The sequence below is a fragment of the Ovis aries genome, chromosome 22 (assembly GCF_016772045.2).
Source record: "Ovis aries strain OAR_USU_Benz2616 breed Rambouillet chromosome 22, ARS-UI_Ramb_v3.0, whole genome shotgun sequence".
In the NCBI taxonomy this organism is placed as follows: Eukaryota; Metazoa; Chordata; class Mammalia; order Artiodactyla; family Bovidae; genus Ovis; species Ovis aries.
Genome location: NC_056075.1, coordinates 10,192,211 through 10,255,369, shown reverse-complemented (window position 1 = coordinate 10,255,369; position 63,159 = coordinate 10,192,211). Strand labels below are relative to the sequence as shown.

General features: G+C 38.1%; 1 protein-coding gene across 2 annotated transcripts; it reads right to left on the bottom strand.

The window, feature by feature from the left end:
• Positions 1-2,669: 2,669 nt before the first annotated feature.
• LIPK (lipase family member K) lies at positions 2,670-41,593 on the bottom strand. 2 transcript variants are annotated; one of them, XM_042238560.2, is made up of 11 exons: positions 41,488-41,593; positions 17,990-18,040; positions 17,523-17,638; positions 16,503-16,617; positions 14,314-14,512; positions 12,836-12,945; positions 11,791-11,927; positions 7,826-7,972; positions 7,259-7,330; positions 4,680-4,751; positions 2,670-3,464 (listed from the first exon to the last, which is right to left on the bottom strand). In XM_042238560.2, exons 3-11 carry the CDS (start codon positions 17,625-17,627, stop codon positions 3,231-3,233), a joined length of 1,191 nt encoding a protein of 396 aa, XP_042094494.1. In that variant the 5' UTR covers positions 17,628-17,638; positions 17,990-18,040; positions 41,488-41,593; the 3' UTR covers positions 2,670-3,230. The 2 variants fall into 2 exon arrangements, with proteins under 2 accessions (XP_042094494.1, XP_027816069.2); XM_027960268.3 differs by lacking the exon at positions 17,990-18,040.
• Positions 41,594-63,159: the final 21,566 nt, after the last annotated feature.

The window sequence follows — 63,159 nt, the reverse complement described above, 5'->3', positions numbered from 1 at the left end:
CATCACATTGGTGTGCAGGACACAATATTTGGAATCAATGCTGAAAGGACTGGATCTGGAAGATGTGAAAAAAAGTGTGAAATGTTCAGCCTCGTTTAGGCAATCTCAGGTATGAAGATGAAGGAAAAGCCTTTTCTTACAAAGAATAGTGACTTCCCCAAATTTCTGACTCAACTAAATGTGGAAAGGCAGATTGTTATGTGGAGGGTTGGGTAATTCTTCAGTGTTGCGAGACAGGGCTTCATGGAGATGAATTACATTGGGTAGGGTCAAGCGATTGCTATCTGAAAGTATGACTGTGGAAAAATTATCACAACACACCTATCAACGCATTGGCAAGTAAATACCAACCAGGCTGCCAGATCTGGCTTTGTTCTATGCCAACCTAATTTTGACTCAGAACCTGGGTAGCCTGTTTCGCTTAGTCACCCACACTCCTGCTCTGTCTGGACATTACCCATCTTATACCCTGTTCTTGTTTCTGGTTCAGTCACTCCCTTTCTGTTCTCTGGTGATTTTGCTTTAGTCTCCCTGTTTAATTTTAAATTTTATTTAAATAAGTAAGTAAATAAATAAATGCTGTGTCCCCATTGCTGCATGCTCTTTTCTTTAGTTGCAGGGAGTTGGGGCTACTCTGGTTGCGATGTGTGGGCTTCTCATTGTGATGGCTTCTCTTCTTGCAGAGCTTGAACTCTAGTGTGTGCAGGCCTCAGTAATTGTGGCTCCTGAGCTCCAGGGCACAGGCTCAGTAGTTGTGGTGCATGGGTTTAGTTGCTCCATAGCATCTGGGATCTTCCCTGATTAGGGATTGAACCCATGTCTCCTGCACTGACAGACAGATTTTTTTTACCCCTGAGCACCAGGGAAGCCCCCTGTTTACTTTATAGACTTCTCTCTTAAGTAAAAAAAGTGTATTAAATTCTGCCCCTACCCACTGTACAAAGCCTCAGAAATTCTCTAATAAGCAGGACCTTCCCTGATCAGGACAATCGATATTGGATTTTCTCATCTACATCTTTAGGGAACAACACCAGGAAGTATCAAGAGCTAGAATTTGGATTTCAATAACTCTGCACTGAAGACCTAGATTTGATTGTTATTCTTAAATATTTGCCCGAGTTAGTATTTAAGTCTTCTGAGAATAAGATAAGATAAAGCATAGTACCTTAAAGACACTAAGATACCATAGTATCTTAAAATAAGATAAGCATAGTACCAGATCACAGAAACAGGGACAGAAATAGACATCTTTGGCTATGCCTTTGATAAATGCCAAATAAGCTAACAAGTGCTAAATAAATATTGTATGTGTGTTTGTGTGTGTGTGTGTGTGAAAGTCTCTCAGTCAAGTCCAGCTCTTTACGGCCCCATGGACTGTACAGTCCATGCAATTTTCCAGGCCAGAATACTGGAGTGGGTAGCCATTCTCTTCTTCAGGGGATCTTCCTAACCCAGGGATCAAACCCAGGGCTCCTGCATTGCAGGAAGATTCTTTATCATCTGAGCCACCAAGAAACACACAAAAGGTGCAAGGTAAATTTTTTATATTAATAACTGGTAAGGATTACAAAGACATGATGTCACCAAGGAGACTCTGACTCCCCAAGTCCTGTGCACAGAAGGTTTATAGTGGAACTGAAAAATGGCTCCATATTAAAATGTTCTCCCCTCTGGAAGTTTCTAGTTCAGATTCCTGAACATGTAATTCAAACCAAAAATATTAAATTGATATGATTGATGAGAATGGTGGTGATGTACCTTTAGGTTCCTATTGAAAAGAAATTATAAATTAAGATAGAATATTTTTAAGATGTAGGAATAAAAACAAGAAAATCCTACCTGATTAAGAGGTATAATGTGTACACACTGCTATAATTAAAATGGATAACCAACAAGCACCTACTGGATAGCACAGGGAACTCTGGTCAATGTTGTGCGGCAGCCTGGGTGCAAGGGGAATCTGGGGCAGAAGGGATACATGCATGTATACGTATGGCTGAGTCCCTTTGCTGTTCACCTGAAATTGGCACAACGTTGTTAATTGGTTAGACTCCAATGCAAAATAAACAGATTTTTAAAAAATGGTGTAGGGAAAGTGATCAAGATAGCAGAGCAGGGAGAACTGAGCTCCTTTCCTCCCATGAGCACATCAAAATTACAACTATTTACAAAGCAGCTATCGATGAGAATGATCTGAGGACTACCAGAAAATACATGGGGTCACAAAGAGTTGGACACGACTGAGCGACTGAACTGAACTGAACTGAACTGAACTGAAGGATATAAAAAAAAGGAACAAGACAAGAAGGAGGAGTGAAGATGTGGTATAATCAAAACCCACACCCCTGGGTAGGTGACCCACTTAAAAATACACTTAGAAACATATTAAGAGGGTAAATCTTACTTTAAGTGTCCTTACCACAATAAGAGAATATGGTGTCACACTGCAAGAATGAATCGTTTAGCAGATCTGCATAACAAGAAATATTCAACTCAGTTCATAGTGAGAAGAAAAATAAGACAGAGAAAAATAATGAAATAAGAAACAGGATTTCTCTAGTGTATAACCAAAGAAAAAAATAATGATAATGGTAATAATAATAATCCATTATTAATAATAACAGTAGTGGTTTGCCACTGCTGATAGCAAATGACCACAAATTTAGTGATTTAAAACAATATTTATTATCTCACTTTCTTTGGTCGGTAGTTCAGGTATGGCATAGTTAGGTCCTCTGCTCCAGGTCTCACCGGTTCACAAGCTGCAATCCAGGTGTTAGACAGACTGCTTTCTCAACAAGACGCCGAACTAGGAAAGAGTGGACTCCCAAGCTCATTCAGGTTTTAGGCAGAATTCTTTTTCTCTTGCAAAGTCCCAATTCTCTGCAAGTTATCAGCTGGAGGCCACCTGCAGATCCTAGAAGCCATATATGGTTTCTTCCCACATTTGTTTGCCTTATTAAGCCAACAAGGAGAATCTCGTGCTCTAGTTTGCTAAAATGGATTCTTATATAATAGACTGCAATTAGGGGATGACATCCCATCACCTTTGCCAATTCTCCTGTCTAGAAGCAAGCCTCAGGTCCCTCCCACACTCAACGGGAAAGGATTGCATAAATTTGTGGTTCCTGGGTGGACCACAGATTATTGGAGGGGTTACTTTAGAGTCTGTGTACCACATTCTTATGACTAAAATCCACTTCTTTAGAGAAAGGAAAGTGTATTTAATTTTACAACCATTCCTCCATCATTCTAATTAGGTCTTGGTAAATTTCAACGGGTGCATCCTGTCCAAGGTAAAAATCCACATGATTGTAGTGTGGAATTAACTTGTAATAAATGAGCTTGGTAATTGTAGGGAGTAAATTCTCAACATCTTTGAGATCAGCCACGCAGTCCTGTCCACCACTCCACACTGCTGTTGGAACTTCCATATTAGAAACGTTGTATAAAGGAGGTGTAAGCTAAATAAAATTAAAGAGAGACAAAAATAGTTTTCACAGAAAATCATATTATAGAAGGAACATCAATTATCAGTTGTTAAGCAAGTTCTGTCTGTTCTAAATGTTACTGTATATTATGTACATACATTTACCATTGTATTACTATCTTAAACATAGTCTGAAAATGTAAGCAGCATTTGCAAGCAGAATTGAGAGAGAGTGACAGGGAGAAAAAGAGAGCCTGATGATTGTGTATATTCCTGGCTATTGTGAGTTTATCATTATACTTCATATTTCAGTAAAAACCAAACCATATTTTTTATAAAATTTAAAATAAAGTAATTTTTACTACTTGCATTGTAAAGACCTATATATTCTATGGACTAAATTGTGTTCCCCGCAAATTTATATGCTGAAACCTTAACCCCAAGGTGATTGTATTCAGAGAAAAGGCTTTTAGGAAGTAATTAAGGTTAAATGAGGTCATAAGGTTTGGATCCTAATCCAACAGGATTGGTGGCCTTGTAGGAAGGGGAAGTGAGAGACAGACCTCTTTCTTCAACCAGACACAAAGAGGAAAGGCTATGTGGACATGCATGGAGAAGGGGGCTGTCTATAATCAAGTAAGAAAGCCCTCACTAGAATCTGACCATGTGGCACTTCTGCTCTCGGACTTCCAGCTTCCAGGACTGTTAGAAATAAATTTCTGCTGTTTAAGCCACTCATTCTATGGGATTTTTATGGTAGCCAAAGGCGATTAATGCACCATAGGTAATTTCAGCAGAAAGACTAAGAAGAAAAGGTAACATGGACCAACTTATAAATCCTTAGAAAACACTAACTTTGGCCAGGAAGAGGTTTCTAAGACTAGAAATGTGCCTAGGGAGACCCCTGACTCGGTTACTGCACCAAGAGTTCTCTTAATAGAGTGATCTGCAGGCGGAGCATTGGTATAAGCATTCCACATGTCACCATCAGTAGATGGTCTTTGCATTAGCAAATATCTTAAGTATAAGTCTCTTATAATACTGGGAGACCTTGGATATTGGGAGACCAGGTCATGCTGAGAATCAAAAACAATGATATGGCAAGTGGTAAGATCCCCCCAAACAGCATCTGATTTATACAAAGTATCTGGCATAGTGAATGGAGCATAGTGAGTAGGTGCTTGATGAGTAGACACTATTTTTACAAATTTCATTTGCAGTATGCAATTGGTGATTATTATTATTGTACCTGGTGGAAGTGCTTCATGTTCTGATCAGGGTTTCCCCAATCAAAAGCTTGGAACCGACCAGAATTAACAGCCTATAAAAAGATACAAATAATAAACACGTTAAAATGATATATGAAAACAACATACATGTAAAGACAGTAAACAAAAAATATACAAAAAGATTGCCATAATATCCCATGCTTTAGCACATGAGCTAAAAGTCAAAGTTTAATAAGTGAAATAATAAAAATGATAAAAATTGATACAAATTCATGGAACTTTCTTTTCTTCCCTTTTATACTTTTCCAGTGAAAATCTTTGAGCCGTGATACCTTTAAATAAATTGTATGCTGTTTACATAGACATGTTTTTATTTTATTATTTATTTATTTTTAAAATATAAATTTATTTATTTTAATTGGAGGCTAATTACTTTACAATATTGTATTGGTTTTGCCATACATCAACAGGAATCTGCTACAGGTATACACATGTACCTTATCCTGAACCCCCCTCTTTCCTCCCTCCCCTTACCATCCCTGTTTTTAAAGATGCTACATTGATTCTTGAACATCTTGGCTTCAAGAATTTTAATATTTTTTAAAAGGCACTAGCTATACATTATAAAATGACTGCTACTATTATTATACTTTATACTTTGTTATCTTCTCAGATGGTCTAGGATATCATGACTATATTCCTTAATCAAACAGTTTTGCTACATTTGAAAGGAATGCTCACTCAAAGTACATCTTCAAGGCTCTCTGAGGTGTAGTGTCTGCTGTCTCCTGTCTGTATGACCAAGCAGCCTGCCATGTGGTCAGTAACACGGCCACAGGCTGAGTGTCTGAGACACTGTGTGTGCCCTTTTGTTATTTTAAGTTCAGATATTAAGATAGAAACATTAGCACTTCTAGGGGTTCCTTTTTCTGGTTATTTGCCACCCGTTTGGATTGAGGAGACATAATGTCTGCCTTTACCTCAAGCACTTCATTAAATTATTTTCAGACTACTCCAAAGGTTTCTTTCCCTTTAACTTGATTTTTTTCATATGAACTGATTTAATTCTGATTTTTTTGTTTAAAATCTTTCCCATTGTGATTTATGTTCACAGAGGCAGTAGTCTGCTGTGGTTGAAATTCTGTAGGTTTTCAGCAATGAGAGGCAATAGAATGTATTATATAGTTAGGAACTTGGGTTCTAGCATCAAACAGACCTAGTTTTAATCCAGGCTTAATTGATTATTATATCTGTGATCCAGGCTGTATATGCATCTTCTCTAAACCTGTTTTCTCGTCTGTGCAATGGAAATGACAATAGCATTCTGCTTATAGGGTTATGAAGATTAAGTAATGTATGAAAAGCATGTGGCACCTAGGAACGGTCAAGAAATCACTGTTTTTATTGATATTGTTACCATCACGTCATTATCATCATACTTGCTTTAGCTGTCTATGTAACTTTTAACTGAATATTTTATCTCCCCACCCCACTCACTTATTTCTATTCTCAAGAGAACTTTTTATCAAAGGAGAAGAGATAGCTTTAAAAAGAGTCAACTGTGAGAGGTAAGGATTGGCTATGACATTTTTAGAGTGGGGAATATCAATGGCATTGAAAGATTGTTAGGAGAATTCAAAACGACAATGAGATATATATCTGGACAATAAGAACACATAGTAAGTGCTCAATGAATATGGAATCAAAGTTGTATTATCTGAAAAACTATGCCTTTCAGAGTCTACCTTTCTCCTCACCAGTGGGAAGCCCTAAATCTGGAATATCTGTCTTCCTTTAGGAACTTGAACGCTTATCTCTTGAAGGTGGAACTCTTCAAAGAATTTCAGAAATCTTCAACTAGTATTTAAGACTATCTATAGCAGTGATTGTCAACTTTAAAGCAGGGAAGAGATTTATCAGGGTGTACGTTAAAATTCAGATTTCTAGGGATTTCAGATTCTTATTCAACTTTTTAAAGTATTTTAAAATTAAGATATTTAATTAAATATTAAATATTAAATATTAAATCTCCCCCACTTGTACATGTGCACACACATATACACACTCAGACATAAGTGGCTTAGAAAGCTATACCAACTGAATTTGACTTATTGCTGAGCTTACCAAATACTGAGAAATATAGTAACACACACAAAAAACGTAAATGGAGAGTAAAAACAGAAACCCTTAATCCATTTTAAACCCACTCTAACATTTAATTTCCTCTAAATTAAGCAGTATTTCCACACTCTGAAATCACCCATATGCCAGTTGGAGGGTAAAAAGATCTTTCTAGAATAGTGTTTATCATATTATGTATAGCTCTGCTAGAGTGAATGATTTCCCGAAAGAAGAAATACAAACTTTTCCTAGACAAGGCAATTAGGAGTAATCTGAAGATCAGAATCAGTCAGAATCTCTAGGAATACACAGAGGACCTGGAGAATAGATGAGAGTAAAGAAGATCGACATGAGTTTATCTGATTCCAGAAACATCCAGCTGACAGTGGCGTAACCCGCAGAGTGAGCTCTCCGGACATGCTCCGCAGGGATCTTGCAGAGATACGTGTGTGTTATGTCAGGAAGTGGGAGGACGTACCTGGGCCCAGTGCAGCATGGTCTGAACAGATGTTCCTGCAGAGCTCTGTGCAAAATAAACATCCAAGCGACTCTGCAAAGTAAAAAGGTTATTTCTTACCTGAAGGCTAATCATGTAATCACACCACAAGTGAATCTGAGTATTTTCTTTCCCTCTCTCACCTGACCCAATCTCTCTCTCTCTCAGAATAAACATGTACCACATCCTCTGAAGACAAACTAAGCCAAGAAGCCCATCTAAGAATTTTCTTTTCCCTCACCTCTATTCTTCTGCCTAGGGCAGTGTCTGTGTAAAGCCCACAGAGGACATCCTGTCCTCAAAGACAAACGGCAATGCACTTTTTCTTTCCAGGTCCAAGAATATAGTCAAGAGATATTTAATGAAGCCTCAAATCCTCCTAATCAAGCAGATGGACTCTCAGTTTGGGTTGGAAGCCAAGAACATGCCAGTTGCATTCCAGGAGACAAAAAGACTTTGAAATGTGGTTTCCATGCAATTCAGAATGAACTCTCCTTATTTCTGTTCAACAAAACAATTGCTTTCCTAGATCTGACTTCTTACACGTACCGTGTTTAAGTTTTTTGGATCAAATCCGCTCAAAGTAAATATAAAGTTGCTGCAAATACGACGAAATATCTTCCGGTTGCATACCTTGGTGGCAATGAATTGGTCAAAAAATGTGTGAGGAGAGAACATCTTGTCACCGAATAATACCTGCAAGATCGATTTAAGACGCCATCAACTTTTATGGATGTGAATGTCAAGTGGAAGACGAGTGGCAATTCAGTCAAGCACTGGACATGTATGACATCTGCTCACTACTAGTCCTCAGTGAAACCACAAAGCCCATTAAACTTTGTCTTTATAGTCCTCCCAACTCAGCTCTTGAAGCTTTTTCTTCCAAGATCCTTTAGTTGAAGTGTTTTATGGAGCATCCCCTAAAAAACTAGTCTCCATAGGATATTGGCAAGGCTTTAGGGTCAGTGATATCTTGGTTTGATTCTAAACTGTTTCATATTTAGTTTTCTATTAACCTGGATTTCCTCAACTATAAAATAGAAAATCAATGTGCACTAAGAATTTCTGTGTAGATAATAGATCACATGTAAAATACGCCTAGTGCAAAGTAGGCAAAGTGGTAGCGTGGAGAGACGCTAAGCTCATCTGCCCCACAGGCACACTAAAATTAGAACTATTTACAGAACAACTATTGATGAGAAAAACTGGAAGACCAACATTTGGCTAATAGGAGAGGAAAAGAGAGAGGAAAAAAAAAACAAACACCAAAAATCTTGACTCTCTAAAAGTTTATACCATGCCTAACATTTCATTGTCAAATCCTATAAAGTTTGTCTTCTTTTTGGACAACCCTGGCTCGGTTTCTCAGCTGAAGTGTAACAATAATTCTATCATTACCTTCATCTTTTGCCCTTATATCTTTTACTCTCATTCACTTCCATTTGGTCCCCAAGAAAATTTTTCTAAAAAGAGCATTATGCATGTCATTCCTTTGTGTAAATACCTTCCATGATCACCCCCCATATATCTAATATATCTAAGCTTCTTAACTTGGCATTTAAATCCACATTTCCAACATTCCTACATTTCCTACAGAATCTATTCATATATTTCCAATATTATTTCTCATACCTTTCACAAATTTAAAGCTAAATAAAGTCAATTACATGTGATTTCGCATGGCTTGAGCTTCACCCCTTCAATGGTACTCAGGTTTCCCTCTTAGTTTGGAAAGACTTTCTACAAGACATTGTCAATTGAAATCTTGTCCTTTAGCCCAAACTCAGAAATGCCATCCAGGAAGTCTTCCATGATTCCAATGACTAGAAACATTTTCTCTGAGTTTGTATGGCTATTTCTTTGATCTATCATTATGATTTTGCTGGAATTTCTATTAGGAATTAGTGAGTTAGTCACATGTGGTAGCTTCTCTATTGGAGTTAAAACACCTTATGGGTAATATTTCTAAAACTACAAAACTGACCAATCCATTTCTCTGTTCAACATTCTTCTATGACTTCCCATCACCAACAGAACAAAACTCTTTAACATGACATAGCTGCTTTCTATGAACTGTCCTTTATTTTCTTCTTGGTCAAGTCTTCCACTGTTCACACATGTACCCCAATTTCCAGTCATGCCGACTGGCTGAAAAGTAGCTTTATAGGCATAGCTGTTTCCTGGTGCCATGCTTTTGAAACAGTAGCTCCTAGGTTATCTTTTTTTTTTTTTTTAACAAAATTCAATTGAACTGCACTACACTATAAGTAGGTCAAAACATTGAATGTTGAAGCAGAGTTGTGCAAATTGAGAAAGTGAAGATCCTACCATCTCAAAATATCTCTTAACTTGGTGGGAATGCTGAAATAATTTAACAAGAAGTCTGGTGCTGTTTGCCTGATAATGTAGGACCGGGTTGGACTGAAATATCTGTGGTAAAAGATGCCCATGTACTATGAAGGATCTGTGAGCATTTTTCACATTGTTAAAAGCAGAGACATTACTTTGCCGACTAAGGTCTGTCTAGTCAAGGCTATGGTTTTTCCTGTGGTCATGTATGGATGTGAGAGTTGGACTGTGAAGAAGGCTGAGCGCAGAAGAATTGCTGCTTTTGAACTGTGGTGCTGGAGAAGACTCTTGAGAGTCCCTTGGACTGCAAGGAGATCCAACCAGTCCATTCTGAAGGAGATCAGCCCTGGGATTTCTTTGGAAGGAATGATGCTAAAGCTGAAACTCCAGTACTTTGGCCACCTCATGCGAAGAGTTGACTCATTGGAAAAGACTCTGATGCTGGGAAGGATTGGGGGCAGGAGGAGAAGGGGACGACCGAGGATGAGATGGCTGGATAGCATCACAGACTCAATGGACGTGAGTCTGAGTGAACTCTGGGAGTTGGTGATGGACAGGGAGGCCTGGCGTGCTGCAATTCATGGAGTTGCAAAGAGTTGGACACGACTGAGCGACTGAACTGAACTGAACCGAACCGAACCATAGTTTTGCTGCTATGGTCTTTCTTAGTTGTTTAGGTATGGAATTAAACCACCCTGGGCTAATTTGCTTCTCTCTCACCAATCAGAACTCTTGGCTTCTATAAAAATTCTTTCACTTTCATATGCTTTCACTGAAATCACTAAACAGTCTAATCACCTTCTGTCTGTCACAGGAGAAGCCCATATTACTATGTAACAGGAAAACACATCAATTCACATAGAACAATTCTCTCCATTGAGCAAACGATCATTTAATTAGCTGGCAGCTAGCAGAAATCATCTGAGGTCTAGGATACTGCGTAGGTTTTGAGGAGTTGACGAACAGTTGATGACGTGTGGGCAACTTTGGACTTTTAGTTTTCTACGGAAATCATGACCACAATAACAATAGCTAGAATTTAGTAAAGGCTAACAATGTGTAAGAGATTTACACATATGTACTCACTTAATCCTTAGAGAAGCCCTATGAGTAGAGACTACTATTATCCTCACTCAATAGATGAATAAAATATTTCCTAGAATTAAGGTCTTGATCAAATTCATCCAGTTACCTAGGATTCAGATTCATGCCATCAGACTCCATACAGTCTGAAATACTACATTATGCTGTCCTTGATACACTAGGGGGCACAGGAGAGAAATTTAACCTACTAAATTAAACCACTGATGCTTTTGAACTATGATGCTGGAGAAGACTCTTGAGAGTCGCTTGGACTACAAGGAGATCAAATCTGAAGGAAATCAACCCTGAATATTCATTGGAAGTACTGATGCTGAAGCTGAAGCTCCAATACTTTGGCCACCTGATGCGAAGAGCTGATTCATTAGAAAAGACCCTGATGCTGGGAAAGATTGAGGGCAGGAGGAAAAGGGGATGACAGAGGATGAGATGATTAGATGGCATCATTGACTCAATGGACATGGTTTGAGAAAACTCCAGAAGATGGCAAAGAACAGGGAAGCCTGGCATACTACAGTCCACAGGGTCGCAAAGAGTCAGACATGACTGAGCAACTGAACAACAACAAATTAAACCAATTAATCAGCCCATCAATCAAATCAGCTCTTGCTATATCTGTGATTGAGGAATCATGTGAGAGAGAAGCCTCTAAATAAAAAATGAAGATGGTAGGGTAGAATGGTATCAGAGTGAGCATCTGGAGCTCAATTGGCAAAATTGTGCATCATCAGTAAACCTACGTGTGTACCTCAAGCTTCTATTTTATTCTTTCTAGATGCTCAGTTGTGTCAGACTCTGTGTGACCCCAAGGACTATAGCCTGCTGGGCTCCTCTGTCCATGGAATTCTCCAGGCAAGAATACTGGTGGGGTTAGTCATTTCCTTCTTCAGAAGATCTTCTTGACCCAGGGATCGAACCTGAGTCTTCAGCATTGTAGGCAGGCTCTTTACCACTGATCCACTTGGTAAAACTTTATGTCTAAAGTTGTCTTTTCTTGAAATCAGTAGACATAGAGCTAGTTTTAGTTACTACAGACTGAAACCTGGGGAAAAGTTGTCACATACCTTGACTGCTTTTCTGGAAAGATTTGTTAATTTTTTCATAGGACTTTGGGTGTATTTCACGGTGGTGACTGGAGCCAATGCAAAAAATATCTTAATCCTTTTAGCCAGCTCTGGATTAGTGGAGAATGCTATGAAAGCTGAAAGGAAAGAAGATACTAATTCATGGATTTAGAACAATTCTTACTTAACTCATTTTAAGTGATAGTAAAAGCAGTTATATTAAAAAAGAAAACAAAGACACTCAGAGTAAGCACCATTTGGGGGCAAGGATTTTTAGATTTCCAAAGATGAAACTGGCTAATTCAGAATAAAGTGAGTTTCCTGTTTCTGAAGGATGCAAATCTACTTATAGAGAATATTACAGAAAGGATTCAAATTCTTTCAAAAGTTAGATTTTATATATATGTAGAGTTTCTAATGACATTATTACCATTAGAAAGGATTTCTAAGTTCAGCCATTTATGAATATGGATGATAACGCTCTCAAATGTCTGGTGTAAAATGCTGTTAGCATTGTCAAGGTCTCTAGCTGAAAAGACAACAGAAAAGAGAATGGCGAGCCTTATGGCACTGCCAACGTGGCCCAGCCACATCTAGCCTGCCCTAGCACCCACTGGGAACTAACTAAAAGCCACATTGACTGTGGCATATGATCACTGAGATTGGCAATTCTTTGCTTTCTTTTTAGTTTCCCTTACTAGACTGTGAGCTCTTCAAGGGAAAGATGTATACCATATTTATCTTTGATTTCCTGGTATTTAACCCAGTGTCTGGCAAGTGTTTGTTGGATACACAAACGAAGAACTAAATAATTGACTTTCTTACAGTCTTATCCATTAATCCCCAAATTTAGTTCTGAGGGGGCAGGAAAATCCCTTAGTCATCCTCACTTTATTTACTCTTCAGAAAGAGAGCCAGATGTGATGTTTTTCCAACTCAAAGTTCCCAAACTAGAGACTGCACAGAGGGAAGAAATCCTGACTCCTTTCATGAATATGAAGAAAATCTCCTGTCACCCTCAGATCACATCTGCCCCCAAACACACCAATGGTGGTGCCTTGGGAGTGGCCCACGTAGTAGAGTTGCTCTTGTCTGGTTTTCTCTATGATAAAATTGATTGTGGCTGGAAGGTCATAGTTAGCCATCTCATCCAAACTGCCAAAGGAAAAAACAAAGCAAAACAAAACAGAGTTAGAAAAAAATCCTTCTCATTGTTAGGCTTGTAATACTTAAACATATGCGTTGCAAATCTAGATGCTTAGCTTTTGTTAAATATAAGACTAGAATCAATATATGATGTCAGGCATCTTCTGAAGATCTTGTCTTGATCCAAGAGTAACTTTGTATTAAGAAACTGAAAAATCTGACTTACAAATCCCGCAGAGTTGTTGTAGTTGTTTGGTCGCTAAGTCATGTCTTTGTGACCCCTTGGTCTACAGCATGTCCTCTGTTCTCTACTGTCTCCCCGAGTTTGCTCAGATTTCTGTCCATTGAGTTAGTGATGCTATCTAACCATCTCATCCTCTGCTGCCCTCTTTTCCTTTTGCCTTTGATCTTTTCCAGCATCAGGGGCTTTTTTTTATCCAATCTACAAAGGCTTTTCCACTTAATTCCATAGCAGATTTACCAAACTCCTTTGAAAAGAAAAATTACCTGGAATACTTATTTTACAAACAAAAAGTGAAGAGACTTGCAGATCTCAGCCCAGACAGACTGAATCAACATTTCCAGGGAAGAGGCCTCAGGGGCTTTCTCTCCTGCGTGTAGTCAGGAGCACGTTCATCTAGGGAAACAGGATGCTGTTTGCAATGGTGCTTTGACAAAACTGCACTGGGATGTGGAATCAGGGAATGACAAATGGCTTCCAGGAATGAGGCGGGAATGAGGTCAAGGAACAAGCACCTTTAGCGACCTTCAAGGCACAGTTCTTAGCTTCCCTACAAGTGCCAGGTTTGCTTCTATGACTCAGCTGGCCTAACTTCTAAGGCAGACAGCACCCCCAGGGACTTCTGGCAGACTGGCTCCATGGAGAGATTTCAGCACCCTCAGTCTATGGAGGACAGAGTTCCTTCACTCCTCAGTGAATAAACATTGGAGTGTCATCTCTGCTCAAGTGCTTGGCTCATTTTGACTTAGCACGAATGTCTGGTTCTCAGGGTTTTCAACCAGAACATTGTTTCTGTTCCCATATCTTGATCAGTGTCATTATTCCTCTTCATTAAGCATACCATGTAAATTTCTGGACTGCACACTGACAATGTGATAGTCCTGGAATTTGCATTTTGATTTTTTTTCCTTTCTTATATACACACAGGCCAAGTGGAGTGTTTAAAACAACTATCAATGCAATAATAAGGGCATTTCTTTAGAGCTTGTGAAGAAAACCTGGGTAGAGGAAGTATGTTTATTTCCATCTTGTGGATTCCACAATGTGCAGTTGGACAAAAGGGAAAATTCAAAAGGCTAGTCATCCATATAAAAAGGTAATGTACACACTTTAGTCATTAGTAGTGTTCTTCTTACCTGAAGGCCCAGTATTCTGGTGATTTGGGTGAAAATTTCAAGTGTTTTCTGGAAAAAGTATTTCCCCGGCTATTCCCCAGCCACACATCATAACCAACATCTGCCAGAAGGAAAGCCAAGCTGTTGTTGGGCAGATTGCAAATCCAATTACTGGCAGATGCAACTAAGCCATGTTGCAAATACACAACAGGCTTTGGAGCTGCAAAACACAGGCAATGAGAATTTTTTATCTGAACTTCCTTGGTGCCTACAAGAAAATTCTCTCTTCTGACTCCCTGTAATACAAAAGAAAGGTTAAGAAAGGAAATTTGACACCACCAGGCAAGTTTAGATTTTAGGATTTTGAACTACTTCTGAAGCTGGTCAAATTATTTATCTTCTCCACGACTTGTTTTTCTCTCTGTAAAACTGGGATTATGTCCAATGCATTGAATTGTTAAATAGCTGTTGGAGTCAGAGTGCCCCGCTTCAAAAATTTCTTCTGCTATGTATCAACCTCTTTGTGCCTTAGTTAACTTATTTTGTAACAGGGGATAATAGAAAAATGTTATCTTATGGTGTAGTTATAAGAATTAAATTAAAATTAAAATACACATAATTTTGTTCAGCCACAATAATTACCTGCTCTATAATTATTCAGATTAATGACATTTTATTTCTCAAAAAGCATCTGATAGCAAAGCTAATATTTTTCCATGATAATAACAAAGACAATAAAAATTCCATTTGTTGAATATTTCACTGAATGCCAGGTACTATGCTTGTTAATTTGCATTGTCAGAAAGCGAAATGCAAGGTTTTAAGTGAAATGTACACGAGGTAAAATTGTTCATTTGACATAATTCTGCTCACAATGTAGAACTGGAACAATTTGATTAAAGAAAGAGACAAGAAAAAGAAGGAAATGGGGAAGTGGTGCTGAAAACATCGAGAAGAGAAAGAGAAGTGACTAGGATATTTTTCTTTTATAAATGGTTCATGATGCTGTGTTGGTGCCAAAAGGCTTTCCCACAGGTCCCCTTTGGGGCTTGACCAGCTTCCTGAGATTGAGTAGGCGAGACTGGAGTCTCAGAGAGCCTCGGCTATCTGGAAGCAAGGACCAAAATCTATATCCATTAATCCACCTTTTGAGAAAAAGACAGAAGGAAGAGGTGTTACTAATTCTGCTAAAATACCACCAAAGTGCACTCACAATCTATAGCTCATCTCTAATCTGAGCCCTCAGGCAGCTTCTCATTGTAGAGACAGCTTTCCTTCCATGCTTTTTGGCATTTACCTGGCAGAACTGACAAGGTGAAAGTTTGGGCAAGTAAAGTTCTCATGAGTATTTCCAAAGGTAATGGAGTTATTTTAAGGAACGATCAGTTCTATAAAGTGAGCAACACTGTTCCATCTAGACTGCATAAATTTTTTTAAAATCTTCCAAAAAATAACCCTTCTAATATTGGAAAGTTTGTTTATACAAATCTCCAAAGAATAAAAGGTACTAAGAAATGAGAGAAGAAGCAAACAATTCTTGCCAAGTGGATCCTGTCTCCTCTCAGATACTAACCTGTATTGTAGGGAGCTAGGAATGGCTCTTTAGTTACAATCAAGTATAGAACTAATAGGGTCAGGTTTACTGTAAAAAATAAAATCCAAATGACTTGTGCACAGAACTAATTACAAATGAAACAAAAGCAGTTAGAAAGCTATTGCAGTAGCTTAAAAGATAACTGATATTGCCAAAGATAATGGTGTCTAAGCCTGGACTTGAGTGACGTTGAAACTGAGAGTTTTCCGATTAGAGAGACATTTAGAAGGCAAAATTGGTAGGTCTTGGTGATTGGCTGGATATAGAAAGTGAGGGGAGAAAACATCAAATGACCCTTGAGTTCTGGTTTTTAAGCAGAAAAGTGAGTATTCCTAGAATAAGATGACATTTTCTTTTGTTTCCGTGTTTGTTGGGAAAGAGGACAAGATGATGGAGAAAAGGAAAGACTGAATAGTGTATGTCAAACTGATTTAAAAACTCCAGCATTATACAAATGAAATGGAATAGTGGAGGTGATGGTGATGATTTTCCTTCACTAGAAGGAGGAATAGAAGAGAATAGGCTCTATTTTAGAATCACAGCTGTCCTGCTGCTATCAGCACATCCAGGAATCTCTCCTTAGGCATTATTCCTTTCATAATGAAATAAATCCCACCTGTTTTTGGACATCCTCTTCCATGAGGAATCCTGTAAATTCCGAGGATATAACCATCTTCTGTGACAACGTCATATGTTTCATAGGGATAGCCCCAGTAGGAAATAATCTGGCTCTAAAAAGGGGAAAGGAACATATATACCTTCATGATATAATGCCTAGATTTTCACCCACATTGCAATATAATACTTTAAGTCACAACCTACTGTTTATCTATGTTTTGGAACAGAATAGAGCAGGAAAATCAGGATAATTTGAGGAGGGTTTTAAAAGGAAGATGCACGTCAAGGTGTTGTAAGGTAAGGCGGTAATCGTCCATGGTAGTTTTCTTGGCATGGTATTATTAATGCACTCAGGGTCACTCTCTAAATGGTTTTTGAAAAATTATATCATTGATAGTTCCATTCTTAAAGTTCTAATACAAATGGGTGTGGGTGGGGACATGACGGTATACAACGTGTACAAGAAATATGTTTTCCAGTGGAATGAAGCATATAGTAAGCATTTGTCACTGGTCTTTTTTTTGGTTGTTTTCATAAATCTATTTCATTCCACTTTGTTCTAGTCCCCTTCTGATATGAATTTCTGCATGCTAAGATATTTTTGTTTATAAGCAACCCAAACCAAATCTGGCTTACTAAACTTAAAATGTACATGAATGCAGTTTATAAATCAGAGAAACTGCTCTGGTAAAAACCTCAGGAAGAGCCCAAGTATTCTCTAAAAAGATCATCAATAGGAATTTGTGAACTTTCTCTTCCGGAAACCACCATGAGTTGGTAGCTCAAACCACCAGCAGAGGGAGCCTTATTGCCCCAAACTGGGTCAGGTCTTGCACTTCTGTGGTTGGTCAACTATGTCAAGGAACGAAGGTTGGCAACACAGATTTAGTCAATTTAGAATTTTTAAAAACTAGACAAGCATGCCAATTATATCTAAAATGACACCAGGAAAGCCCCTAAGATGACAATAGCTTAATAATTCCTTATCTTAAATATTTTTCCTTAATGAACAACTTACAATATTCATATTAGCCTCAGGATTTGTGGTGCTTCCTTTCTTGTGACAACTGTATACAGGTCCAAGAAGAAGCATCCAGCATGTTGCTGCTAAAAGCTGCCACATCTGGAATCCACCTGTAAAAGGAAATATTAATATATTTGTCATCAAAGAGAATTCTAAAAGTGAAACTCTGTGTAAACTTTCTATAAGACTACTGTTGGAAGGAGTGGAAAGATCCTTCTAGGTGGTGTCTTAACAAATAATATACTTAATTATTCAAGATCCATCCCATGAAAAATCTGAACTGGTGACTTTTTAGTAAGAAAAGAAAGAAAGAAGAAAGAAAGGAAAGAAGAAAAAAATAAAACCAATATCAATTAAATCTTCAATAGATAATTGAACAAAAGAAGGAAATGTATATATAATTCACAGAAAAATGTAAGGACAAATATATGAATCAAAGCACATTTATTATCTCTAGTTACCAGATAAATTAGTACTCTTCTTCTGATGGTGGAAGTGAGTATTGGCACAACCTTAATGGAAAGAGATATATTAGCACATATTGGAAATGTAAAAATATTTATACACCTTACTCTATAATTCTAATTCCAAGAGTCTATCTAAAAGAAAAAAAAATGAAAGCATCATTTGTAAAATTTACCTTATTGTTTATCTTAATTTCCTAAAATAATAGAGTGTTAAAATAAATTATGGGGGAGGAAGAATGGAATTATTCAACAGTCAAATATTATCTTTTTGCATGATATGTGAATTCCTATTATAGAATACTAAGGGCAAAATGATGCAATTTGTGCATACATTTTGATCTCAGTGATATAACAAACTATAAAGGGAGAGAAAGGATTAAGCATCAAATTTTAATTATGGTTATATCTAGATGGTAAATTTTTTCTCATTTTTAAAGGACTCTCCATTTTTAAATTTTCTGTGTCCAGTATTACTTTATCATAAGAAAGAAGCTGTTTTTCAAATAGAAAATTGTGAAAATTAGGAGATGAAGTATATTCCTCATTTGGCTTTTAAACTACTTAAGTTGAAAAAACAAATAATGACTGCCAAAGTAACAGAGGGGGACATTTTGCAGGCGATCTCCCATTAACCACTATATACAATGAATAAAGTCATTATAAACATTCTTTAGTCCATCCAGAGTTAATTTTTATGTATGGTTTGAGAAAAGGAATGAGTTTCTGTCTTTTCCTCCTCAACTAATAAAGATGTATAGTTGTCCTGGCATCATTTATTTAAGTTTCTCTTTTTCCCCATTGAAGGTCAACTGACTATATGGAGTCCATTTATGAACTCAGTGTCCCTACATGGCTTACTCTTAAACCAGTCCTCCCATTGTTGATTGCTATAAAAATCAGATAGTGTGAGCTCTTTAAATTCTATTTCAGATTATTTTCATTTCCATGTGAATTTTAGAGTCAGTTTGTCAGTTTCTACAAAAAGGCTGCTGAGATGTTGATAAGGGATTACATTGAATCTGTAGATTAATTTAGGGGAAATTGTTAAGGATTTTTGAAGGATATTGAGTTTTTTGGTAATATATTTGTTTGGTTTTGATATTAGAATAATACTGGCTTTATTAAATGAGGTTAGATCTTGAAGAGCTGTATACAGCTCTCTGTTCATTGCAGTATTATTCACAATAGCCCAGATATGGAAACAAAATAAATGTCCATTGATGAGCAAATGGCTAAAAAACAATATTTTATATATATACAGTGGAATATTATTCAGCTATAAAAAAGAAATCATGCCATTTGCAATAACTTGGATCCACCTGAAGGATGTTATGCTAAGTGAAAAATTAACTCTGGTTGGACTGAAGAATGCTTATAACAACTTTATTCATAATAGAAAATATTTGAAAACAAAAAACCAAATCATGTGAATGTATAAACAAAGTCTTCTCTATCCAAACAAAGGACTGTCAATCACTCAGCCATAAAAAGGAGCAAACTAATGATAAATTCATTAATAATAAATTCAACAACATGAGTGAACCTCAAAAACATCACACTAAGCCAACTCAGATACAAAAGAGGACACACTGCATAATTCTATTTATTGAAGCTCTAGAAAGGGCAAAGCTAATCTGTTGTCCAGAAAAGCAGTTCAGTAGGTCTGGGGCTGGGGCTGAATGCTGGGAATTGATTGCATGAGGGAGAAGTCCTTTATCCGAATTGTGATGATGGTTACAAAAGTGTAAACATTTGTCAAAGCCCTTCAAACTGTACATTTTAAATAGGCCCATTTTATTGTATGGAAATTACACTTCAATAAAGTTGATCTTTTTTTTTTTTTTTACATGTGTCTTTTTCTTTTTTTTTTAATATTTATTTTTACTTTATTTTACTTTACAATATTGTATTGGTCTTGCCATACATTGACATGAATCCACCACGGGTGTACATGCGATCCCAAACATGAACCCCCCTCCCACCTCCCTCCCCACAACATCCCTCTGGGTCATCCCCGTGCACCAGCCCCAAGCATGCTGTATCCTGTGTCGGACATAGACTGGTGATTCAATTCTTACATGATAGTATACATGTTTCAATGCCATTCTCCCAAATCATCCCACCCTCTCCCTCTCCCTCTGAGTCCAAAAGTCCGCTATACACATCTGTGTCTTTTTTGTTGTCTTGCATACAGGGTCATCATTGCCATCTTTCTAAATTCCATATATATGTGTTAGTATACTGTATTGGTGTTTTTCTTTCTGGCTTACTTCACTCTGTATAATCGGCTCCAGTTTCATCCATCTCAACAGAACTGATTCAAATGTATCCTTTTTAACAGCTGAGTAATACTCCATTGTGTATATGTACCACAGCTTTCTTATCCATTCATCTGCTGATGGACATCTAGGTTGTTTCCATGTCCTGGCTATTATAAACAGTGCTGCGATGAACATTGGGGTACATGTGTCTCTTTCAATTCTGGTTTCTTCAGTGTGTATGCCCAGCAGTGGGATTGCTGGGTCATATGGCAGTTCTATTTGCAATTTTTTAAGGAATCTCCACACTGTTTTCCATAGTGGTTGTAGTAGTTTGCATTCCCACCAACAGTGTAGGAAGGTTCCCTTTTCTCCACACCCTCTCCAGCATTTACTGCTTGCAGATTTTTGGATCGCAGCCATTCTGACTGGTGTGAAGTGGTACCTCATTGTGGTTTTGATTTGCATTTCTCTAATAATGAGTGATGTTGAGCATCTTCTCATGTGTTTGTTATCCATCCGTATGTCTTCTTTGGAGAAATGTCTATTTAGTTCTTTGGCCCATTTTTTGATTGGGTCGTTTATTTTTCTGGAATTGAGCTGCATAAGTTGCTTGTATATTTTTGAGATTAGTTGTTTGTCAGTTGTTCTGGAAATAAAAGCAAAAATAAACAAATGGGATCTAATTAAAATTAAAAGCTTCTGCACAACAAAGGAAAATGTAAGCAAGGTGAAAAGACAGCCTTCTGAATGGGAGAAAATAATAAAGTTGATCTTTAAAAATGAAAAAAAAAAAGAAAATCTCAATGATGATGACAAGTCTCACTCTGTAAGAAATGGAAGGAATTTTCAGACTATGCCTTCACTATTCTGTTACAGAAAATTCCATGAACTCCTTTCTTGGATTTGTCAAAGTCATAATCTTTGTTGAGTACATCGGTTCAGTTCAGTTCAGTCACTCAGTCGTGTCCAACTCTTTGCCACCCCATGGACTTCAGCAAGCCAGGCCTCCCTATCCATCACCAGCTCGTGAAGTTTACTCAAACTCGTGTCCACTGAGTGGGTGATGCCATCCAACTATTTCATCCTATGTCATCTCCTTCTCTTCCTGCCTTCAATCTTTCCCAGCATCAGGGTCTTTTCCAATGAGTCAGTTCTTTGCATCAGCTGGCCAAAGTACTGGACTTTTGAATCTATACTATAATTAATATGATTAATAATATATGGATTATGTATGTAGTACATATGTGCTTACTCGCTCAGTCGTGTCTGACTCTTTTCAACCCCAGGGCCTGTATCCCACCAGCCTCCTCTCTCCATGAAGTTCTCCAGGCAAGGATACTGGAGTGGGTTGCCACTTTCTCCTCCAGGGGACCTTCCCGACCCTGGGATTGAAGCAAAGTCTAGTGCATCTCCTGCATTGACAGGCAGATATTTACCACTAATGTCACCTGGGAAGCCCACATAATACATATGTAAGTTTATGTTAATATATTTATATATAATGAATATCGATTAATATAGCCAAATTCTGGTGAAACACTATAATATGGTAGAGATAATAATGCCACCACCAACAGTGATAATTATTGTAGCTAATACAACTTGTTTTGAACATCTATTATGTGCCAAGTAAGGTGTCAGATGTGATTGTGATTATCTCATTTTATTTTAAAAATAATCCCAAGGGTTAAGAAGTGTTATTACAACTGTATTTCAAATGAAACCTGGTGCTGAGGTCAAGTTGTTTTGCCTGAAGTCAAACATATAGGGATGGAGCCAAGGTCTAAACTCAGGTGGCTTTATTGTAAAGGAAATGTGAATCATTAGGCTGTTAACCTTTCAGTCTGAGTTAGGAGATATATGGGCCCCAGGCTGAGCAGCTGGAGTTTGTCCCCTGTGGATAGATGCTCCAAGATGAAGAGGAGGAGGAATTGAGCCCTGTCCAGATAAGACATCACATATTTCTCATTCTCAAGATCAAGGAGACTTTCCTGACTATGTATGTGCAAAAAGGCCCCTTGGAGATCAAACAGGGAATGATGTCACGTTCCCATAGGCCTCTTCACTAGAATCCACTTTGGCTAAGGGAGGGGTGCGCACACATGGGAAGAGACTGAGATATATAAATATGGACTCAGAACCAGGCAAAGCAAGATAATTGGCTAAAGAAAACCCCCCCAAAAAACGCCCCATATAAGTGATTCAAACTACCACGAGAGCACGACTTGCTCAGAGCCCGTGTATTTGTCTATCCACATGTACCCTTTTCCTTCTAATAAGCACTTAACATGTTTCACTACTTTCCGTGTCTTCATGGGAATTCATTTCTGCAAAGCAAAGGACCAGGCCTCATTGCTGATTCTGGTCTAGTGGCTAGGATTTAATGCTCTCACTGATGTGGTCTGACTTCAGTCTCTGGTTGGAAACCAAAATCCTGCTTCAAGCAGCTGTAGGCTGAGGCCTTCTGAGACCAAGACAATCCAGAATAGACTTACTAGGACCCTCTGCTATGTGCCTGCTTGGTATTACATGTGGCCATGGTTCACAGACATCATAATTACTGTTAAAACAGTGAAGACTTTTAGAACCCACCCCAGCCAAACCAGATGAGAATCTATGGGTATATGGCTAGGCACCTGCATTTTAAACCCTCATTTCAAGTGATTCATGTCTATTTCCACATGTGAAAAACCGACTGGATTCCTTGAGAAAAGAATAAGTTTCATTCTCATATCTGTCTCTTTGAGACCTAGCGTGAAGGTTCTGAGAAGTAAAATATCGCCAGCCATATTAGTAAACAAAGGATGTCACAGTCATCAGTGATTGTAGCCCTTCAACAGTGAGCCCTGCGGGAACTAAGGAAAGAAATTAAAAACACCTGCCATCTAGCAGTCATCAGACTGTGGCCACTCCCTACAATGAGCCCGGAGGAAACTCAGGTTGTGAAAACCCAGGATACTGGTCCCAGACAGCTGAGGTATATATCAAAGGGATGATTTCAGTAAGCCCATATTCTGACATCTTTCCATACACAGAAAAGCACTACATTCCTTAACCTGAGATATCTAGTTTTCTTTTATTAACAATAATCTTGTGTTCCTACCACCTACCCTTTGTTGAGAAACTCCTATGTGTTCCAGCTTCTCCCTTGCCTACTGGGAGAAGTTTTCTCAGGATTACTTGAGATGCTGCCTCCAGGGCTTGAAGTCTTCAGTATGTCCACTGAATAAAGCATATAATAACTCAACTTTTAGTCTGTGTATGTATCTTTTAGTCAATAGTGCTTATAAATGTTTGCCAAATATATAGATGGGTGAAAGAAAGAATGAGTATGTCATTTAATTTTAAAGTGAAAGTGAAGTCGCTCAGTCGTGTCCAACTCTTTGTGACCCGTGGACTGTAGCCCACCAAGCTCCTCCGTCCATTGGATTCTTCAGGCAAGAATACTGGAGTGGGGTGCCATTTCTTTCTCCAATTTAATCTTAAAGATTATCCCAAATTGACTCACTATTTTGTATCACATTTTTCTTGGCTGCTTTCATCTAACCCCACTGAATTGGTCCTCTCTTTCTGACAGTAAGTTTTGAGAGTTCCTTGTGTCCTTAATTCATGACTGTATCTTACAGGAATTTGCGTACTTAGTCGCTCAGTTGTGTCTGAGTCTTTGTGACCCCATGGATTGTAGCCTGCCAAGCTCCCTTGTCCACAGGATTTTTTTCCAGGCAAAAATACTGAAATGGGTTTCCATTTGGTCCTCCAGGGGATCTTCCAGACTCAGGAATCAAACTTCTGTCCCTTGTGTCTCCTGCCTTGCAGTTTGACTCTTTATCACCAAGTGATCAGCAGAGCCCCTACAGGAAGGTAGTAGGGCAATTAAAAAAATTAGTCTTTTCTCTCAAGACATTGACAATTTAGATGCTCCAGTCTCTGCTGAGTGATTAATACTTGAGGCCTCTGAGTCGCAATCACTGGCAAGTGACTGGGGTTCCTGAATTAGAGGAGATTGGACACTCTTCTGAAATGGGCAGACTGGAGAGTTTGTGGGGCTTATAGTGATGCAGGAGGAAGGCTGTGTGCTGCTTAGGAGAAGAGCCCTAGTTGTGCACAAGAATGAACTAGTCATGACAGACTGTATTTTGCAGCCATGACTGAAGGAAGGCCCTTTCAGCTGCCTTTGTTTTGTTCTTCTGTGTGTTGGATCTGGGTATGGGATGGTGATACACCCAGGTAACAGGTGTCTTTGTGTTATATCTTTATAAGAAGTAGCAGGTCCTAACCAAACAACCTTTCTGTAGGTACTTCTCACCAGGGCTGTGCTTACATGTGCTTTCTGGGCATGTGTTTACCTGCTCTGTGTAATCTGAGTCTCACAATATTTAGTGTAATTGTTGGGTAAATCTACCTTATTTAATCCTCCTTAATGATACTGCAGTTCAGTTCAGTTCAGTTGCTCAGTCATGTCCGACTCTTTGCGACCCCATGTATCACAGCACGCCAGGCCTCCCTGTCCATCACCAACTCCCGGAGTTCACTCAGACTCACATCCATCAAGTCAGTGATGCCATCCAGCCATCTCATCCTCTGTTGTCCCCTTCTCCTCCTGCCCCCAATCCCTCCCAGCATCAAAGTCTTTTCCAATGAGTCAACGCTTCACATGAGGTGGCCAAAGTATTGGAGCTTCAGCTTTAGCATCATTCCTTCCAAAGAAATCCCAGGGCTGATCTCCTTCAGAATGGACTGGTTGGATCTCCTTGCAGTCCAAGGGACCCTCAAGAGTCTTCTCCAACACCACAGTTCAAAAGCATCAATTCTTCGGCGCTCATCCTTCTTCACAGTCCAACTCTAATGACCACAGGAAAAACCATAGCATTGACTAGATGGACTTTAGTCGGTTGATACTGCAACAATCTTATAATTTCTTTGATCCATTTCTAGAATAGGTTCCTGATGAATGTGTCCTACATTGACCGCCTGCTGATTCTATGTAGGACTAAGAAGAGAGAAGACATTGTAAATTCCAGGGAACTTTTAATGCTTAAACATAAAACCTTTAGCTTCAAGAACTCAGACTAAATTAATATAGATTATATTTATTATTTCCATATTATATGAATACAATTTTTATTTTATTTTATATGTAGTTAATATAATCTGAACAGATTATATTGATTTATTACTCTAAAGCATTCATGTTGTTTTGCTGTAAAAGTGACTTCCATTTTAATACAAAATGCTATTTTTAAAATCAACTCATGGAAAATGTTATAATATATAGACATAAATGTATGTTTTTAGACTCTCTCTATATGTATACATATATATAAGCTATATACATGATTGTTGGAGAGTCTTAACTTAAAATATCATAATTAAGACTCAGTATGGTTCTACAATCAAGATTCTGTTTAACTTTTTATTTTTCCATAGTCTTATTTGCTCTTAGAATTTTATCATTTGAATGACATCAATTAAACATAACTTGACCCAAATTTTCCAGGGAAAATCTTAGGAAATGCTTGTTTAATATTTTTTTCTTTTTCTCTTCATTGTACACTCTTGATGACAAGGGAATGGCTACTCTTTCCAATATTCTTACCTGGAGAATTCCATCAACAGAGGAGCCTGGCAGGGTCCATGGGGTCACAAAGAGTTGGACATGACTGAGCAATTAGCACTAACATATACACTGTGATGAAGGGGAGGCTAAAGCAATGCAAATAACCAAAAACTGGAACCTCATCTTTGAGAGCTTTCCTATAGGCAGATGCCCCCCATGACTGTGGTGAGAGACTTAATGAAAGTGGTTTTAAAAATGATAACACCGAGAATGGTAAGACTCTCCTCCAATGTTCAAAATCTCCTTTCTCTAATGATCACTTTCTTTCTCTCTTTCTTGTTACAGTGCCCGGGAGTACTATGAGACTTCCAAAAACTTGTTGGTGTATTTTCTGCTTCATATTGGGCTCAACTATTTTATGTCAAATGCATGTGGGTTATATAGGTAGCTCTCATAAGCCATGCATTTTGCACTGACAGATACATTGATGATGAAACCAAGAATAGCAATTACTCAACAAAGGAAATAATGAAGAAGAAGAATTTCATTCTATTTTTCTCATTGTTCAGTTATGGTCACTGTCAGCTTATTAAGCAAACAACCAGGGATTATGCTGATGCATGGATACCATTTTCAATGAATCCTCACTTCAACCCTTAATGACGTTGCAGAAATGGAAGTGAAAGTTAGCCAGATTATACACTTATAAAGACTCCACAGGTAGCTCTAAGCAAGCTTTGGTTCTGAAAGCACACAAAGGCCAGTCTCTCTGTATGGTTCTTTGATGAATCTCAGCCGGCTCAATGGTAAAATAAAGCCAATGATGAGTCCTGAGTGCTTTGTGAAAATTTTTAAGTTAAAATTCTAGATCTGTGCTTTGGAGGGTGTGGAGGCCGTGAGAACTTGATCTCAGATCTGTGACTACAGGGTGTAGAACTAGTTATCAGCCACAGCTCCTGTGCTCTAACATCCATCATTGTGTCCCCACTGAAGCCACACATTTAGGCACTCCCTAAGTATTGGCTATCACTATTAGCTGTGCTAGTCAATGTAACCTCCCTGAAACTTAATTTCCTGGGAAGATTAGTTTAAGATGATAAATGGGATACATGATAACTAAGATGATAAATCATGTCTATAAAATATCTAACAGCATTTGGCACTTAATAAACAGTAGCTATTATTACAACATGTCTTCTACTATTCAGTGATTGCTTCAGATGTGTAAGTCTTAGCTGTGAAACTAGTCCACAACTTCTTAAAGGTAAGAACCACATTTTATATTGTGCCTGTATTTAAGCTTTTATATCTTTTATTTCTCTACCCTTGCTCATGCTACATATGATATAACTTTTTGAATTGAGTTGTGAGTAAATGACAGGTTATAATATACTAACACCTCTATTCTAATAAGAACGTGTCAAGGCTGTTAAAAAAATTTCTGTTTTCAGACTCATCACAAGCATGAAAATCGAACTGTAATCAAAAATCTTCCAACAAACAAAAGCCCAGGACCAGACAGCTTCACAGGTGAATTCTACCCAAAATTTAGAGAAGAGCTAACACGTATCCTACTCAAACTCTTCCAAAATTGCAGAGGAAGATAAACTGCTAAACTCATTCTATGAGGCCACCATCACCCTAATACCAGACAAAGATGCCACAAAAGAAGAAAACTATAGGTCAATATCACTGATGGACATAGATGCAAAAATCCTCAACAAAATTCTAGCAAACAGAATTCAACAACATATTAAAAAGATCATACATCATGACCAAGTGGGCTTTATCCCAGGGATGCAAGGATTCTTCAATATTTGCAAATCAATCAATGTGATATACCACATTAAAAAACTGAAAGATAAAAATCATATGATTATCTCAATAGATGCAGAGAAAGCCTTTGACAAACTTCAACATCCATTTATGATAAAAACCCTCCAGAAAGTAGGCATAGAAGAAACATACCTCAACATAATAAAAGTCATATATGATAAACCCACAGCAAACATTATCCTCAATGGTGAAAAATTGAAAGCATTTCCTCTAAAGTCGGGAACAAGAAAAGGGTTTTGTTCAACTTAGTTTTGGAAGTTTTAGCCACAGCAATCAGAGAAAAAGAGAAATAAAAGAAATCCAGATTGGAAAGGAAGAAGTAAAACTCTCACTGTTTGCAGATGACATGATCCTCTACATAGAAAATCCTAAAGACACCACCAGAAAATTACTAGAGCTAATCAATAAATATAGCAAAATTTCAGGATAAAATTAATACGTAGAAATCCCTTTTATTCCTGTACACTAACAATGAGAAAACAGAAAGAGAAATTAAGGAAACAATTCCATTCACCATTGTGATGAAAAGAATAAAATACTTAGGAATAAATCTAACTAAAGAAAGAAAAGACCTATGTATAGAAAGTTATAAAATACTGATGAAAGAAATCAGATGACACAAATAGATTGAGAAATATACCATGTTCGTGGATCAGAAGAATCAATATAGTGAAAATGAGTATACTACCCAAAGCGATCTATAGATTCAATGCAATCTCTATCAAGCTACCAATGGTATTTTTTACAGAACTAGAACAAATAATTTCACAATTTGTATGGAAATACAAAGAACCTTGAATAGCCAAAGCAATCTTAAGAAAGAAGAATGGAATTGGAGGGATCAACCTGCCTGACTTCAGACTATACTACAAAGCTACAGTCATCAAGACAGTATGGTATTGGTACAAAGACAGAAATATAGATCAATGAAACAAAACAGAAAGCCCAGAGATAAATCCATACACCTGTGGACACCTTATCTTTGACAAAGGAGGCAAGAATATACAATGGAGAAAAGACAATCTCTTTAACAAGTGGTGCTGGGAAAACTGGTCAACCACCTGTGAAAGTATGAAACTAGAACACTTTCTAACACCATACACAAAAATAAACTCAAAATGGATTAAAGACCTAAATGTAAGACCAGAAACTATAAAACTCCTAGAGGAAAACATAGGAAAAACACTCTCTGACATAAGTCACGGCAGGATTCTCTATGGCCCACCTCCCAGAGTAATGGAAATAAAAGCAAAAATAAACAAATGGGACCTAATTAAACTTAAAAGCTTTTGCACAACAAAAGAAACTATAAGCAAGGTGAAAAGACAGCCCTCAGAATGGGAGAAAATAATAACAAATGAAGAACTGACATAATCTAAAAAATATACAAGCAGCTTCCAGCTCAATACCAGAAAAATAAATGACCCAATCAAAAAATGGGCCAAAGAACTGAACAGACATTTCTCCAAAGAAGACATACAGATGGCTAACAAACACGTGAAAAGATGCTCAACATCACTCATTATCAGAGAAATGCAAATCAAAACCACAATGAAGTACCATCTCATGGTGGTCAGAATGGCTTCTATCAAAAAGTCTGCAAACAATAAGTGCTGGAGACGGTGTGGAGAAAAGGGAACCCTCTTACACTGTTGGTGGGAATGAAAAGTAGTACAGCCAATATGGAGAATCATGTGGAGATTCCTTAAAAAGCTGGAAAGAGAACTGCCATATGACCCAGCAATTCCACTGCTGGACATCCACACAGAGGAAACCAGGATAGAAAGAGACATGTGTACCCCAGTGTTCATCGCAGCACTGCTTACAATAGCTAGGACATGGAAGCAACCTAGATATCCATCGAGTGGATACGAAAGCTGTGGTACATACACATGATGGAATACTACTTAGCTATTAAAAAAATAATGCATTTGAATCAGTTCTAATGAGGTGGATGAAACTGGAGCCTATTATACAGAGTGAAGTAAGTCAGAAAGAAGAACACCAATACAGCATATTAACACCAATACAGCATATATATGGAATTGAGAAAGATGGTAACAATGATCCTATATGCAAGACAGCAAAAGAGACACAGATATAAATTACATTCTTTTGGACTCTGTGGGAGAAGACGAGGGTGGGATGATTTGGGAGAATAGTATTGAAACATGTATATTACCATATTTGAAATAGATCACCAGTCCAAGTTCGATGCATGACACTGGGCACTCAAAGCTGGTGCACTGGGATAACCCTGAGGGATGGGATAGGGAGGGATGTGAGAGGGGTTTCAGGATGGGGGACGCATGTACACCCATAGCTGATTCATGTCAGTGTATGGTAAAAACCACTACAATATTGTAAAGTGATTAGCCTCCAATTAAAATAAATTAATTAATTTAAAAAATTTCTGTTTGTTTATAACTTTCCAAGAATTCTTATTTTTTACCATATAAAATACCATAGTTATTAAATATTTAATATATATTTCTTAAGCCATTGATTGAGCATGTATATGCTTAATCATCATAAATTATTATTTTTCCACAAGTAGAAAATGCCAGTTTAGGATTTGAACAAGGTCTATTTACTCCTTGTTCTTTTCACTGAATTTTGCCTTCTCTTATAAAATTATTCTATAGTGAAAGTATCTCAAAGTATTAAGAGGTATCTTAACATATGCAGAGTGCATCATGTGAAATGCTGGGCTAGATGAAGCACAAGCTAGAATCAAGATTGCTGGGAGAAATATCAACAACCTCGTTTATGCCGATGGTACCACTTTAGTGGCAGAAAATAAAGGGGAACTACAGAACCTCTTGATGAGGGTGAAAAAGGAGAGTGGAAAAAGCTGGCTTAAAACTCAACATTCCCAAAATGAAGATCATGCCATCCAGTCCCATCACTTCATGGCATGGCAAATAGATGGGGAAACAATGGAAACAGTGACAGACTTTATTTTCTTGGGCTCCAAAATCACTGCAGATGATGACTGCAGCCACAAAATTAAAAGATGCTTGCTCTTTGGAAGAAAAGCCATGGCAAATCTACACAATGAAGCAAAAAGTGGAGACATCACTTTGCCAACAAAGATCTGTATGTCAAAACTATAGTTTTTCCAGTAGCCATGTATGGATGCGAGAGTTGGACCATAACGAAGGCTGAAAATGAAAGCGTTAGTGGTTCAGTCGTGTCTGACTCTTTGCAATCCCATGGACTGTATCTCACCCATGCACCTCTGCCCATGGAATTCTCCAGGCAAGAATACTGGAGTGGGTTGCCACTCTCTTCTCCAGGGCATATTCCTGACCCAGGGATCAAATCCGGGTCTCCCACATTGCAGGCAGATTCTTTACCATCTGAGCTACCAAAGAAAGCTGAGCACTAAAGAATCAGTGATTCCGAATCGTGATGCTGGAGAAGACTCTCAAGAGTCTCTTGGACAACAAAGAGATTAAACCAGTCAATCCTAAAGGAAATCAACTCTGAATATTCATTGGAAGGACTGATGCTGATGTTGAAGCTCCAATCCTTTGGCTACCTGATGCAAAGAGCCGACTCATTGGACAAATCCTTGATGCTGGGAAAGATTGAGGGCAGGAGGAGAAGAGAGCAGCAGAGGATGAGATAATTGGTTGGCATGACTGACTCAATGGAGATGAATTTGAGCAAAATCCAGGAGACAGTGAAGGACAGGGAAGCCTGGCGTGCTGCACTCCATGGGGTCTCAAGGAGTCAGACACGACTTAGCAACTGAATAACAACAGAAAATCTGGGCACAGTGTAACTTAGTAGAAGATTTGAAGAGAGGAATAATTCTGATAACAGATTTGAGTGTAAAACTATTATCAACAGAGTTGAAAATGAGATAGGGACAAGAAATATGAAACTCTGTGTATGCATGCTGCTTGGCAACCAAATGAAAAATAACAAGAGAAAGCCTGTGTTCACAAGCACAATAAAATGTAACTTAAATGTGTAGTATTCTCACAGCCCAAGGGAGAGGTGAAAATTGTGATGAAAATTATGTATATGTATATAGAAAAGACTCTGATCCTGGGAGGGATTGGGGGCAGCAGGAAAAGGGGAGGACAGAGGATGAGATGGCTGGATGGCATCACCGACTGGATGCACATGAGTTTGTGTGAACTCTGGGAGTTGGTGATGGACAGGGAGGCCTGGCGTGCTGTGATTCGTGGGGTCACAGAGTCGGACACGACTGAGTGACTGAACTGAACTGAACTGATACAAAACTCCCAGTAAATTCAAATGACTCTTAATCTATGTTCTCTATATATGTTCCAGTGAAATATTAGTATATGGCAATGAAACATTTGTTTATATTTATTCTGTCATCAGATAATACATCCTTATTTCACCAGCTATGCACAGTGTGGGGAAGTTTATTATACTTTTCTCTATCATAATGTAGAATTATGAGATGTACTGGGGGTTAGTGAAAGAACTTTGGAAGAGTGGGAAGACAAAAAACCTCTTGGGCTTTTCTTTTCCTATCTGGACAACACTCAAGGCTGAAAATATATGCTCTGTGCAGCCTATATCTGCAGGCTATTGTGAGGGTCCAAGGTGCTAATGTTAAATACATCATGTTTAAATTATGAAAAATTGTAAAATGCAAGAACATAAGGCAGCATGCACCTTCTCTTTAGAAGGATCCAAGGGCAGAAGGTGAATGCCTTTTCCTGGAAGGTGGTAGAGAGACTTTCCAAGAAATCCAGTGTTGATAACCATATACTTAGCAGGAGCTTTGAGAGCTTTCCCCTGTGTTTACTGTTAAAATGAACTGACAAATCTCACAATCAAAACCACCTGTGAGATTTCTCTTGCTGTCTTCCTCATAATCCATCCTTTTCTTCATGACTGGCATCCTAATTTCCAGCTCCATCATTCTCTAGCCACATCCACTGGTTGTCCCATTTCCCCCGATTCAATGGCACCGTGTATTTTGTCCGCTGCTCACTCGTCCTTGTCCCATAGCCATTCTCTCCCTAACCAAGTGCTTTCATATATTCTAGGTGAGAAAGAAATCTAAATCCATACAACCTACCCTGATCACTCATCTGAGTTCTAATTCCATATTTCCTTGAGTATTCAGGATGTATCCACTTTTTCTTCTTTAAACCTTTAATCCAGCATGCTTCCAAAGAAAATCACCCTCTCTTTTTTCTTTCTTAATTCCTCTTTTGTCCCCTCAATTTTAGACTCTTTTCCCCCTTCATCCTGAAAGCTGGAATCTTAGACATTTTCTTATATTCTATGAGTCTGAGTGAACTCCGGGAGTTGGTAATAGACAGGGAGGCCTGGTGTGCTGTGATTCATGGGGTCGCAAAGAGTCAGACACAATTGAGCGACTGAACTGAACTGAACTGATAGCTTCTTCAAACCGTATCTCTAATCTTTAACTAAATAATAATGTTCTTCTTTCAAACTTTTAAAAACTCTCCTTCGAAACTTTGCTCAGATTTTCATTTTTGCTATTATTCTTTCAAAACTATTTTCAGTTACTTCTGCTGCCTCTCTAGCCCACAACTTCATTTCAAATACTGTATCATTTTACAGGGGTCCTGGTTGGGCTTTCATTAGTCTTTATGACTCAAATCATTATGTATGTTGCTGACAGATTGATTTGCATAAAATTCATTTTTTCATGTCAAATTTCCATTCAAGAAATCATAATGAAAGACTTGAACTTATCCTATCATGCTGCAGTAACCCGTACAAGACTAGTTGTCTCATAGATAGATAGAAGTCAATTACTTTCAAATATCAGGCAACAGGGTACAGTATTATTAATAATACTCAGAAGCAGGTATATTTTACAAAGCCAATAGGAGAATCAAAACAGAATGCTAAAAAATCTTTGATCATCTTAGAAGAAGGCAGAAAAGGGATAAATAGATAAACAGAAACTGAAAGAAAGAAGGAAGGAAAGAAAGAGAGAGACACACACACAGAGACAGAGAGAGAAAAAGAAATGACAATGGAAAACAAATGGAAAAGATGGCAGACAAACCCAAATGTACCAAAGATTATATTAAATGTTAATGCACGGAATATTCTAATTAAAAGACAAAACTTGTCAGGCTAAATAGAAAAGGAAAGCCCAGCTACAAGCTTTGCACAGGAGATACACTTTAAATATGCAGAAAAATAGGTTAAAATTAAAATAAATAAAGGAGTATGCCATGTAGGAGTAAACGTATGAAAGCTGGCATGGGTACATGGGCATAACGATATCAGACAAAGTAGACTTTCAAGACAAAGAGTATTGTTTGAGATAAAGAAGAATGCTCATAGTGTTTATTCACCTGGAAGACAAAAGCCGGTTCATCAGAACAACAAAACAACCCTAGGTGTGGAGGTACCTAATAATAGACATTTTCCTTGATGACTCAGCTGTAAAGAATCTGCCTGCAATGCAGGAGACTTGCGTGGGTTTCAATCTCTGGGTCCGGAAGATTCCCTGGAGAAGGAAATGGCAACCCACTGCAGTATTCCTGCCTGGGAAATCCCACGGACAGAGGAGTCTGATGGACTAGAGTTCACGGGGTTGTAAGAGTTGGATACAACCGTGTGACTAAACAACAAAAACCTAATAACAGAACTTAGGAATGCAAAAGAAAAAAACCTGATGGAACCAAAGGCAATTCAGCTTTGTAGCTGTAGATTTCAACATTTGTCTTTCAGTATTTCATAGAAAAAGTAGACAGAACATCAGTAATGACAGAGAAAATCTGAATGATACTATAGCTAAATTGATCTAATTGACACTTGCAAAACAGGTCTAAAGACCACACAGCTGAAAAATTAAAAAGGAAAATTAGAAAAAATGTATAATTGATGGGTAATTAAAACACTACTAATCAAAACCAGGGATGCTGCCAAAGTGGTGCTTAGAAAGTTATTTATAGATATTTAACTTTATTAGGAAAGAGAAAGGTTTATAATCAGTAATCCAAACTTTTACTTTATTAAGTAGAAAAAGGAAGTTATATTAAGCCCAAAGTGACGCATTGGTAAAGAATCCACCTGCCAATACAGGAGACTTAGGAAGTGCAGTTTCCATCCGAGTCAGGGAAGCCTCTTGGAGTAGGACATAACAACCCACTCAAGTATTCTTGCTTGGAAAATTCCATCGATGGAGGAGGCTGGTTGTTGAGAGTTGCAAGGAGTCTAACGCAGCTGAACACACAGGCACACACAGACACACAAAACGTGAGTAGGCAGGGAAAAGGCAATTATCAATAAAACAAAGAAGAGAGTATTAGAGAAAATTAACAGAGTCAGAGTCGGTCACGAAGCATGAGACAGATAGTCCTCCCAGGGTGAGCAGCTGGAGCTCCTTCCCTGTGGACCGATACTTCAAAATGAAGATAGCAGGAGACAGAGAGGAGGCTAAGCCCTGCCCAGATAAAAGATAAGAGACCACATATTTGTCATTTTCAAAGCCAAGGAGACCTTCCCGACCTGTCTGCTCCTTGGAAGTCAAAAGGGGAGTGATGCCAAGCTACTCATAAACCTCTTTGCTAGATCCATCCTGGCTGAAAGGTGCGTGGGCACACAGGAGGATCCTGAGATACACCAAATACCGACTCAGAACCAGGCAAAGCAAAATGATTGACCAAAGGAAATTGGGAAGAAATGCCCATATAAGTGATTTAACCACCATGAGGATGTGATTCTCTCTCTGAGCCTGCCTCTGTGCCTATCCGCATGAAATCTTTTGTCCCCTAATAAGCACTCTACTTGTTTCACTGCTTTCAATCTTTGTGGGATTCATTTCTGCAAAGCCATGTGGGCCAGGGCCTTGTCACTGGCCACTGGTCCCTGATGGTCTAGTGGCTATTATTCAAGCCTCTCACTGCTGCCACCTGACTTTAATTTCTGGCCAGGAACCAAAATCCTACTTCAAGCGGCTGCAGGCCTAGGCCACAAAAGATGGATCAATAATTTGGAAAGATTAATAAAACAGATAAGCGTTAGCAAGACTAATCAAAGGAAAGCTGTTTCCGGTAGAAATAGAACATTTGACTAGCCCTATATCCATTAAATAAATTAAATCTGTTTTGAAAAAAACAAATTTCAGACCCCATGATTACATTGGTAAATATCCTATTTGATATTTGAGAAATAAATTATTAAAATTTGGAGAAAAAATTAAAATCTGTATTGTTATATTTATGGGATTTTAAAGAAAATATCCAGAGCTTCTGCTCTATAAATTTATACTAAGAGGACAATTCTCAAATTTGAATGCAGGGGAGATTTCTTTTTACAAAATTGCTTTTGTGCTTGTTATTTATCTTAAAAAATGAAAAACATTTAAATTATAAAGCGAAGCTTAAACTATAATACTAGTGAAATTTTATAGATCTAGTCATTAAAATGCATATGAAAGTGAAAGTGTTAGTCGCTCAGTGTCTTACTCTTTGCAACCCCATGGCCTGAAGCCCACCTTGCTCCTCTGTCCATGGAATTCTCCAGGCAAGAATACTGGAGTGGGGAGCCATTTCCTTCTCCAGGGCATCTTTTCCACCCAGGGATCAAAACTGGGTCTCCTGCATTGCAGATGGATTGTTTGCTGTCTGAGCCCCCAGGGAAGCTGCTATAAAATGTGCATAAGGGCTACATAATAATGAGAAAACACACATGGGATGTTATGCTAAATGGGAGAAAATTACTGTTGGGAGGAGACATGATGTAGTTTTCATGCTAGGGCATGCAAGGACTTTCCAACAGATACATAGACAATTAAATAGTTTAAAGAAAATCAAATTCTAGATCTTTCACTCTCATGTATATTCTCTCCTAAAACTGATATGGCCTGAGATTTCTACCTTCAATGAAATTCTCATTTTTTAATGTTACAAAGGAAATGCATAACTCTCCTCTCTTGAATTCTTAACTATGATGAATTATCTGAGATTGTAAAAACAGATGGGGCCCCTAACAAAAGATATTGGGGCCCCTAACTTCACAATGGAAGAAGGTGATGGCACCCCACTCCAGTACTCTTGCCTGGAAAATCCCATGGATGGAGGAGCCTGGTAGGCTGTAGTCCGTGGGGTCGCTGGGAGTTAGACACGACTGAGTGACCTCACTTTCACTTTTCACTTTCATGCATTGGAGAAGGAAATGGCAACCCACTCCAGTGTTCTTGCCTGGAGAATCCCAGGGACGAGGGAGCCTGGTGGGCTGCCATCTACGGGGTTGCACAGAGTTGGACACGACTGAAGTGACTTAGCAGCAACTTTATAATATTAACACAGGTATTAGGAAACGGAGAGTTTAATAAAGTATCAATCCTTATAAAAAAGCAATTAACCTCCACAAATCATGTAGTTTCAAATTCTTTGCTTTCAAAAAATTGAAAAAGCGTCTACTTGAGTTGTTAAGAGGTAAATCATCAAAAATCATTTTTTGTAGATGCATCAGTATGACTTGTGATGTGGAGCTTCAAAAAGTTAAAAGAGGTGAATGGTATTAGGTAAATATGGTTTTCCAGTACTCACATTTATCGAATAAACGGAAAAGAATTCATTAAAAAATTTTGTCACCTGTGAATAAATAATAATTCTCACTGGGTGTATGAATTAAAGGGTAAAGTTCCATTCATATCAGTAAGAGAGTCATTGCTATTAAGATTTGATTTTAAGACTTAATAATTATTCATTGAACTTTTAATATATTTATGATCCTTTGACCAAATGAATTCTACTAAAATTATAATAATAAATCATTTAAAAATTAAAAGGAAAATGAAACCTAATACTCAAGTGAAAACAGCTTAAATTTTAATGTATATCCACTTTTTAGTCCTAGAGAAGAAGTATCATTGATCAATAAAATAATTTTTAAGCATATAAATAAATGCCACTAGGATATATATTTATGGAAATATGTAAAACATCTGTGAAAAAAACGAGGATGGAAATATGAATTCAATAAGAAAATAAAAGGCAGATAAAATTTAATCCATTAAAATATTTTAATGGATAATTTTAGATATCAAAAAACTATTCTATTGAATATATTTTAATAATTTTATAACAATTTCAATTTAAACTGGCAATATTTATGAACTACCTTTAAATACATTCTTTGTAACTATTTAATGGCTGCAATCCAAAAATCTGCAAGCAATAAATGCTGGAGAGGGTGTGGAGAAAGGGAACCCTCCTACACTGTTGGTAGGAATGCAAACTAGTACAGCCACTATGGAGAACAGTGTGGAGATTCCTTAAAAATTTGCAAATAGAACTACCTTATGACCCAGCAATCCCACTGCTGGGCATACACACTGAGGAAACCAGAATTGAAAGAGACACATGTACCCCAATGTTCATCGCAGCACTGTTTATAATAGCCAGGACATGGAACCAACCTAGATGTCCATCAGCAGATGAATGGATAAGAAAGCTGTGGTACCTATACACAATGGAGTATTACTCAGCTGTTAAAAAGAATACATTTGAATCAGTTCTGTTGAGATGGATGAAACTGGAGCCGATTATACAGAGTGAAGTAAGCCAGAAAGAAAAACACCAATACAGTATACTAACACATATATATGGAATTTAGAAAGATGGCAATGATGACCCTGTATGCAAGACAACAAAAAAGACACAGATGTGTATAGCGGACTTTTGGACTCAGAGGGAGAGGGAGAGGGTGGGATGATTTGGGAGAATGGCATTGAAACATGTATACTATCATGTAAGAATTGAATCACCAGTCTATGTCCGACACAGGATACAGCATGCTTGGGGCTGGTGCACGGGGATGACCCAAAGAGATGTTGTGGGGAGGGAGGTGGGAGGGGGGTTCATGTTTGGGATCGCATGTACACCCGTGGTGAATTCATGCCAATGTATGGCAAAACCAATACAGTATTGTAAAGTAAAATAAAGTAAAAATAAGAATTAAAAAAGAAAGAAAAGAAACTGCCAAAAAAATTAAAATAAAATAAAAAAATAAAAATAATGATGACACCAAAAAAAATAAAATAAAATAAAATTATAAATATTTTTCATACATCAGCCTAAAAATATGTTAACATTTATAGAGTTTTGCAAAATTTGTTTGAGCCTATAGAAACAATACCAAATTTTAAGCAACTACAATCTTATTTCTTTAATATCTCAAAAAAACAAACAAACAAACCAAAAAACTAAGATATTTGGAAATTCTGAAAGGATTACTGCAAAATGGTTATGGTTACATTCAAGTACTAGGATTAAAAGTATTCCTTCTTCTACTAATTTGCTTCTTGGTTATGTATTTTCCTCAATGACTTTATTAGTTTGAGTTATTCTTTTGATTAAAATGTACTAAAATGTTTATTATAATGAATATTTATGGTGTAAAATATAATAATAATGTATTTATACTGAATCAAGATACTTGGAAATAATTAGCTATAAATTTAAATGCAGTGAGCTCTGAATAAAGGCTCTAGAAGTCTTCTTGTGGGGCAAAGTCCACAAGTTTTAGTATTTCCACCTTGTAATAACCTTTTCACAGTTTCCCAGTTTTTCTTTATTATGAAATTTTTGTCAATGACACAAATAACTGAGTTTACCAGAAGCCCATTGTCTGTCAATTAAAATATTTTGGCCTCTGACACAATTTCCCTTTTTATTTGACATTTTCAATCTGATACTGATTAAAGTGTTAGTCACTCAGTCATGTTCGCCTCTTTATGACTCTGTGGACTGTAGGCCACCAGGCTCCTCTGTCCATAGAATTCTTCAGGCAAGAATACTGGAGTGGGTAGCCATTCCCTTCTCCAGGGGATCTTCCCCACCCAGGGATAAAATCTGGGTCTCCTGCATTGTAGGTGGATTTGCTATCATTGTGTTTAGAAAAATTCAGATTCTGTTTTGCCTTTATCTCAGCAACCTTCACAAAAGTCTGATATTCTCATCTCTTACCAAAGTACAGTGACTCATAAGATTACACAAACATTGGGAGCAAAGTTAAACAGAATCTAGATCTAAATTTGTGTCTATTTTTGAATTCCCCCTCCCATAGAGTGAGAGACTTAGTGAATCAGAAAGACTAATGAGGTCATTAACAAGCGAAAGAAAGGAAATCATTGCCCAATCAGATGTCTAGGCCTGCAAATTTCAGATCTGAGGATTAAGAACCTTTCTGTCAAAGGAAGAAGGACTAGGCAACTGTGACAAGATCTTTAAATAGGGTGGAGAGGCTAATAGCTCTGTGCTCCAACACCAAAGGCAACAGAAGAGAAGGGAGTTTTAGAGTGAATGGGAAGAGCCAACCCCAAAGAGGAAAGAAAAGTAAATAGCCTAAATTTTCATGACTCTTCTACAATATGAAGAATGAAGCACCGCTCTACATGGCAAAGTAGCCTCTGAAAGATTGATGCCTCAAAATCTAAAATAATAATAAATAACCAAGGAAGAGATGTTAAGTGAACTGTGAAAGTTGCTCAGTCATGTCTGACTCTTTGTGACCCCATGTCCATGGAATTCCATGGATAGTCCATGGAATTCTCTAGGCCAGAATATTGAAGTGGGTCGCTGTTCCCTTCTGGGATCTTCCTAACCCAGGGATCAAACCCAGGTCTCCCACATTTCAGGCAGATTCTTTACCAGCTAAGCTACCAGGGAAGCCCAAGAATACTGGAGTGGGTAGCCTATCCCTTCTCCGGGAATCTTCCCCATCCAGGAATCGAACTGGGGCCTCCTGGATTGCAGGTGGGTTCTTTACCAGCTGAGCTACCAAGCAAGGAGGAGGTGTGGAGGAAATATTTTTTCCCAAAGAACTATTAAAGCAAGCCACATTAGAGTAAAATGACTCATTCCATATTGTCATATTTCCTGCTTGAAGTGTGAAATGTATTGTCATGATTATTTACTTGATAGATAAATGATTATATATATATTTTTTAAACAAGAGGAAAAACTGGTATGAACTTCTTTCTTAATTCTAGAAACAGAAAATAAAGAATAAGTATATTGTAAAAACAAACAAACAAAACAACTTTCTGACTTTGATATATAGAATTAAAGGACAATCGTTCGATCTCTCAGTGTCTGGGGGGGTGGGGTGGGGGCGGATATTAGTCCATCAAATTGGCTCATCTTTATCTCCCTAGCTTTGAATGCAGGTCTGTAATCATGAGGACTGGAGTCCTTACTCTTAACATCAATATTAATATAAACCACTTTTTCACTATTCAACAAGGCTATTCATTATGAAGCAGCAGCAAAAAGTGGCAGGACCTTCAAAAACTCTTAGAAGGGTGTTCATAATGTCCAGAAGCAGGCATATGACTTAGTACAGTGACTTCTGTGAATCACTTGGTCCCACATTTCCCTGCAGGTGACCCTACTCATAAGAAAGAGTATTCGGGCTTAAGACCTTCCAAAGGAGACAATAAAGGGCTTTAAATGCTGAATAGTTTTTAAAATGTTATATTTAAATATTACTTCTTAAACCTCTAGATACACACCCCCAAGGAAAGAGCTCTTAAATTCTTAAAAAAAGTACCAGTCACTAGCATTTCCAGGTACAGATTTGTGATACCACCTCTCTTTGAGTTTCAAAAATAGCAATGTCTGCTTTGTAAGTGCTACAGCTTTCTGAAAGCGAAAACTCACCCTAATGTGTCTAGAAAATGGCAATCATCTTCTCCATTTGGAGTGGCCATGTTTTATTCTCGCTGTCTTTTGCTATCAATATATGATATTCCTTACCAACAACCAAAGTTCTGTACCTCCAAATATGTCCCATGTCTCATTGAAATATCATGATCCAGGCTCTGCAAATAAATAAATAGTCATTACCCAATCTCTGAAGTGTCCAGGGATCTGTCTTCAAATCCTGGGAGCTTCAGATAGATTTCAGCTTCTTTCAGAGACAGCTGTCAATGGAACATGATCTCTTTGAAACAGCTCAGAAGATGTTGCAACCAGAAATTTCTCAACTGGAGGCAGATTAATCATGCCTTGAAACACAACACATGCTACCCAGTCAACCTTGTTAGGTGAGTTCTTAGGCTGTGATGAGAAAAACAGTTGTAATGGACCAAAGTCCCTGCTTCTGCCAAGTAGTGCCTGAATTGTGTGCTTCCAGGGATAAATGGATTGAGAGCTTCTCAGCAAAATATAGACTGTCCATTCAGAAAATAATTTTCACCCAAGGATGGTTGCAATGTCCCAGTCATATAAGCATCTCTGTAAACTACCTAATCTCCTGCATCATCCCAACTACAATACCTGTAATTCTACTTATCTCCAATTATTGCTTTAGCTTTCCTAGATTTTTTCTTCTTGTTCAGTCACTAAATTGTGTCTGACTCTTTGCAGCTCCATGGACCATAGCCCACCAGGCTCCATGGGGTTTTCCAAGCAAGGATACTAGAGTGGGTTGCCATTCCCTTCTCCAGGGGATCTTCCCAGACCAGAGATCAAACATGCATCTCCCACATTGGCATGGGGATTTTATACCACTGCACCCCTGGGGGAGCCCCCAAATTTTCTCTACCTTGTTCTATAAATTGCATACTAGAATTGGCAGGTAACACAGAAAATGTTATTTCCAATCCTTTCAACTGAACCCTAGAAAAACAGTATCTGATTCAAGATTTCCAGCTGGCTAAAGGCAACAAATAAACAAAAGGAAAGACAGGAAAAAAAAAAAATAGCTTTTTCTCCTAGTCTCTAACCAGTCATTCCCACTAAGTAAGAAGCTCCTGTGTCTACACTGGGCAGAGGAGGCTTGGTGTTCAGTTCAGTCCAGTCTCTCAGTTATGTCCGATTCTTTGAGACCCCATGGACTACAGCTTGCCAGGCTTCTCTGTCCATCACCAACTCCCGGAGCTTGCTCAAACTCATGTCCATCCAGCCAGTGATGCCATCCAACCATCTCATCTTCTGTTGTTCCCTTCTCCTCCTACCTTCAATCTTTCCCAGCATCAGGGTCTTTTCCAATGAGTCAGTTCTTCGCATCAGGTGGCCAAAGTATTGGAGCTTCAGTTTCAACATCAGTCCTTCCAATGAATATTCAGGACTGATTTCCTTTACGATGTGTTAGATAGGGGCTTACATAGGGGCTTTATAAGGGCGTTTTAAATATTATAGGAACTTGGTGTTAGATAACCTACAAAAATGTTAGAATTGCACGTTTGTATTTTCCACTTTCAAACTTGCAAGAATACAGTTCTAATTTGTCTGAAAAAAACTAACCAAAATTCTAAAATGACCCCAAATTAACATTTTACAAACACTGAGTCATCTGAAGAGGAGAAAGAGTATTTTTGTTAGTTTGTGAATTTTCATCACTGAGTCAGGAATATCTGTTTCCACTCAGCATATAGGAGATGCTTTCAACACCTTGTCTCAGAATTTTGGTTAGGAAGCCAGAACTCAGTGGCATGAAACTAATTTAAATATCTTCAGATTTTTTAGGATTGTGTCAGTTTGTAATTGGATTGGAGTTGATTTGATTCAAAATTGGAGTTGGAATTGGTTTTGCTTCTGTGACTCTGTTTCAGCAGTTTAATTATAATTATTTAGAGATTTATTTGATTTATTAGAAAGAATTTTGCATCCCTATATTTTTAACAGGAAATTACACTTTCAAGCAATGCATTCTACTAACATGTCATTTTGAGTCTCAGAATGAAAAACAAAACCAACTGGAATGATAGTATACATGTTGGCAATACATAAATAACTGGAATCCAGTCTAGGCTAGTAAATCAGATTATTCTTGAGCAAAAGAAATGGGAAGGTGAAGTTTTCAAGTATTGTACAGTTGATGTTGGATATATTATCAAAATTTTTCTGCAGTGCATCCTCGGCAAAGGAAATTCATACCGTTCTGGTTGGAAAGTTTTTAGAGTGAGTGACTTATTCATCCATATACGGGGTCTTTATTGTTTTGCTATTATCTCATGTAATTTGGCTGTAACTTCTGTCTCTGATGTTCACTCCCACATATTCACCCTCCATTTTATCCAAAAATGTTGTAAAATAATATTGTATATAAGGTTTTCACATGGTATTTTATAATAAATCTCATCTGTTTCCTACTTTTCTTACTCTACACTATGTTTGGCGAAGGGGACTGATTATTATGTAGAGTTAAAACACTTGCTTGCTTTGTACCATGAAGTGAAACCACCTAGGATTTTGCAAACCCCAAATATCTCTTCTTTAAATTTTATGTGCTGTGTGCTAGTCGCTCAGTTGTGTCCAACTCTTTGCGACCAGATGGACCATAGCCTGCCAGGCTCCTCTGTCCATGGGGATTCTCCAGGCAAGAATACAGGAGTGGGTTGCCATGTCCTCCTCCAGTTAAATTTTATAGGGGCTTTTTTTATAAACAACTTTTGTTTTGATGATAGCGATTCTGGCAGGTGTGAGGTGACAGTTCATTGGATAATAGTTGTGATTAGCTTTTCTCTGATGGTTAGCTACGTTGAACATCTTTTCATGTGCCTGTTGACCATCAATGTCTTCTTTGAAAAAATGTCTATTTAGGTCTTCTGCTTTTTTCCCTTCACCACACAGCATACAGGATCTTAGTTCCCTAACCAGGGACTGAACCTGTGTTCCCTGCAGTGGAAGTGTAGCATCCTAATCACTAGACTGCTGGATAATTCACCTATTAAAAAAAATTTTTTTTTTTTCTGATGTTGAGTTGTATGAGCTGATCATGTATTTTGGATATTAATGTCTTATTGGTACAGGTGAGGTGAGGTGAAGTTGCTCAGTTGTGTCCGACTCTTTGCGACCCGTGGAGTGTAACCTACTAGGCTTCTCCATCCATGGGATTTCCCAGGCAAGAATACTGGAGTGAATTGCCATTTCCTTCTCCAGGGGATCTTCCTGACGCAGGGATCGAAGCCAGGTCTCCCGCACTGGAGGCAGACGCTTTAACCTCTGAGCCACCAGGGAAGCCCTTACTGATATACCCTTACTGGTATATCATTTGCAAATATGTTCCCCCTTTCAAACCTATGGTAACTGTCTCTTCTTTGTCCACTTCTATCCCACTTCTTCTTTCCTAGCTTGAAGTGCAGCCAGTCAGGGAATCTCTAGATCCATAGTTTTCCAGGTGAAGTTGGATACCAGGCTGTTCTTTCCCAAACGGCAGGGTATATACCTCGAAAGTGAAAGAAAGTGTTAGTCACTCAGTCGTGTCCGACTCTTTGTGACCCACAGACGGTAGCCAGCCAGACCTCTGTGCCCATGGGCTTCTCCAGGCAAGAATACTGGAGTGGGTTGCCATTTCCTTCTCCAGGGGATCTTCCCAACCCAGGGATCAAACCCGGGTCTCCTGCATTGCAGGCAGATTCTTTACTGTCTGAGTCACCAGAGAATACCTTACACTCTCCAAGTTGCTCTGTTGAAGTCCCTTCCTTGGTCCTGAATTGAGAGGCAGGCACTCACATCTCTGCTCCTGGGAGGAGAGAGAACGTGTAGGGAAAAGAAGAGGTAGAATTCACAGCATAGTAATAAGTTTCTCCAAATACCCTCTCCTGAAACCCACAGTTCCTGACCTTTTCAGATCCTTTATATCTTTGTTGGAGGAAGTCATTGAGAGGAAGTCACTGTTGCTTGACCCATGAGCTGGATCTGGGTATCCAGAGGCTCCTCACCCGCCCCTCTGCCCTTGGAACGTGTCTTCTGCTTGCTCTTTCTGCATTAGAAGCTGCCCCAAAGACATAGCTTTGAGACAGTAAGTTTGTTTGTTTGTTTCACTTTTCATTCGTATTGGAGCATTGTTGATTAACAATGTTGTGTTGGTTTCAGGTGTGCCACAAAGTGATTCATTCACATATGTACACAGTAAGCTGCTGTTGAGGCCATCTGGGCTATGTATGTGACTGAACCCAGGTAAAATTGCTATATAAACTTTTATGATTCTAGTGGACAGGTGCAGAGATAACCTGTCTTGTGGCCGTCCAAGACAAGCCTCCTAAGTTCCTTTGCTTATCAAATTCTGTCATCTGCCAATCTGAAGAGACCTGCCTCTTTCTTCAATCTCTCCTTATCCTTAATGTATGGGCCCAGTTTATGAACCAACAGTGTATGAGAATCAAAGAAACATTTTCTTTCTTTTTTTTGAAGAAATAATTTAAAAAAATTTTTTTATTTTTACTTTATTTTACTTTCCAATACTGTATTGGTTTTGCCATACATTGACATGAATCCACCACGGGTGTATACAAGCTCCCAATCCTGAATCCCCCTCCCACCTCGCACCCCATATCATCTCTCTGGATCATCCCCATGCACCAGCCCCAAGCATCCTGTATCCTGTATCGAACATAGACTGGCACTTCGTTTCTTAGATGATAGTATACATGTTTCAATGCCATTCTCCCAAATCATCCCACCCTCTCCCTCTCCCTCAGAGTCCAAAAGTCCCTTCTATACATCTGTGTCTCTTTTGCTGTCTTGCATACAGGGTCATCATTACCATCTTTCTAAATTCCATATATATGTGTCAATATACTGTATTGGTGTTTTTCTTTCTGGCTTACTTCACTCTGTATAATCGGCTCCAGTTTCATCCATCTCATTAGAACTGATTCAAATGTATTCTTTTTAATGGCTGAGTAATACTCCATTGTGTATATGTACCATAGCTTTCTTATCCATTCATCTGCTGATGGACATCTAGGTTGTTTCTATGTCCTGGCTATTATAAACAGTGCTGCAATGAACATTGGGGTACATGTGTCTCTTTGAAACATTTTCTCTTACTTTTGTTGTTAGTCTTACATAGGAGATTGCCCTTCACTTGGCATACTGTTTTTATTGCACTGAGTCTAAATAGAACTTTCCATGTTATCTCCCTCAAGAGCTACTACAAATCTAAAAGTTGATTAATTAATTTTAGCCCAGTGAAACCCACTTTGGACTTTTGACCTTCAGAACTATAAGATAATAATTCTGTGCTGTGTTGTTCCTGGTGTCCAGCAATAGAAAATTAACACATTATCTATCCATTTGTTGTATGTTCCTCCCATTAGATTCTGAGATCTCTAATGTTGGGTTTCCCTGATGGTAAAGAATCTGTCCACAATGCCAGGAGACGCAGATTCAGTCCCTGGAATGGAAAGATCCCCTGGAGAAGGGAATGGCTACCCATTTGAGAGTTCGTGCCTGGAGAATTCCATGGACAGAGGAACCTGGTGGGCTATAGTCCATGAGGTTGCAAAGAGTTGGACATGACTGAGTGATTAACACTTTCGCTTTAAGAGTAGGGGTATTTTTAAATTTAGTGTAATAAAATACATAAGGGCTTCCCTGGTGCCTCAGAGGGCTTCCCTGGTGGCCCAGCTAGTAAAGAATCTGCCTGTAATATTGGAGACCTGGATTTGATCCCTGGATTGGGAAGATGCCCTGAAGGGAACAGCTGCCCACTCCAGTATTCTGGCCTGGAGAATTCCATGGACTGTATAGTCCATGGGGTCACAAAGAGTCAAACATGACTGAACAACTTTCACGTTGGTGGCTCAGTGGTAAAGAATCTGCCTGCCGATGCAGGAGATGTGAGTTCACTCCCTGGGTGGGGAAGATCTCCTGGAGAAGGAAATGACAACCTACTCCAGTATTCTTGTCTGGAAAATCCTATGGACAGAAGAGACTGGAGAACTATAGTCTGGGGTCACAAAACAGACACACCTTAGTGACTAAACAACACCAGCAACAACAACAAAGTGCAAGCAAAAATATATAAAATGTTAAAGTTTGGCCAATTTAAGTTTATTAAAGAAAGAGGTTAAATATAGTTCTAATGTATTAGCACTCATTTCAATTTTTTGAAGTACCAGTATTAAAACTGTGTTTATTTCTGTTGGCATGTGGATTTTACTTCAAAAAATAATGAGAATTGTTTCCAAATTCAGCTGATAGTTATATTAAACTTTCACTTATTCTTTCTCTTCAGGTACTTCATTAAATTTCTTCATAAAATCATGAAATTTTAGGGCTCATGGGATCCTCCGATATTATGTATTCATACTTTTTCATTTAAAGAAAAATTGCATTCAAAAAAGTTAGAATTAACTAAAGGTTGGGATAGAACTAAGGGTAGAACTGATTTTCTGTGCAGTGATAATTTTTCCTAAATTACTGTTTTCATTTACTGAAAGTCACAAGGAACTTTAATGTATATATGTACATGTACATATAACTACGTATACACAGATTATTTGCAAAATATTCACAGATTCCAGAGATTATGAGGCAAATATATCTCTGAGGGACCATTTTTTCCCCTTGTCAAACACAAGCACACAGGTGGACACAACAGAATTGGTAATCTTTTCTTCTTATGCTTCATTTGAATTCAGAGCATTAGATTTGTTATGCTTCATCAATACACATAGGCTGTATACATTCTCTGTAATATATCAGCTATTATGTGACAGGAACGTTTTTAGAAAGGATTTACTCATTCGGAAACTTATAGTTTAATGGTAGAAGTTTGAAGTGTACACAAATAGCTAAAAATGCAGAAGGCATTTGTATTTATTTTTGTTTGTTTGTTTGTTTTTCAGATAAATACTATGATCCCTCAATGGAAAGGAACTCATTCAAAACACTGAGTTGGTTTGATAATGAAAAACCACCCTTTCATGCAGGGGTTCATTTACTAAATAGAATTTAAACATCTTCACGACTAAGGTTTTCATCTGAAAAGTGACTGTGGAAGCATTATGAATTCTTTGCAAAAGCTTAATGCAATTTTAATCAAAATTCCAGTAATTTTTTAAAACTTGCTGAAAATGTAAGTTCTACTAAGAATAAAAGGGCAACACTATTTAAAATATTTTAAAATAATATTTATTTAAAAGATTTAGAGTAACTAGATAGAACTTATCCAGCTTTATTTTAAAATATATTTTAAAGCTATTGAAAATTTTAAAAGTGTATCATAGTACAAGAATTGACCACAGATTTACAAAACAGAATACATAAACCAAAAGCAATCACCAAATAGAAAAAAAAGTAATATATAATATATTGCATGTGTGTGTGCTAAGTTGATCAGTCATATTCGACTCTTTGTGACCCCAATGACTGTAGACCACTAGGGTACTCTGTTCAAGAGGTTTTTTGGTCAAGAATACTGAAGGGGATTTTCATTTCCTCCTATAGAAGATCCTCCTGACACAGGAATAGAAACCGTGTCTTCTGTGTCCCCTGCCTTACAGGTGGATTCTTGACCTCCTGAGCCACCGGGGAAGCCCCTAATACATTGCATTATATACAATAAAAATAATCTCCATTCAGTGGAGTAAAGAGGTACATGTATGTTAAAGATTAGAATGGGAAAACTAGTTGGATAGGTCTCGGGAACTTAGAGGAAAAGCATTATGTTTAGAAAGAAGGAATCATTAAAAAACATTCTTAAATTTTGGATGATATTAATAGAAAACCTCCAAAACTAACACTAATGGGGAAGGAAAATAATTTTCCCTCTAACTTTCTAGGTTCTTGGCTGAGACACCACTGTAATAAAAGACAAATTAATAAGAGAAAAACCAAACAAGTTTCACACCATGTATGCCTCCTGTATGAAACATAGAAGAGATCCTGGAAAACCGAGTCATTCCCAGAGATGGCCTAAGCCACCACCTCAAATACCATCTCCAGCTAAAGACAAAAAAAGATCTTGGGGTGCGGGGAGCAGTTATGAGAGATGAACAAGAAAACACAGTAAACAGTTATGCACATTTAAGGCACTGTCTTCTCCATACACAAGGATGTCTAGAGATTTAAAGTCCTTCTTTTCTTTCTAAAAAGACATAGAGACTGCCTTACAGTGGGGATTTCACTTATAAACTTGTGTCTCTTACCAAATGCTAATTGGTACTCAATTAGAGCCTTTCCTCTGTGTGCTGTTTCTTAAAAAATAATCAGACTAAAATAATCATTATGCCAAAGAAACATGTCTTAGGGTGACACAATTTACTCCCTTTCAACACTATTAGTTATAAATTGAAATCTGGATTTAGATCCAACTCTAAAGCATATGTTCTAATATTCTGTCTTGCAATAAAGGAAAAAAAAAAAAAGGAATAAACAGTGGGGGACAAAGATCTTCTCATGAGCCTGTGTTTATTTCCTCTGTACAAATTAACCAAGACTTAAAGATTAGTGTTTTAAAATAGTTTAATGTTTAAAATTCTTTTGTTAAGAGCTCAAATATTTGGCTGTGCTGTTTGGCTCAATAACTTCAGGCTACAGTGCAGTTATACCCCAAAGTGCTCAGTAATCAGCCTAAAGGTATTTCCCTAATTGTGTTATGCATTGAGTTCAACTTTAAAATACAGGAAGAGCTATACCTTGGATCATGCATGACTAGGGTCCAGGATGTACTTTTGATTGAGGACATTTGCCTTAATCATTTGAAAACACATACAAATGACTTTGTACTGGAATCTTGCAGCACTTGCAGGACAAGTGGCAGGTGTTATTAACCACCTGCCTGTGTCCTTGATGATCACGGCTTCTCTGGAAAGATTTGTCTTTCTTATTCCACCATGCTGTTTATTCAGTGGATACAAAAAGGACTCCAGAAGGAGCTTTTAATTGTTATTAAGAATAGTTTGCTCACAGGTGATACAAAGGACTTCCCAAGTGGCGCTAGTGGTAAAAACCAACCTGCAAAGCAGGAGATATAAGAGACTAGGTTTCAATCCCTGAATTGGGACGATCCCCTGGAGAAGGGCATGGCAACCCAATTCAGTATTCTTGCCTGGAGAATTCCATGGACCGAAGAGCCTGGCAGGTTACAGCCCATGGGCTCACAAAGAGTTAGACACAAGTGAAGCGACTTAGCATGCATGCACGTGATGTAAATGAAACAAAATTCTGACTTGGGTAAACAAGTAACCAAATATGTCTAGGAAGAAAAGCCTCCTCATTCATCCTAATTATTCCTGAAAGCACATCTTGATATTTTGATAGGAGGGTGGAAATCCAAGTAATGGCAATATATTCTTAAATGTCGTCAAAAAACCAAAATTTAACTGAGTAAATTCAAAGATCTAATTGGGTTTATTCAATGATTTATGAGTCAGCATCATTTTCCCTAAAAAACCAGAAAGGAATTCCACAAGCTGGGAAAGATTTGTAAGGGCAGAAAGGAAGTGGGACAAGAAAGTCATAAACAAGGGAAAGAATTATTTCAGGCCAGCTCATTTCCCTGTAGGGGAAGACGGGGGTCTGCCAGGTTAGTTGCCTCCTTACTGCTGGCCGTGTAATTCCAGATCGACTGGTTAAATTTCATATTCCTGGAAAAGGTTGAAACTGTAATTAAGTCTTGGTTTCCTGACGTAGAATTTGGCACAAGTGACTTCATTTTGAGCATTAAAACAAAACAAACTAAAACACTTCCCCAGTTTTGATCAGATTCTCAAATTAGTTCGGAGATGTGATCAAAATGTAAGGCACTACTGCAGCTGGCAGTTACTGCTCTGGAGCTCGGCCAGTTTCTGCTGATTCTCAGTGTGATACTGACACGTACTGAAGTTTCTGTTGAGCCTCTGTTGCAGTCATAGGTCACAATTTCGGGTTCACTCTTCTTGTTCATTTGATCATTCCCTTTATTCTATTTTTGATGTTCCTGTCTTAGGAGATCATATGCTTGAGCTTATACATGCAGCATCTGGAACATGCATTTAAAGCCCTTGAGAGAATACAAGGCACCAGGAGAATTACCATGATTATTAAAAGCAGGATAATTCTCAATGTCTGGAGTGTGCTTTGAAGCCATAGTTGGTGAGACCCAAAACAATCAAAATCAAATAAGTCATTGAAAGATCCCATTGAGGGAGTAATCATTTTAAGCCAGGTGGCTGCTCAGTGATCTTATGTAACTCAATTTCAATGTCCCCAGAGGCATCAATCCAGGTACAGAACATGGTGTTGTTGATCACAGCATAGATAACCCTTTGCTCAGCTAAAGGATAATTCAGGGTTATCATATTACAGGACTTCCCAAATGGTTCAGTGATGAAGAATCCACCTGCCAATGCTGGAGACACAGGTTCGATCCCTGGGTCTGAAAGATACCCTGGAGAAGGAAATGGCAACCCACTCCAGTATTCTTTCTTGGGAAACCCTGTGGACAAAGGAGCCTGGTGGGCTACAATCTATGGGGTCACAAAAGAGTTTGACACAACTTAGCCCCTAAACAAGTTCTCCACATATTATTATTCCTATTGTATTATGAGAACAACTTTTCCAGTGAGTCTAAGGGTTTTGTTGGGTAGCTATTGTTTTATCTATCCCCAATACTTTCAAGAGTCAAGGAAGGCTTTCTGATTATAGATTTATTTGCAGGCATACCTCAGAGATATTTCCGGTTCAGTTCCAGATCGCTGCAATAAAGTGAATATCACAATAAACTGAGTCACATGACTTTATTTGCTTTCCCAGTGCATATAAAAGTTACGTTTACACAATACTATAGTCTATTAACTGTGCAATAGCGTTATGTCTAAAACAATACTGTACATTCCTAATTTTAAAGTCTTTCATTGCTAAAAAGTGCTAACCATCACCTGAGCCTTCAGTGAATTGCAATATTTTTGCAATAGTAATATAATTTCATTTTAGCTTATGGGAAAAGGCTTAAAAACTTTTAAAAAATTCTTTTAAATATCTTTCCAGTTCTCAGCTGGGAAAAACAATATTTCTGCAGTACTGAGAAACTTCTTGAACTCAAGTGATATCCTCAATAAGGGTGCAAAAGCTATATTATTTTCCGTCTTCTACCTTAGTACTATAGAAGGATCTGGGCCAAATCACTCTGGTAAGAATTCTCACCCTTTGCCAGTTCTTCTAGTATTCCCAGGATCCTATCTGTAGCTTAGATATCTATCAGAGTTTGGAAAGGTTTTAAAAATTAATTTTAGTTTTCTCTTGGCTGTTTAAGGAAATAACATAGCAGTTTATTAGAAAATCTCTCAGAGTCCATTGACCCTGGGAGGGCTCCATACAGGAGCTGTCCTTTAAGGGTAGATATAAGGGTAACCCAATCAATGGACATGAATTTAAGCAAACTTCAGGAGATAGTGAAGGACAGGGGAACCTGGTGTCCTGCAGTCCATGGGGTCACAAAGAGTTGGACATGGCTTAGTGACTGAACAACAACCACATAAGGGTAACCATAAGGTCACTAACTTAGCAACGTTTTATTTACAGTCTTGTAGTCTCTTTAGAATGGAAAGACAGAGAATGACTAGAATGAGTACGAAAATAAAAGGTGGTAGAAGAGAGCAGTAGCAATCACAACATCTATTGTCTTTTGTGTAATTTTTGTGTCTTTAATTTTCATTAGTATTTCCAATAAAGTTTTTTAGGAAGCAATTTCAATACTGAAGAATTTCATTTTGTTTACGTTCAGGATCCTATTTTCAAGCATGCTTCTTAGATGATCTTATTTAATTGGAATGCTTCTCATGATGGCCATGGTAATTTCCCTGAGGACTGCCTGTGATTCGGTAGGATCTTAGCTGCAATTAAGGTGAACCTATATTTCTGTCTGGCCATATCTGGGGGCTCCCCACCTGGTGGTTACCAAGCTAAGTTCTGAGGACACAAAACAGTGATCTTGACTAAATCTACTTGTTTTGAGTAGGATTTTGTCACATTCATAGACATTTGTATCTTCTAAGCCCACAGCTCTTGGAAATAAAACAGGTGTGCTGGGAGGTGGCTTGCTTAACTCTTGAGAATTCAAAGTTCCCATATTTATGGATGAGATGGTTGGATGGCATCACCGACTCAACGGACGTGAGTTTAGGTAAACTGTGGGAGCTGGTGATGGACAGCGAGGCCTGGCATGCTGCAGTCCATGGGGTTGCAAAAAGTCAGACAGGGCTGAGTGACTGAACTGAACTGAGCTGAACTGAAACCTATTTATTTATCTATTTTAGCAAAGGTTTGGGGGCTGTTAGAGCCAAACTAATACTTAAAAGGTATGTGCTACTGGCTTGGGAATTGTGGTGTGTTTTACAGTGCACCCCACCGCACAGAACTTTTCTTGAGGCTGGTGAGCTACCTGGTGTCAATTGAACCCAGTCAATGACCAATATATCCTAACGGGGGGTCTTTAGATAGGTGGTAAGTGCAATACTCAATCCACGCCCACCGCTTTTTGACTTTTAAGATTCCCATTGGTAGTAACCATTCTGTATACAAGAGAAAGCAAACATGTGCATTTTAATATACCCAGGCAGTTAACAGGAGATGCTGCTGTATCCTGGCCACGAGAAGGCCCTGGGTACACCACCAACACCTCCCATCATGGAACCTTGGAATGCAGAGAAGATGGACTGGGGACTGAGAATTAGTGGCTCTACAGTAAAGGGGAACTGGGAAACGCCACTAACAGTTCCCAGGTGGACCTCGGGACAGAATCAAAGGTTAAGAGTTTTCATTGATTAATGACAACTGTGATCCGAAGTAAAAGTTAGAGGCTTGGCTCCAATCAGAGCTATTTACCAGCTTAAGCTGACCTGCCCTGTATTGAAAAGTAGATTATATCAGAAACTCCATACAAAGAGTCTGGACCTCAGAAATGAGAGGAACTCATCTAGGGCCCTTAGAAATGGTGAGAAAGACAAAGAGCTCAAAAGGGTTTGTAGGCGTCACGTCTGTGTTTAACCAAATCTGTTAAAATAAACAAACAAATTCAAATAAGTAAATTTGAAGATTTAATTGGCTTTATTCAACAATTCATAAATTGAGCAGCATCTCGTCTAGAAAATAGAAGTTCCAAAGTGTAGCAGAAAAGGAAAGGTTTTTAAAGGCAGAAAGAGATTGGGATAAGAAAGTCATAAACAGAAGAAAGGATTATTTCAGGCAAGATCACTTCCTTTGGGTGAGGGCAGAGATCTATCAGGTGGATTGCTTCATTAATACTGGCCAGGAAATTCCAGACTGTCTGGTTAAAGGTCTCATTCCTTCATGAGGTTACAATTGCAATTAAATTGTCCTTGCAGACAAGGGGCTTAGCACAGTTAATTCCATTTTGAGTCCATTGTTTCTTTTTAAACCATATACAGGCATATCTTGTTTTACTGTACTTGGCTTGACTATACTTTTCAGATGTGGTGGAATTTTTTTGTTGTTATTTGTTTTGTTTTACAAATTGAAGGTTTGTGGCAATTTTGCTTTGTCAGATGATGGTTAGCATTTTTTTTAAGCAGTAATGTATTTTTAAAATTAAAGCATGTACTTTTTTAAGATATTATTTTATTTTAGTATCTTTTAATATTACTTTATTATTTATTTTTAGATATTATTTTATTGCACTGTAGTAGATTACAGTATAGTATAAACATAACTTTTACATGCTGTGCTAAACAAAAAAATACCTGATTCACTTTATTGTGATGTTCACTTTATTGCAGAAAGTGAAGAGGAACTAAACAGCCTCTTGATGAGGTTCATGAAAGAAGAGAGTGAAAAAGCTGGCTTGAAGCTCAACATCCCAAATATACCAAAACCCTAGCAAAAGATGAAAAGGTAAAGGTTACCTACCATGGTAGGTGTTCAGAATCTAATTTGGAATACTATTTCAATGAAATAAAATATGTCTGAGATTTGAATAACACACACACACACACACACACAAAATCCAAGATCATGGCTTTTGGTTCCATCCCTTCATGGGCAAATCAGTTCAGTTCAGTCACTCAGTCGTGTCCGACTCTTTGCAACCCCATGAATCGCAGCACGCCAGGTCTCCCTGTCCATCACCATCTCCCGGAGTTCACTCAGACTCACGTCCATTGAGTCTGTGATGCCATCCAGCCATCTCATCCTCTGTCGTCCCCTTCTCCTCCTGACCCCAGTCCCTCCCAGCATCAGAGTCTTTTCCAATGAATCAACTCTTCGCATGAGGTGGCCAAAGTACTGGAGCTTCAGCTTTAGCATCATTCCTTCCAAAGAAATCCCAGGGTTGATCTCCTTCAGAATGGACTGGTTGGATCTCCTTGCAGTCCAAGGGACTCTCAAGAGTCTTCTCCAACACCACAGTTCAAAAGCAGCAATTCTTCGGTGCTCAGCCTTCTTCACAGTCCAACTCTCACATCCATACATGACCACAGGAAAAACCATAGCCTTGACTAGATGGACCTTGGTCGGCAAAGTAATGTCTCTGCTTCTGAATATACTATCTAGATTGGTCATAACGTTTCTTCCAAGGAGTAAGCGTCTTTTAATTTCATGGCTGCAGTCACCATCTGCAGTGATTTTGGAGCCCCCCAAAATAAAGTCTGACACTGTTTCTACTGTTTTCCCATCTATTTCCCATGAAGTGATGGGACCAGATGCCATGATCTTCATTTTCTGAATGTTGAGCTTTAAGCCAACTTTTTCACTCTCCTCTTTCACTTTCATCAAGAGGCTTTTTAGCCTCTTCTGCCATAAGGGTGGTGTCATCTGCATATCTGAGGTGATTGCTATTTCTCCCGGCAATCTTGATTCCAGCTTGTGTTTCTTCCAGCCCAGCATTTCTCATGATGTACTCTGTATAGAAGTTAAATAAGTAGGGTGACAATATACAGCCTTGACGTACTCCTTTTCCTGTTTGGAACCAGTCTGTTGTTCCATGTCCAGTTCTAACTGTTACTTCCTGACCTGCATACAGATTTCTCAAGAGGCAGGTTAGGTGGTCTGGTATTCCCATCTCTTTCAGAATTTTCCAGTTTCTTGTGATCCACACAGTCAAAGGCTTTGGCATGGTCAATAAAGCAGAAATAGATGTTTTCTGGAACTCTCTTTCTTTTTCAATGATCCAGCAGATGTTGGCAATTTGATCTCTGGTTCCTCTGCCTTTTCTAAAACCAGCTTGAACATCAGGGAGTTCACGGTCTACATATTGCTGAAGTCTGGCTTGGAGAATTTTGAGCATTACTTTACTAGCATGTGAGATGAGTGCAATCGTGTGGTAGTTTAAGCATTCTTTGGCATTGCCTTTCTTTGGGATTGGAATGAAAACTGACCTTTTCCAGTCCTGTGGCCACTGCTGAGTTTTCCAAATGTGCTGGCATATTGAGTGCAGCACTTTCACGGCATCATCTTTCAGGATTTGAAACAGCTCCACTGGAATTCCATCACCTCCACTAGCTTTGTTCATAGTGATGCTTTCTAAGGCCCACTTGACTTCACATTCCAAGATGTCTGGCTCTAGATTAGTGATCACATCATCATGATTATCTGGGTCGTGAAGATCTTTTTTGTACAGTTCTTCCATGTATTCTTGCCACCTCTTCTTAATATCTTCTGCTTCTGTTAGGTCCAATAGAAGGGGAAAAAAATGGAAACAGTTACAAATTTTATTTTCTTGGGTCTCAAAATCATTGTGGACACTGATTGTAACTATGAAATGAAAAGATGCTTGCTCCTTGGAAGAAAAGCCATAAGAAACCTAGACAGCATATTAAAAAGCAGAGACACCACTTTGCCAACGAAGGTCCCTCTAGTCAAAGCTATGCTTTTTTTTGGTAGTCCTGTATATATGTGATAGTTGGGCCATAAAGATGTCAGAGCTCATAAAGGTGAGCTCTGAAGAACTGACACTGTTGAATTGTGGTGCTTGAAAAGACTCTCAAGAGTCTCTTGGACAACAAGGAGATCAAACCAGTCAATCTAAGGGAAATCAACCCTGAATATTCATTGGAAGGAATGATGTTGAAGGTGAAGCTCCAATACTTTGAACACCTGATAATAAGAACCAACTCATTGTAAAAGACCCTGATGCTGGGGAAGATTGAGAGCAGAAGGAGAAGAGGGTGGCAAAGGATAAGATGGTTAGATAACACCGACTTGATGGACATGATTTTGAGCAAACTCTGGGAGACAGTGATGGCATGCTGCAGTTCATGGGGTCACAAAGATTTGGACATGACTTAGTGACTGAATGACGATAGTGCTTCATTGCAGTTGTCTGGAACCAAACCACAATATCTCTGAGGTATGATTGTATAAGGATATTATTAATAACACAGGTCTGTCGTGTCATGATAAACATTTTAAAAAAAAGGAAATTCAGAAATAAACTTGATTAAGCTTCTATTGGTTAAATCCAGAGGTGGAAATTGTGAAAGCCTCATTATGTTAGACAAAATAAAAACAAAACAAAACAAAAAACTAAGCGTTAAATAGTGTGAGGTTAAAGATGGGATCCTGATACTACTGTAGTTATATGGTAGGAAAAGATGATCAAAATGGATTAGGGAGTGTAATTCTAGTAGGAATATATCACTTCTTTAGATTGAGCTTTGGAGAACGAAATGGCAGCCCACTCCAGTATTCTTACCTGGAAAATCTCATGGACAGGGGAGCCTGGCAGGTTACAGTCCATGAGGTTGCAAAGAGTCTGACATGACTGGTGACTTTTCCTTTCTTTCCTTTCCTAGATTGAGCTTATGTGGCCGTTTAGGGGAAAAAAATAGAAACATTAAAAAGAAAAACAGGATTATAAATCTATTATACCTTTATTGTTTTAGAGGAAAAGAATTGCAGTTGGTTAAAAAAAAATTAATATAAAGTGTCCTCAAGGATAGACTGTATTACTGGAATTGAAAACTATAAATGCTATAATATATGGGACTGAAGAATAAATATATGGCAAGAAAGAAACGAGAAAACAGGAAGAACTGGAATATATAGAGTCTTGAGATAAACCAAATACAACATATGGAAGTGTTTTTGTCCTGACTAGAACAAACTAATTGTAAAACACACATTTATGAGACAATCATGGAAATGTGAACATTACCTGGATATTTGATAGTACTGAGGACTTTTTGATCTGCTTGGTGTCTAGGTGCAATGTTTATATTGTGGTTGTATTTTTAAATTGTCTTTATTTCCAGATGAAATGATATGATGTCTAGAAGTTTGCTTTAAAACAATCTATTGCTGGTGTGGTGGGATATATATACAGCAAACTCAGCTATGGATAATAATTGTTTATGCTGGATGGTAGATATTTGGGAACCATATTAGATTCTCAATTTTGGCACGTGAAAACTTCAAAAATAAAAGCTTTTTAAAAAATAACTAATAAGAAATGAAGTGGATCAAATTTAGAGAATTGTAAGTTTTGCATTAATTTTTGGAAACAGTGTTTTAATGATTAAGCCAATTCCAAGTGTTTTCTATTTACATGTGATTTTAAGGCAATCTGGCATATTAGAGAAATAGACGGTTTAGGCGCATGGAGAAAATCTTGTTCAATTCTTTGTTATACAAAATTAGTAAAGGCATTAATTACAGACACACATAATAATAAGCTTCAATTATTAAACAAAAGCTCCCATTTGTCTGCCTGTGCCACACATAAAAGAAGATATAAAAAGAAGCAAACTGGGTTCCCTGAATTTACAGACTTTATAAACACAGACGTGATTAAAATACATCAAAAATACATCCTGTACAAAGGAAAGTGGTAAGAGCCATAACAGAGGTAAAAATGTAGTTTAGCATGCAATCATATGAAAGACTTTTTTGTATTAGGACTTGATCTGAAGCGTGGAATTGGTGCTGTGGAATATTAAACAAACTTGGGTTTTCAAGTCAGACAGAACTAAGTTAAAGTTTTCTTTGCACTATTTTCTGTGAGATTTTGCATGAGGAATTTATCCTCAGCATCCTACTTTCTAAAATTGCTATAATATTGTCCAGTTTGTAATATTTTTGTGGGAATTGTGATGCCATTATAAAGAACTTAGCAAAATGCTCGTTTTCCCTATCTTATGTTTTATGAACTTCTCTAGGACTCAATTCCTATTTTTTGAGATAAGTTTTCCACAATTTTTACACTGGGTGTTAATATGTTGCAGAAACCAGTAATCGAGAAACCAAGCACCACACTTGGAGAACTGGAGAACTCAGGTTTATTATGCTGGCAGTCCCAGAGTAGTTAACACTCCAAGCTTTAAGCCCCGAACAAAGTGGTTTCAGAGTTTTTATAGACATACTATAGTGGGCAACACTAGTTGTTAATAGGCTGGTCTCTTTTTACTTTTAAAAAATTTTTTTTAAAAATATAAATTTATTTATTTTAATTGGAGGTTAACTACTTTACAATATTGTATTGGTTTTGCCATACATCAACATGAATCTGCCACAGGTATACACGTGTTCCCAATCCTGAACCCTCCTCCTTCCTCCCTCCCCATACCATTCCTCTGGGTCATCCCAGTGCACCAGCCCCAAGAATCCAGTATCATGCATCGAACCTGGACTGGTGATTCGTTTCACATATGATATTATACAAGTTTCAATGCCATTCTCCCAAATCATCCTACCCTCGCCCTCTGCCACAGAGTCCAAAAGACTGTTCTATACATCTGTGTCTCTTTGGCTTTCTCGCATACAGGGTTATCATTATCATTTTTCTAAATTCCATATATACGTGTTAGTACACTGTATTGGTGTTTTTCTGTACTTCGCTCTGTATAATAGGCTCCAGTTTCATCCACCTCATTAGAACTGATTCAAATGTATTCTTTTTAATGGCTGAGTAATACTCCATTGTGTATATGTACCACAGCTTTATGATCCATTCATCTGCTGATGGACATCTAGGTTGCTTCCATGTCCTGGCTATTATAAACAGTGCTGTGATGAACATTGGGGTACACATGACTCTTTCAATTCTGGTTTCCTCGGTGTGTATGCCCAGCAGCGGGATTGCTGGGTCATAAGGCAGTTTTATTTCCAGTTTTTTTTAAGGAATCCCCACACTGTTCTCCATAGTGGCTGTACTAGTTTGCATTCCCACCAACAGTGTGAGAGGGTTCCCTTTTCTCCACACTGTCTCCAGCATTTATTGCTTGTAGACTTTTGGATTGCAGCCATTCTGACTGGCTTGAAATGGTACCTCATTGTGGTTTTGATTTACCTGACCTGCCTCTTGAGAAATCTGTATGCAGGTCAGGAAGCAACAGTTAGAACTGGACATGGAACAACAGACTGGTTCCAAATAGGAAAAGGAGTACGTCAAGGCTGTATATTGTCACCTTGCTTATTGAACTTCTATGCAGAGTACCTCATGAGAAACGCTGGACTGGAAGAAACACAAGCTGAAATCAAGATTGCCGGGAGAAATATCAATAACCTCAGATATGCAGATGACACCACTCTTATGGCAGAAAGTGAAGAGGAACTCAAAAGCCTCTTGATGAAAGTGAAAGAGGAGAGTGAAAAAGTTGGCTTAAAGCTCAACATTCAGAAAATGAAGATCATGGCATCTGGCCCCATCACCTCATGGGAAATAGATGGGGAAAAAGTGGAAACAGTGTCAGACTTTATTTTTGGGGGCTCCAAAATCACTGCAGATGGTGATTGCAGCCATGAAATTAAAAGATGCTTACTCTTTGGAAGAAAAGTTATGACCAACCTAGATAGCATATTCAAAACCAGAGACATTACTTTGCCAACTAAGGTCCGTCTAGTGAAGGCTATAGTTTTTCCAGTAGTCATGTATGTATGTGAGAGTTGGACTGTGAAGAAGGCTGAGCACTGAAGAACTGATGCTTTTGAACTGTGGTGTTGGAGAAGACTCTTGAGAGTCCTTTGGACTGCAAGGAGATCCAACCAGTCCATTCTGAAGGAGATCAGCCCTGGGATTTCTTTGGAAGAAATAATGCTAAAGCTGAAACTCCAGTACTTTGGCCACCTCATGCGAAGAGTTGATTCATTGGGAAAGACTCTGATGCTGGGAGGGATTGGGGGCTGGAGGAGAAGGGGACAACAGAGGATAAGATGGCTGGATGGTATCACTGACTCGATGGATGTGAATCTGAGTGATCTCTGGGAGTTGGTGATGGACAGGGAGGCCTGGCGTGCTGCGATTCATGGGGTTGCAAAGAGTCGGACACGACTGAGCGACTGAACTGAACTGAACTGATAATGAGTGATGTTGAGCATCTTTTCATGTGTTTGTTAGCCATCTATATGTCTTCTTTGAAGAAATGTCTATTTAGTTCTGTGGCCCATTTTTTGATTGGGTCTTTTTTTTTTTTCCTGGAATTGAGCTGCAGGAGTTGCTTGTATATTTTTGAGATTAGTTGTTTGTCAGTTGCTTCATTTGCTATTATTTTCTCCCATTCAGAAGGCTGTCTTTTCACCTTGCTTATAGTTTCCCTTGTTGTACAGAAGCTTTTAAGTTTAATTAGGTCCAGTTTGTTTATTTTTGCTTTTATTTCCAATATTCTGGGAGGTGAGTCATAGGGGATCCTGCTGGGATTTATGTCGGAGAGTGTTTTGCCTATGTTCTCCTCTAGCAGTTTTATAGTTTCTGATCTTACGTTTAGATCTTTAATCCATTTTGAGTTTATTTTTGTGTATGGCGTTAGAAAGTGTTCTAGTTTCATTCTTTTACAAGTGGTTGACCAGTTTCCCCAGCACCACTTGTTAAAGAGATTGTCTTTACTCCATTGTATATTCTTGCCTCCTTTGTTGAAGATAAGGTGTTCATAGGTGCATGGATTTATCTCTGGGCTTTCTATTTTGTTTCATTGATTTATATTTCTGTCTTTGTGTCAGCACCATACTGTCTTGATGACTGTGGCTGTGTAAAAGAGCCTGAAGTCAAGCAGGTTGATTTCTCTAGTTCCATTCTTCTTACTTAAGATTGCTTTGGCTATTCGAGGTTTTTGTATTTCCATACAAATTGTGAAATTATTTGTTCTAGCTCTGTGAAAAATACTGTTGGTAGCTTGATAGGGATTGTATTGAATCTGTAGATTGCTTTCAATAGTATACTCATTTTCACTATGGTGATTCTTCCATGAACATGGAATATTTCTCCATCTATTAGTATCCTCTTTGATTTCTTTCACCAGTGTTTTATAGTTTTCTATATATAGATCTTTAGTTTCTTTAGGTAGATATATTCCTAAGTATTTTATTCTTTTCGATGCAATGGTGAATGGAATTATTTTCTTAATTTCTCTTTCTATTTTCTCATTATTAGTGTATAGGAAGATCTTTTTTGTACAGTTCTTCTGTGTATTCCTGCCAGCTCTTCTTAATATCTTCTGCTTCTTTTAGGTCCATAATATTTCTGTCCTTTATCAAGCTCATCTTTGCATGAAATGTTCCCTTGGTATCTCTAATTTTCTTGAAGAGATCTCTAGTCTTTCCCATTCTGTTGTTTTCCTCTATTTCTTTGCATTGATTGCTGAGAAAGGCTTTCTTATATCTTCTTGCTTTTCTTTGGAACTCTGCATTCAGATGCTTATATCTTTCTTTTTCTCCTTTGCTTTTTGCTTCTCTACTTTTCACAGCTATTTGTAAGGCTTCCCCAGACAGCCATTTTGCTTTTTTGCATTTCTTTTCTATGGGGGTGATCTTGATCCTTTTCTCCTGTACAATGTCACAAACCTCATTCTATAGTTCATCAGGCACTCTATCAGATCTAGTCCCTTAAATCTATTTCTCATTTCCACTGTATAATCATAA

What these genes read in the sequence shown, in the direction of transcription:
- LIPK (XM_042238560.2), bottom strand. Translation starts at nt 17,627, where the DNA reads ATGTGGCAGCTTTTAGCAGCAACATGCTGGATGCTTCTTCTTGGACCT. An exon ending in TTTCCAGAAAAGCAGTCAAG is followed by an intron (nt 7,973 to 11,790) that starts GTATGTGACAAC and finishes TCGATCTTGCAG; the next exon opens with GTATTATTCGGTGACAAGAT. An exon ending in ATCCAAAAAACTTAAACACG is followed by an intron (nt 7,331 to 7,825) that starts GTACGTGTAAGA and finishes TTTACTTTGCAG; the next exon opens with AGTCGCTTGGATGTTTATTT.